Raw genomic sequence first — 72,089 nt, 5'->3', positions numbered from 1 at the left:
ACTATCTATCGAACCTTGTTTCTATCCAATTTTATTTAGAAAAATTGATGGTATTTACATTTTATTGATTCCTCTGTGGTGGTACAAGCTCCGATACCAGCTGTGGCGGAACTGCCCGAATTATTCCAACTTAAGTGTCCAAGTCCCGCCTTAGAGGCTAGACCACACTTAAATGGGAATAACCCGTCAATCCCTCGGATCTAGTCCGACACGGCCACTGACAGGATCAAGTACCACAATCTCACTCGAAGGTGAGTCACAGAGCAAATACAATAAAGAATAAAACCATACATGTCATAATGTTAAATTATTACATCGCCATCATCATCATCGGAGTTTTTGCAAAAGTAACCATCATTGTTTGAAGTGCAGCGGAATAAAACTAACGATAATTAAACAGAGAGATGGGGAAGCCTCTCCCATCACTCCTCATGCTCCTCCTCAGCCGAGGCAGGGTCCCACTCAACAGTCCAACCCGGTGGCAGGGTGGACGGCCAAGTTATCCCAGCAACCATCTCCTCCAGAGAACCTGTAAAAAATTATGCCACAAGCAAGGCTGAGTATACTAATACTCAGCTAGACTTACCCGGTGTGAGGAGTCTACTCCTCTACCTCTAGACATGCAGCTGTTTGGCTGTGGGATTTGGTTGCCAAAAGCACTAGCTGAGTTTCTAAATCAAGATTTTAACTTAGTCAAAGTTAAGTGTGACTCTCTTAAGGCTAAAAGTGTACTATCTATTCATACAAAGTAGCAAACATTTTAGCAATCAACATCTTATATCATCTCCGCATCATTCCACTTGTTACTCAATGTAGCAGCATGGATCAAGCAGTCTCATTAGCTGCGAGAAGCAGACGATTCGAATCGAGTTTTTATCCTTGCAAGGTAAACCTAAACACACGACATGTAGGGGCACTCCGTCCCCACACACATCAACCGTCCCCATCGATTCCCTGTCAGCAGATCAGGGCTCACCGCCTTGGCGTACAATGCCCCACTGACCCCGACTGGCCGTCGTGCAGTGACCGCACTTGTACCCACCATAACCGGAATGGGAGACCTCGTCTCAGGACGCGTGAGGGGATATGTCCACTGCCAGGTTCACTCAGGTACTAGGCTTACCGATTTACCATATTTCTCGGCATGTGCTTAGTACGTTCAAACGCTTGACTCACGGTACCACACCTTAATCCTTATTCACATTTTATCCCGTGGACAACCAATCCCCATGGATTGTTGTCCACAACCAACATCAGTATGATATGGAAGTGGGTACAATCAATGTCCTGACCTCGCGCGAGTGCTAGAAAAATCACTCGACTTCTACCGAGATCCTAATTAAATAAGCAGCTACTCGACCTAGCATACTAGTATTCATCTCAATGGGATTCCTGAGATCATGCAACTAGGGTTTCAAACAATTCCTACACTTAAGTGCACAATCAATCCTGCAAACATTAAGTGAAGTAAAATAGCATAATAACAGGTTATGCATAAAACCGGGGCTTGCCTTCCAAAGCAGTGGCAGGCAGGTCCTCTGGTGCAGGCTCGGGTGCTGGATCTGGGGCTACCTCCTGAGCAGCTCCTTGCTCCGGCACGAGGATGTACTCTCCGTCAGCAAGATTACAGTCTATCGAAATGCAATGAACATGTATGTCATGATTATGCAAGATTTAAGAGCAATAAGCTAAAGAAACTAAGTCGAGAGGTAACTTAGGGTTTATTAGTTATGCGGGGCTTCTAGTGGTACATAGATAGACTTATTACTCTTTGGACTTAGGTTTTCCTTTAGGATAACATATTGGTTTGGTATTGCCTTGATATATTTTAGTGGACAGAAAACAAAGTTTTTGGGACAACATTTATTCACATCTTTCACTTCTTTTTCCTTAATTTCCATTTAGGCTTTTAGTGTTGGTTTGAACTACAACAGGGTTTTAATAGTTTCCAAAAATTCTGTAAAAATTACAGTGGGTTGTCACTGGCTATTTTAGCTTGTTTTAAGAATTTGAGGCTTAAAGTATAAAAGTTAGGCTTTAAACAAAAATAACAAAAGTTAGGCAAAAAGGGCCACTTTACACTACACCTCCTAGTTAGGGGTAGGTTCTGACCTAAAGGTTATTTTTGTTGGCATCCTCTGGTAATAATAGGTCTTTGTGCTAAAAATCATAGGAAACTAAGGGGTGGTTATTTAGTTATGATTTTCTCAAGTTTAATGTCAAAAAGGCACTTTCTACTACATTATTATTTGAAAAATGTCAAACAGCAGATTTCTTATTTCTCCTAAGTTCTTATTATCAAAACATTAGTTATCCTAAGGTTTGGGGAGGTTTCACCTTAGGGTTATTTTTGTAGGGTTTTTCTAAGTTATTCTTGTTTTATTGAATTAAAAGATAGCTTTCTTATTTTACACTACAATAGGGTATGATATATTTTTTCAGTGAACTACATTGAATAAGTAACCTAACAAAAATAGAAGTACTCTCTGGTTCATTAATTAAGTTGCATTTTCTATTTTCTTTATCCTTAAGCATATTTTAGAATAAAGGGTAAAATTAACTTGAATGGAGTGGACAGAGGTGTTTAATATTTTTAACTAGGTCAGTAGGTAGATAATAACTTCTCTAAATTTTTCTAACCTTAGTTAAATAATACAACCATTTTTCTTGCTATTATTAAGCTTTTGGTTCAAACTGTAATTAAATCATAACCTTATATTTTTCTCTAGTGCTTATGGGGTTTTATATTTTTCTTAGATAGGTTACATTATTTAGAGTCTGGCAAAATTAGTTTGACCAAAATTGGATAAACCAAACAGAAGTTATGGGTTTTTAAAGTTTCTGTTTGAATTTAAATCAGGTTTTAATTAAGTTTTTCTGGAAAAACAGTTTGCGCCGAGGTCCCTGGGTTTAAACCGAATCAAACCTCGCAGATCTACCCTTACGCCACTATTCACTTGAGTCTCTGACTTTTCACTTAACCCCCTGGATTTCTCTCCCTCTCACCCGCAGTCCTTCCCTTAACTGAAACAGTAGCCGCGGGAAAGAAAAGGGTGGCGCGGCTTACCGGCGGCGAGGGAGGTCCGGCGAGGTGGTCAGTGATGTTCAGGAGGTCGCGACGGTCACGTCGATGTGCGGGTCGGCGTCAGAGGTGGTCGGAGCTCCCCTGGCCACGAACACAGGCGGCGGGGATCGACGGCGGCGCCTGCTCCGGCCAAACCACGGCGGGAGAGTTCAATTAATGGGCACGAGGAGCTTCACGGGATGACACAGAGGCCATGCGCGCAACGAATCGGGAAATGGTGAAGGGGTTTACCCGGTCCACGTGCGCCGGCGAGTTCTTGAACTCCGGTGAGCGCGATTTGGCTTCTCCGGTGACGCGGGCCCCTGGGTCAAGCTTGCGCAAGGCTCACGGCTTCACCAGGAAGCTCTCTGAAGGCTTGGATCGAACGGAGGAGGACTGGAGAGGGGCTGGCCACGGTGGCTGCTCTCGGGCGGCACTGGCGGGCTGCGGGGAGGTCGCCGGAGTTAATGGCTGGCTCGGGCGAGTCCGGCGCAGTACGGAGGAGGTAACGGGGAAGGCAACCGAGCGCTGGGGTGGGTTTTATAGGCGCGGACGCGGCCGGGGCGTCGGTTCGACCGTTTGGCGCGACGGGGGCACGCGGGGCGCGCGCGGGCGTGCCCTGGCGAGCTCAGAGCGCGTCGAACACGTGGCGCGTTGCTTCTGCCCGTGTTCTTCGCTCTGCTGAGCGGCCAGGCGTACGAATCTTGCCCTACCGCCTGTGGGAGATCTCTTCCCTGCACCTAGAGCTACCTAGTTCATGTGAGTTCCAAGAGTAGATGTGGTCTGGTTGAGGAGATATGGTAGCGCCAAGTCTTGTCTGTCTGCCCTGTGCAAACCGAGACAAAACCAGTGCCAACTCGTGTCAAATGGTTTTGGCTTGGGTTCAAACTTTTCCAGGGCATTCTATTGTTCATTTGGCGCCACTTTGTCCATTAGGTCGACAGGTTTTGAAGAGGGGATCAAGGTGAACAGGTGGGATCTTTTGCTCAAGGGTTGATTTTTGACTTAGGCAAAATCTGAATTTCTCCCTTGTGTTCAACTTTTGGTGATCTTTTTAGGACTTTTCTGAAAACTTTTTGGGGGTACTTCCTTACTATTAATTGTAGGTTATTAAGTATATTACAACTTTTATATTTGGCCCAAACCATGATCATGATGTTTACATGATCTTTTGATCATGGCTTCAATTAGGGTTATAATTGCCTATGGGGGTTTTGCTCTAGGGTTTTGGGAGATCTCCACTTAGATGGGCATTACAAGCTAGGGCATGATATCCAAGATAGTTTGCACTTGACTAGGACCTTGAATTCCAAGATTGAAGTACTTTGCCCACAAATCTTTATGTAAATATGGGAAAAAGGGGTAACCCTGGGATGGACACCCTGAGTAACACCTGGGGTGTTACACTCCCAGTCAACTTTGGGTTGCTGGACCGTTGTCTCCTTATAATGTAATTATTTATTTATTTTGTATAGAATTCATGTTAAGTAGTAAAGATGTGACATTCGATCCTGTGCCATGATTCATCATATGTGTGAGACTTGGTCCCAGCACACCTGGTGATTATGTTCGCGCCCGGGTCTTGGTGCCCCAAAATCCGGGTGTGACAATAACAATTTCATTTTCCTCAGGGGCAGGGACGATGTTGTCTCCGCCAGCTCTCACGATAGACATGTCACGAAAGTACCTTCCTCTCATGTTGTCAAGGTGACTATGTTTAATAGTCGATTTTCCGAAAACAGTATGGCTTGGTCGCCAAGGCCGATCTTCAGAATCTTTGTCTCCACTTTCCACATCATAGCTATCACTATCATCAGTATCTTCAGACAAACCTTCTAGTATCTCTTTAGTAATCCTCTTTGTGTTTGTTTTTGACATAGACTCAATAAACCCAGCGATAAAAGGATCCGCAGTTTTCTTTTCTTAAAACAACTTTGTCTCCTCAATTAGCTTCGTCTCCGCAGTCGTCTTCTTTTCCTCAGTCACTTTTTCCCCAGACATGGTGAAAACACGTCTTTAAACCGAAGCTCGAAAAGCTTGAAAATCAGGCGAGAGCTAGTGAGCAAGAGCTAAAAAGTTTGAGAAAATAACGAGAATGCTAGGAGTGGCGTATCAAATGTTGCCGGTGTGGGTTCATATTTATACGCTCAGTGCGTTGCAACTTGAAGGGCCCCATCTGTCATTGACTATTGCTATTCTAGCAAAGGGAAGGTGTTTTTTCGGACCTTCGGCTTAAGGCATTCGTTCATGTCGAAGTCTGAATTCGTTGTTATAACAAATTAATACTACGAGGGGCTACTGTTGGGGGCCTTCGTCTTCCGAAGGTCCTCAAAAACACGATTTAACAATGTTTCCCAAGTGTAATATGTGAACAGGTACCTTCGAACTCATAATGAAACAAAACACTATGAAAAGCATGGTTGAGACAAAGGATGATGCAGCTCCGAAGCTACGCATAAGGGAGCTTCGGAGCAGCAGGAAAAGGAACCGACTTAAAGGGGAAAAGGTCGTATAGTCCTCGTCAAATTGTCCTTACGTTAATAGTAAACATAAAGGGCGTGATTGTATTTTCAAACAGGCTGCGCCCTGTGCCTATAAATTGATGAACAGTACCCCCATACTGTTCACGCTGACTTGTATTCGCTCGTGCGTCACGCTTGTACTTTTGCCTTCTGTCAAGCCGAAGGTACAAATGTAATTCAATATTGTTCTTATTCATCCATGATTATGTAATAAAGATATATTAATGATGTCGTATAATTATTCATGTTATTTCGCATGTTTCATATGCTTCTCCTTTCATTAATGTATACTGTGATGATGAAGGTACGTCCTTCATGACCTTCATCCGAAGATCATTATGTCCTAAGGGAAATAATGCTTCGAAGGACGAAGGGCATTAACCATTAACCTCTTTTTGTGTTGCCTTGTTCTTAATTCATAGCATTTGAGAACAAGTCCCCAACAGCCTATTTCTGAAAAAGACCCTATATTTTTCTGAAGATGGTATGCTGTTTTTTTAGACTTGAGAAAGTTATATGCTAGCCGATGAAGTTTATGGTTAATTAGGAATAGGTCCCTCGGTTACTAAATGGCATATCTTTTGCACTATAAATCTGTTTCACTCCGCGCAAGTTGTGTTAGATTCGTATTAATGTGGTCTATCCGCTAAAAATTATTTTTCTATCATTTAAAACGTTTTAATTAATTAATTAATTATTAGATTGTTCGAGGGTTAATTAAATAACAATTTAATTAGAACGAGTCTATAGTTTTAACTTATTCTTTTATTAATATAAATATTAATTAACTTGATTACTACCAGCTTAAATACTTCTAATTAGTTATTTGTTTGTTGTTGTTGGCGTGCGGCATTGTTCGCGCGTCATCGTGCTGTCCGCGCGCGTAGTTGCGTTGATCCACGCGTGTCACGCGCTGTCGTGCGTGTTGTTTCGCGTGCCATCCGCGCGCTGTTTCGCACTATGTTGCGTGTCGTCACGCGTCTTTCGCACGTTGCCGCGTGCGTTATTAAATTGTTCTCGCTTATGATCACTCACATTAATTAATTACATGTGTAGGTGTTAACTATTAGAATATCAAATTAATCGAAACTAAGCAGTTGCGCTAATTTATATTTTATAAATGCGTGCTAATATGATCATGCTGAAACTAAGTATTATAGTTAATACCCATTTAACATAAACGCGATATTATTAGCGATCCTTGCTTGTCATGCCCTTTCAAGATTTACTGTTTAAACGTAGAAAGTCCATTGCAATGTTTATAAATATAATCTGATTACTTTTAAAATTGTAGTTATTCGATATGTTTTGTGTCATGGATCTGTGTTATACTGTTACAGTCACGTTAATTTTGTAATAATCATTTACATGTTAGTATGGTTAATGTCGACTCAATCATTTTAAATTAATACATTCTTAGTATAAATGTGACATCAGTATGTTGTTCTTGAGTGCCGCGTGCTGCTCGCGCAAGTCGTTGCACGTCGTATGTGTGCCGGTTGCGCGTCGTCGTCATTCCTTCGCGCGTTCGTGCCGCACGTCTGGTTCACGTGTCGCGCGTATCTCGCGTGTCGATCACGTGTGTCGCGCGACGTCTGTGTGTGATAATAAATTGCTTTCGCTTATAGACACTCATGTTAATAACATTAATTCATGTTAATAACATTAATTCATGTTAATAACATTAATTCGTCTGGTCGCATATTTTAGATAGTTAACTTAAGGTTCACTCGACTAATATTTATTAGATTAATATTTCAATTAGATTAAATATGTAGTGTTCAACTGCACTTTTATAATAAATATTAACATGACCAGTATTAATTTAACTGCTTTATAATTATTTAATATTTGTTTAGTATAAACGCGTCACCTATTTAGTTTTCCTTGTCTGTCACGCATGTTGTCCTGCACGTGGTGGCGTGCTGGTTCACGTGTCGTTCGCGCTCGTCGCTCGCACTGTCTCGTGCGGCGTTTGTGTGCTATGTCGCACGTGTCTGCGCGTCGTCTGCACACTGCTGTATTGTTTCGCGCATCGTAAATTCACCTCGCTTAGAATCTCTCGCTTTAATTAAATAGTAGTTATAATTTATATTTGATAACACCGAATTAAATGTCTTATTTTATATTCGTTTAGCGTAAACACGATAACTTGTCGACCGTAGCTCCGATTGACGCGTTTCTTTCCCTCGTGTGACCGTAGAAGCGAGCTCTATTTTATTCTGCACGTTTTTATAATGTTTTATCTTGTATGGTGTAATGTTCTTATGCATATATATATATGTTTCTTTGCTTGTACTGGTTCGTCTTTGCTTCGCGTTGCGATTAGATCATGGTTCATTTCCGAGTTTCGAGGAATCGACGGTCGAGCGTTGGCGACCAAGTGATCTAGCTCTTCGAGCTCTACGAGATCGAAGACCCTAAGCATCTGTTTGGTGAAGGCAAGTGTCCCTTGACCCACTTATGTCCTATACATTGCTAAATTCACTTTTCGCATTTACACACTTTATACCTAAGGATTGACTAGCTTTTGTGATCCATGTTCTTGCTTACCTATTTGGGTTGGATTATTCTGGTTTAGCTTCATGCTAGTGCTTCACATTAATCAATGAACATGATGAGATTTATTAATGATACGATGTTTCCCCTCTTTATTATCATGATATACTTGTGGCATTTAAGGGGACTCGAGCGATTTCTCGAGTGCCTCTCCGTAAGGACCTGTTCGTTGGATGACTGCCCGGGAAAATAGTGCAACCATGAGGGTGGAATGGGACGCCCTTAGCTGAATAATTAGAGGAACTGGGGTGTAGTTCGCTTCGCCGTCGTGCCGTTAATGGGGCTCGGTGTATGCGGCTCGCTCTGCCAAGGTTGGTTCGCCCCTTGGGGAGGAGTGCGGTGCATTTAGGAAAACTAACGGGCGGCTACAGCCCCAGAGAATCTTTGTAAAGGCTACATAGTAATACCCTGCCAGACCACCTAGGTAGTGGTCAATGGGGAGTAGCTCTCTCCGGGCAGAAAGGGAATCACGACTTGTGGGTAAAGTGCGCAACCTCTGCAGAGTATTATAAAACTGATATATCAGTCGTGCTCGCTGTTATGAGCGGCCAAGGGAGCTCCATTGATTAGAGACACATTGATCAAAGATGTTTGGTTACAGATGATGATGAGGATAATGATGGTTTTTATGATTATGATTATGCTTATGGTTTCTGGTATTCTTTCCATTTGGAAAGAGTACTTTTGGGTTAACAACTTGGGTTAATGTTGAAACCTGGCTCTCTACTATTAATAATTACCTGGCCAACTAAAAGCAACTGCTTGACCTTAACCCCACATAAAGCTAGTCCACTTCAGCCAAACGGGACATTTGTTGAGTACGTTGATGTGTACTCACCCTTGCTTTCAAAAAACACCAGGTTGCCTTTGATGCAATCTATGCTCAGGTAAAGAAAGAGAAGAAGGTGTCGAGGTGGATCTCTAGGAGTTCCAGGACGTCGATGAGTTCGAGGATTAGGCTAGTGACCTCCCCTAGTCAACTGCCTATGGTGGGTTGTTTATGTTGGCTACGTTTCGATTCTGTGTAATTTGATTTATATTATGTAAATGACTCTTGTCTTTAATATTATTACTTACTCTTTATTGTTATTCGAAGCATTGTGCTATGATGAGTCATTTATGTAATCGCTGTGTACGTGAATTTCTGATCCTGGCACGTACATGGTTTGCATTCGGTTTACCTTCTAAAACTGGGTGTGATAGATTTCTAGGGCTCGGCTTTCAGCCAAAATGAGCACCGAGTGATATACCAATAATGCCAAAGATAACTCTCTCCTTTAACCTTGTAAGCTTATATTTTTTTGAACTTTGTTTTATTCCTGGAATGTTAACTACTGCTTGCCAGACACCTCAAACCATCATGCTTCTTTTGACTTTTAAGCATAGCATTCTTGATATAGTTAAATACTTAAATGAGATGCTATCACTAGAAATGTTGTCTTTTGGTACATCTCCCATTTTCGACACAACAATATAGACTTGTTAGTTACCCAAATAATGTGTTGAACACTTTGGGGAAAATGACTGATAAATCATTGTTCAGATACACGTTAGGCAATGGTTGTTACATTTTGTAGGGAAGATACAAAATAATGAGGAATTACATGCCTAAAGTTGTTACTCTTGGCCTTGATATGATGTTCCTAACATGTACTGTGCAGATGATCATATTTCTATATTTATGTGTGGGGTGCCATTTTCAGAATGACATCACTTACTCATTTGGAGTACTCATCTGAGCACTGAGTTGCTACCTTAAGATTACCAATTTCATGTTCTTTAAAAACATATTACCAATTTCATGGAATTACTCTTTGTTGTGCTTGATATTCTTGAATTATATGTACTGAACAGTTGGACAACTCTTCATCAAATGAATTATCATCCGTCAGTTTTTTGTCATCTATTCCCTCATTCCAAATTATAAGATATTTAAAATTTTCTAGATACATCGATTTACTATGTATCAGACATAGTGTATATTTTTTCAGACAGTGTATATTTAGGTGCATAGAAAAAGCTATGCATTTATAAAAGCCAAAACTTCTTATGATTTATAATGGAGTGATTATGGTTTAGAATGGAGGGAGTATTGAGTACTATGTCAACACTTTCAGTTTTTTTGCTTTATTAAATGCCTTCCTACAAATGAGTTACTTGTCCATCTCAAATCGGAAAGAACTAAAGAAGACATGCCACATTTTCTCATGCAGATTGTGTTGTATGGATCAACCTAGAATGAGTCTTCCTAAGGCTTAGGTAAAACCTGGACAACATATATGTTGTTCTCTTCAAACTCTTGGTCATTTTTAACTCATGTTAACAAAATACAAACATATGTAAATTTGTTTCAGTTCCTGTACATAGTACACACCAACTTCAACACAGATTTGATATAGAGTTGTTGGCAACAGTTTAGTAGAATTTGTGGCATATAAGATTGGAACTCAGTTTCCTTTGCTTGTACATTTATATTGACTATCCTCACAAATAAAGTTCAACAATGTGCCCCTGAAACTAAGATGAAATCTCTACATATGGAATCACTAAATGGTCGTATTTTCCAATATAAATTGCATATCCTTTCGTTCGGATAAGTCAACATGAGACACCTTTCGCTAAGATATTTGTATTTGTAGATATTGGAACACAAAACTAACAATATTTTCAGTCTTAGCTAAACTCCTTCAGAGGCACATTGTATTATGAGCTAACCCGATTTGTTTTTTTAGCTTTCAGCACTTCCATATTCTGCTCATTGTGTATTTTTTTGTTTTCTTAATATCCCTATACTATATGTCACAATATTTTCATGCATTGACCAAAACTTAGCATTTGGAATGGGTTTCTCCTTTTGTATCATCATGTATTTATGTGTACTTCCAGGGAATACCATTTTCTTCATGTTGGCGATGAGATGCTACAATCTAAGTTGCTTGATCGGGATTCATTTGTCTATGGTCGGTTATCTATTTTCTTTACAAAGATTTGAGTCACATGTATGTTAATGGGTAGTTATATTAGCAGGAAATTAAGAATAAAACGGTTCTACTGAAACCCCTACAAGATGCCTTCCACTCTGTGACTCGTCATTGGGTTCACTCAGATTCTACTACCCCTTGAGGGAATGCTTTGCTCTGTTGGCTGATGATCCTGAGCATGGTGAGGCGGTGATAACAAATTTGGAGTGCCCACACCGTTGTTGGATGTTCTGTGCCTAGTGTAAGGTTCCATGGCACACTGGTGTCACTTGCGCAGAGTTCCAATGACATGAGGAAGGATGAGCAGGTTAGGGAGGACCTACTGCCGAGGAAGGTCGAACAAGTGGCAGAGGTGCCCCAAGTGCAAGATATATGTGGAGAGGATCTGGGGTTGTGTATTTATCATCTAAAGGTAGTGCTCACAAATAGAACATTCATTACACTGAGTACAAATGATTATCATCTTCTTTGTTCCAATTTATAGGTGCAGGCACTGCTTCTGCTACCTTTGTGCAGCCCCAATGTCTAGGGACAAGCATTGTTGCAAAACCTGCAATCGAACCTGGTGAATGCCTTGAAATCGCCAAGCTCTCTACCTGAAGGAAAGAAACTCTTATTAACTAATATTATATGTGTGTTGCTGGTTCATTGTCAGAAGCAATTACCATTCATCAAAAATAGGCTAACACGACTTTATATGAGGAAAAGTCCATTACAAGCAAAACATATATTGACCTATAAAGCAAACCACAAATTGGCATCAGAGCTAAATGATAATTGAGAATGATTCGCCTTGAGAAGTACAAATCCTCAGACATGTCGTTTTTATTCATTCAAGTCTTTTAGGTCTAACTGCAGATCATGGCAAGAATGGTGTATAAAAGGTCTTTACAATTTTTAGGGATAATTGTTTGCACTGTTACAGAACATTTCTGAATTTTTTGTGTTCTGATAGGGTGCCCGTAAGGGCGCTTTTATCTTCTAGCCAATCCAAAGGGAGTGAAGTGAAATTGCCTTGAACTCAGTGCGTCTACACCTAGAAAGCAAAAAGGCAACCCAAGCCAAGTCGCCAGAGAAAAGCGAACGAACGAGCATAGCGACTGAGTCTCGGTTAATTCGGTTAAAACGATCAAACCGTTTATTGGTTCTTCTTTTCTATATACACATTTAGGTTCTCATTTTCTAGAAATCGAATTTTATAAAAAACCGAGGAACCAAACCAAACTGAAGAACCGAACGTCCAGGCCTATCTGTCCTGCCGTGTATGTGGGTCACACTATAGATACTCTGATGCTTAGGTCCTCCATGACTGGGGTTGATTGGTCCCACAAGGTAGAGACAGGAAGTGCCAAAGACAAAGACCGTATGCGGTGAGGTGCTATCATGTTGACAGAGACTTCCTGACACCCCTTTGGTGTGCTGCATTGTTGGCCCAGATGAAGTTCGGTGACGACGCGGCTTGTCGTGGCTAACGTGGATCAACAATATCTACCTCATTTTCATAACGGACGAGTACAAGCGTATGTGAGTGATCATTTTGTGAGTGATAGGTGGGCCCGAGAGCCAGGGCCCACGGGCGCACGCTGAATTACAACCTAGCTGGGACTAGGTCGGGACGTCCACCTCGCTGAGTTGCTCGGCAGGGACTAGGTTGGGACCTCCGCCTTGCTGAGTTGCTCGATAGGGACTTTGTCGAGACCTCCATCTCGTTGAGTTGCTCGGTAGGGACCTAGTTGCCAGGTGGACCGTTAAGAGTCACGGAACTACTACAGGTACCTGGTTCTCGAGTACCTATCACCATGTCAAACGAGGGCTTAAGGGGTAAGCTATACCAACCAAAAAAATTACAAGGAAGGGTCATATTGGATTAGACACTACACTCGACCACCACGGTGTGGTATTCCTAGGATCGTATTACTTCAGCCATTATAGAGGTGAGAATGTGCAAGTCTGACTAAGCGAGAGGTTCGATTGATGAAAATGGGAGTATGTATGTCAGAGCGCGTATGTTATCCACCACGGCCTATTCACTACCGGAATCAATCGCTTTGCCGAGTGCCTGAAGCACTCGGCGAAGCCTTAAAAACACTCGGCAAAGGCTTTGCCGAGTGTGACACTCGGCAAAGAAGGCTCAGCAAACAGTGCATCGGCAAAGCCTTCTTTGCCGAGTGCCAGAGAGCACTCGGCAAAGAAAAGCGGCCGTGAAGGCGCTGGGTGACGGAGACGGCGGCTTTGCCGAGTGTCCCTGGTGACACTCGGCAAAGAAGTTATCTTTGCCGAGTGTCTTCCAGGCAGCACTCGGCAAAGAATCCATCTTTGCCGAGTGCCACTTGGGACACTCGGCAAAGAGCCCGCCAGAGATGGTCCCCATGTCAGGCTCTTTGCCGAGTGTTCTGTGCGGCACTCGGCAAAGCCGACCTCTTTGCCGAGTGCCAGCAACATAACACTCGGCAAAGTACCTAAACCGGTGCCCAGGTTTTGGCTCTTTGCCGAGTGTTATGACCCTGACACTCGGCAAAGCGCCTCTTTGCCGAGTGTTACACTCGGCAAAGTGACCAGTATATACCTTTTTTATTTGTTTTTTGTATTCCATCCACACAAACAGAAGATATCACATATATATCACATATATACACCACAGATATCATCACAGACATAAATAGCCAACACAAACATAAAACCGTCACCACAAACATAAATATCCATCACAAACATAAGTGTTCAACACAAGTATTAAACACAAACATAAGTCTCAAACGTCACAAGCTCTCACATAAGTATCAAACACAGACATAAGTATTATACATAAGTTCTGAAGTCTAAAACAATGAAAACACAACACTCATGGAGGTGGGCGGTTTGACCGAGGCTGCGTTGGGCTGAACCCTTCCGGAGGGTTGTTGGATGCCGCCCCAGATTGGCCCTGCACAGAGAAGAGATTGCATGTGTTATACCATATGCATTACAAACATCTAACTACAATTTTGATACTCACAGGAGTGTGGAAGAGAGCAGGGTCAACTGGAGGGAACAATGGAGGTGGCGGAGCGATGCCCTGTGCGGCGCCAAGGCTCTGCATGTACTGGAACATCTCTGCCATCCTCTGATCAGCCGCCGCCCGCTCTGCCATTATCCTCGCCTCCATCTCTTGACGTTCCCTCCTCTCTTCTTCTAGTTGGGTCTGTAATATTACAAGCCAACGTTGTAGTAACTCAAAGAGTAGGTATATAACTCAAGGAAGGACGAGTTACAGAAGCACTAACCTCGAGTTGCTGTATGCGATGCTGTGAGCTGTCGTGCCGAGGTCGTATGGCTGGACTCGAGCCCGTGCTCCTTGCTCTCACCTGAGACAGAGTGGGAGTGGAGGACAAGTCGATTGCCCCGTCGGCAATCTAGTACCGCCCATGTCTCTTGCCTCCTTCGACCCTCATGAGCACATCGGGGTCGATCGGCTCGGTGCTCGGATCATAGTCTGGGCCATGGACCTCCTGCGCCATGGCGGTGTAGTCATGGAGGCGGCTGTAAACGGCGGGGTTGGTGTAGGCCTCGGGCCCGTCATCCGGGTTGTAGGTGACGTCGGACGTCGCCTTACCCTTATGGGCCATAGCATAGGCCGAGAAGGTGGAGCAAGGCCTGCCACCATGTGACGCCGACTGCAACGAAAACCAACGAGATAGTTAGAAATAATATCTAACTTAGTGCTATATATCTAACTAAAAAGGTGGCGTACCCATGCTTCGGCATATTGGCCCAGGCTCCGGCTGCCTTGGTGGTGGGAGGGGCCTTGCATCATCAAACGCCGTTCCCGGCTAGCTGTGTGCGCCTCGTCCCACTCAGCCGAACACCACCTATCCACCATCTGCTCCCAGCACAGAGGATGTGCGGCGCACCAATGTGGAATCATCTACAAAGTAAACACGTAAAGTGCATATCAGAAGATAAAATAAAATTCATGCATGGAGTACTGGTACCAAACATGCATGACTTTACCTGCAGGTACTGCTCCCTGGTCAACGACATGGTTCGGGCTTGAGGTTTGGTCACCCTCTCCCCAAGGACGGAGCCGTGGTAGGTGATGATGGCCTGGATGTGGGCCTCATAGTGCATGTCCATGACGAGCTTCTTACAGCTCGTGGTGGCCACCACATCCGCCCTAGCCTCGTATCCAGCATCGCATCTGAAGAAATCCTGCATACAAAAACGATGTATCCATACATTATTTCAAGAATTTGCAACGAATGCGACATATTTTACATTATACTAAGACTTACCCACAGCTCTTGCTTCACCCGCTCCGCCTTGTTATTGAATTCCCTACCGTCCCGGTCTACTGCATCGGGGGCGACTGCGTAGTGGTCGAAGGTGAAGGCTGGGCCCGTCACTCCGGTGTACTCCACAAGTCCAGGGAAGTGTTCCCTGCACAGCAGGCCGAGGATGCCATTGGGGGGGGGGGCGATGACCCCCAGCATAATCCAAAACCGTCCAAGACCTGTCCAAGTGATAAATAAAAAGTATTAGTTTATATTATGATTTTGAACACATAATATGAACAAGAATGAAGAACATAAAGTTACATACCTCTCCCCTTCCGGCCGAATCAGCGGCCGTCTGTCCCGAAGTATGGGACGCTGAGGGAGACTCGCGGGGCCTCGCAAGTAGATGCTCCTCGAACTAGAGCCGCCTGAACCTGAGGCGTCCTGCTGCTGGTCATCGTCGTCCTGCTGCTGGTCGTCGTCGTCCTGAGGCGCCGCCTGCTGCTGTGCTGCCTGCTCTGCCTCGTCCTGCTGCGCTGCCTGCTGTGCCTCGTCCGCCGTCCTACTCCTCCTCCCCCTCCTCCTCCTCAGGAAACCGCCCACCATATTTGTCCAACAACCTGCAATTAAGAGTAAACAAATAAGCACATATAAAAAGATGTATTTAAAAATAGGTGTGAAATAAAAAGTCATATAGCATTACATCGATTAAAAATAATCTTCATATGTGTTGGGGTTAGCCGGATCATAACTCTCATCATCACTATCAAGCATTTCAATCTCAACACCATCGGAAGACGCAACCTCGTCATTAATGTCATTGCCTTCAAGGATTACTAAGTCATTATCATTTTGCACCTCATCATCCTCCTCATCAACAACCATTTCAATATCTACGTCCATTCCGATAGCTTCAGTTAAGTCTATCTCAAATCGCCCTTCTAGCCCATCTTCTTGGAAGAACTCTCCATCATATGTGTCCGGGTCTAAGTTGTAATCTTGATCGTTAGGAACAGGTAACCTCCCGTGCGGTGATACCTTATACACAACATCCCAACCCTTAAGATGTTCTTTCGTTTGACACGCATATGGGAGATAATACACTTGTGTGGCCTGTTGGGCCACGACATAGACATCGTCTCCTTCTAAGGTGGAATCTTGTCGAATTTCGACTATCCCAAGATTAGAATGTGTCTGTCTCGTCACTTGAGGGTCAAACCAATGACATTTGAATATCACTGGAGTAAGAGGTTTGGAACCATAAAAATTGAGCTCATATATTTCTTCAATTCGTCCAAAATAATCGACATTGTTAAGGCCCGACGTAAAGACTCCAGAACACGTTGTTTTCCGATTGGGCCGACTTTTGTCGTAGTGTGTTGTGCGAAAACGGTATCCATTGACGTCATACCCAGAATATTTCTTGAACCTATAAGCAAAGTCGTTGGCTACTTGTCTCAACTCGGCACTCATAGACGGATCTCTTTGGCCCTGCAAGTATTCGCAAGTTAAAAGACGCTAAATTGAGTTCAAAGACGTATCTCTTTTACAAACTAAGCACGTACCTTACATTTGAACCAGGAAATGAAATCGGGCAACCCATTTCTCGCACCCTTTCTAAGAAGAGCGTCATATTCCTGTGGAGTGGGGTCCCTTGATCGACGCCAGAATTCATGAAGAAATTGTTCCATGTATGGTGTCACCTCTTCAAGGTTGGTCAATACGTATAGCATGATATGCCGCCACTCTTCATGTGTCAGGGTCTTGGTGGTCGAGCCACTTGCGCTTCCGAGTTGGCCTCGAAATATGCTAAGGTTTGATTCATTGTTGCCATCATTGTAACGAGGGGGTGGATTATGCACGCTCGGCAGTTTGTCACCATAATAAGTTGTTGTGAAGTTTGAGACCTCCTCTAGAATGTATGCCTCTGCAATGGAAGCCTCGATTTTGCATTTATTTCTACATTTCTTTTGAATAGTCTTTAGACATATCTCTATTGGATAGCACCAACGTCCCTGCACGGGGCCCCCATTCGTGCCTCATAGGGGAGATGAAGAATCAAATGCTGCATTGGATTGAAGAAGTCGGGTGGAAATATCTTCTCAAGCTTACACAGTAACACGGGGGCCAATCTTTCCAAGTCTGCAACCATGGTCCGAGATAACTCTTTTGCACAAAGCTGACGGAAGAAATAGCTCAACTCTGAAAGCGCTAGCCAGACATGCTCAGGGACATAGCCTCGAACCATCGCAGGAAGAATCCGTTCAATCCATATGTGGAAGTCATGACTCTTCATCACTAAGACTCGCATACTAGATAAGTTCACCCCCTACTCAGGTTAGCTGCATACCCATTAGGGAACATCAACATCTTGATCCACTGAAGTACTTCCTTCCTATGGGCCCTACTTAGGACGAAATCGGCCTTAGGCCTTCTCCACGTCTTTCCGCCACTTGGTGGCTTCATCTCTAGTTTTGGTCTATCACATAACGCTGCCAGATCCACTCTTGCCTTCACATTATCCTTTGACTTATCAGGAATGTCCATAATTGTTGCCCACAGTGCCTCGGCAACATTCTTTTTAGTGTGCATCACGTCAATGTTGTGTGGAAGGAGCAGGTCGTCATAATAGGGGAGCCGAGTCAAGCCAGACTTATGTGTCCACATATGCTGCTCACCATATCCCACAAAACCACCTTCTGTATTGGCCACGAGCCCATCTATCTGTTGATGAATTTCGGCACCAGTCATCGTTGCAGGTGGGCGGCCTGTCACTACGACACCTTTCGTAAAGTTCTTGATGTCTAGGCGGAATGGATGGTCAGCAGGAAGAAATTGTCGATGTTTATCGAAGGAAGAATATTTTCCACCCTTTTTCAACCAAATGAACCTGAGAGCTTCCTTGCAAACTGGGCATGGGAACTTACCGTGAACACACCAGGCACAGAATAGCCCATACGCCGGTAAGTCATGCATGGAGTATTGGTACCAAACATGCATTCTGAAGTTTGTCTTCGTAGCTCGGTCATACGTCCATACCCCTTCCTCCTAGGCTCGTACCAATTCATCGATCAAAGGCTCCATGTACACGCCCATTTTGTTCCCCGGGTGTCCGGGAATTATCAACGACACGAATATATTCTGCCTTTGAAAGCACACACCAGGGGGGAGATTGATTGGGATAACAAATACGGGCCAACATGTGTACGGGGCAGCGCTCATTCCATAGGGATTGAACCCATCTGTGGCCAATGCAACACGTACATTACGAGCCTCTTCGGCTTTCTCACGGTGAATGTCATCAAAGTGTTTCCATGCTTCACCATCTGATGCGTGCACCATCTTGTCAGGATTGTATCGTTTTCCATTTTTGTGCCATGTCATCTGTTTCGCGGATTCCTCTGTCATGTAAAGACGCTGGATCCTCGGTATGAACGGAAGGTGTCATAGGATTGTCAAGGGGATGTCGAGCTGCCTCTTCTATCCATCACCAGAGTCTACCTCCATAAATCTAGACAAATTACACTTGGGACAGTACTTTGCCTCCGCGTATTCTTTCCTAAATAGCACGCAGCCCTTCGGACAAGCATGAATCTGCTCATGCGTCATCTTGAGTGCACGAAGTAGTTTCTGTGCCTCGTACATGCTCTTTGGCAGAACATGATCATCCGGAAGCAGACTCCCAATAACCGTCAACAAGCCATCAAATGCGTCTCTACTCATGCTGTACTACGACTTGAACGCCATTACACGCCCAATGGCATCTAGTTGAGAAACCTTTGTCTGGCCGTGAAGGGGCTTCTGTGCCGCGTCGAACATGTCGTAGAACGCCTTTGCAGTCGGCTCTGGCTCGTCATCCATACATCCTCTCGTGTATTGTGCCTCCTGATAGTCGTTCAACATATCCGTTACCCCCGCATCCGCGTCATAATCCTCGACACGTTGTCTCAACACCTCCTCTCTCGTACGATGCGCTTCACCATGAAATATCCACCGAGTATAGCCCGATGTAAATCCATTCTTCCAAATATGTTCTACCATGGCCTTCTTTGGTTTTCTTTTCCGGTTGTCACATTTGCTGCACGGGCATGGGACTAGACTTGCTCCTTTAGCAGCTTCGCCATATGCCCGTTCCACGAAATCATCAGTCTTTCTAATCCATTCAGTGGTGACATCGTTCCTTCCTCTACGGCCCGTGTACATCCACTCACGGTCCTCCATCCTCTAACAGAAGCCTAGCAACAGAAAATTTCGGCAGCACCTCCCCTGCACGGGGAGGTTTCAAAATCCTGCAAATAAAACTATCAGCACGATGGCTGACATCCACGCATAATTCAACGGCACGATGGTCGGCAATCAACAATACTACATATTAACCTAATCATACACGTATATAATTAACTCAATATTAAAACTAATCATTTCATATAAATCATACACGTATAACATAAATCAAGCAATCACCTTGGAGGTTTCGTCGCGGGCGAGACGACGGGTCGTGGGCGAGGCGCCGGGCGGGCGAGGGCACGACGGGGAAACGATGGGGAAACGGCGAGGAGCGCGGCGGGGGCGGTGGGCGGCGGCGGGGGAACGGCGGGGGCGGTGGGCAGGGGCACGACGAGGAGCGCGGCGGGGGCACGGGCGAGGGCGAGGGGCTAGGCGAGGGGCACGACGGGTAAGGTTGAGGGCACGGCAAGCGAGGGGCACGGTGGCGCGGGCGCGGTGGGCGAGGGGCACGCTGGGCGCGGGCACAACGGCGGGCGAGAGGCACGACCAGCGATGGGCACGGCGGGCACGGGCACGGTCGTGATGGCTGGCGCGGCTGCGGCGGCGCGAGCGCGAGGGCACGGCGGCGGTGGCGAGGGCGCGGCGATGGTGTGGGCGCGGAGGCGGCTGCGGTTGAGTGAGTGAGTGAGAGAGAGTGCGAGGAAGAAGCGCGCTCGGCCGTTGGTATGTAGGGCGCTTTGCCGAGTGCCCGTGATCTGGCACTCGGTAAAGTTTTTTTTTAATTTTAAAATACACTTTGCCGAGTGCCAGATCGCTCGCACTCGGCAAAGCTGTCTTTGCCGAGTGTCGCCCAGGGGACACTCGGCAAAGACTTTTTCCCTATTCTTTGCCGAGTGCCACACAGTTGGCACTCCACAAAGCTGTCTTTGCCGAGTGTCTTAATTAGACACTCGACAAAGTATATTTTTATTTTTTTATTTTGTCTCCCAAACTTTTTGTGGTATGTTCCTACACTATGTAGACCTACATGTATCATTTGTGGACAATTATAACAGAGTTTTCAATCGTTAGTAGATTTAGTTCGTTTATTTGAAATTCTTCGGAAAATTCAGATTTGAACTGCAGGTCACTCGAAACTTGGAAAACCGTGCATGAAAAAATGATATTCATGTTACTTAGCATAAGTTACGACCGATTCCAGAAGCGTACCGGAAACTTCGAGCAACATGCTCACTAAACATGGCCGTGAACTTGGCATCCACATGTTTAAAAATTGTATAAAACACAAACAAAGTCAGAAAATCATGAAACTTGTCCACCTGTCATGATATCATATGTACATGCTGTGATAAAAATTTTAGAATGTTTGGAGAAAGTTGTGAGACACTATGTGTAGAAACCTAGAGGACTACACATGAAATCATAGAGTTTCAATGTGGATCTTCTAGGTTTCTACACATAGTGTCTCACAACTTTCTCCAAACATTCTAAAATTTTTATCACAGCATGTACATATGATATCATGACACATGGACAAGTTTCATGATTTTCTGACTTTGTTTGTGTTTATACAATTTTTAAACATGTGGTTGCCAAGTTCACGGCCATGTTTAGTGAGCATGTTGCTCGAAGTTTCCGGTACGCTTCTGGAATCGGTCGTAACTTATGCTAAGTAACATGAATATCATTTTTTCATGCACGGTTTTCCAAGTTTCGAGTGACCTGCAGTTCAAATTTGAATTTTCCGAAGAATTTCAAATAAACGAACTAAATCTACTAACGATTGAAAACTCTGTTATAATTGTCCACAAACGATACATGTAGGTCTACATAGTGTAGAAACATACCACAAAAAGTTTGGGAGACAAAATAAAAAAATAAAAATATACTTTGCCGAGTGTTTAGGGATGACACTCGGCAAAGCCTCCTTTGCCGAGTGCCTACCATTTGGCACTCGGCAAAGAAGACTCTTTGCCGAGTGTCAACCGTTGGCTCTCGGCAAAGACTGACGGCCGTCAACTTTTGGACGGCCGCTGACGGCCCTTTGCCGAGAGCCCCCTTTGCGGAGTGTTTGACACTCGGCAAAGGTGTCTTTGCCGAGTGGGGTCCGGCGCCGAGTGTCCAACACTCGGTAAAGAGGCTCTTTGCCGAGAGCCTAACTTTATCGAGGGCGGCTCTCGGCAAAGCCGTCTTTGCCGAGTGCCTGACAAAAGGCACTCGGCAAATAGGCCAACACTCGGCAAAGCCTCGGATTCCGGTAGTGATTGGTGGACAGTGGCTCAACCACTTCGTAGCTATTAAGTCAACAAAGGACACTGGATAAACCGCTGCATGACATGACTGAGTGTAACAGCGGGCTCTAAGGTGGCCTAGGTGTGCCTACAGTACCCTGACGGAGGAAGAAGGAATCATCCATGGCGTCCCTCGACTGATGGGAACCCAAGAGGACAATGAACTAGACGACAATGCCTGACCTTTATTCGCTTGACCCTTAGGCTCTTGTAACAGGGTTGGTCTCTGACATTGGCCTATAAAGAAAGGGAAAGGCACACGATTCCAAGGACGAGCAATCACACATACACATCACTAGCACAAGTCAAAGAACAAAGCACTTATAACCGCACACATATTCACACACTAGAGACTTGGGAGCTCAATCCCTCTCTCGCCCGTTTGTAACCACTACTTCAAACCATTGCAACGTAAAATGAGCAGGTCAACTGGATTTATGGATGTTATGCCCAAACTAGAATAAAGCCTTGTGTCCTCTTTGTACACCATTCGCTCAAAGACACACAGAGCACAATAATTACTAGCCAGTGGTTTCGAAACACCGACAGTTGAGACGCCAGGCATGAGCATTTTTGCCCATCTCGCAACATGTTTCCATCACACAATAGAAGATGGCCAACTAGTTAGTTGGATGCAACACCCCAAAATCCTAATTTGGCTTTAGTAATTTTTTCCAAAAGTATTAAATCAAAGTGCCTTCTAATGAGGGATTACACCTCGGTAGTGCCTTCCTAAAATAAATAATAAAATAATATTAAAATTATGGTAGATTCAAAATTTTGGTTTAAACCTTTGAAACTAGAAAAAATAAATAATACAAAGATTTTCAATTTAGTTATTAGAGTGGATTATTCCCTTCATAAACTATATAATTAGAGACACTCGTTATTTGAGTTAAAGTAACTTTTGATAAAGATTATACATTGCCTTCTCGTAAAGTAAATAAGTAATGAATATTAATTGGTAAATGAACTTTTTATTTGTCTATACATTCAAAAAATCTCTACTATTCCTTATGTCTTCAGTGTAGGCGTCCACAGGCTTGGTTCTGCCATCGCGCTCCGCCCGCGATCCCCTCCCCGCGCCCGATCCTCCACGCTCGATCCTCGAATCCTGCGGCTTCCTTCGATGGCACGACCCCATCCATCTCGCCACCGTCCGTGGTCCCCTCCCCGTGCTCCCCACCACGACGGCACGACCCCATCCATCTCGCTGCTGTCCACGCCCAGTCGCGCCTCCCAGGATCACGCCCACGGACGCAACCTCCCTCCCTCCCCGTCCCCGTTCATGTCGCCCCCGTCCGTGATCCCCTCCCCGCCCTCCTCTCCACGACCCCATCCATCCTGCCGTCGTCCACGCCCAGCAGCGCTCAAAAGCAAAAAAGGGTACGAATACGAATCCCAATCCAGGGTCGGAGGGCGAGCGAACTCAAAAGCAAGCTGTTCCAGTCCAATCCGCCCCAGTCCAAATCTAATCGCCGGGTTTAGGCAGAATGGGTGGGACGCGGCGAGGTTTAGGTGGGGTTTGTTTTGTCCCTTTCGTGTGATTCTGCTCTCCGCGCGGGAGGCAAGTACTGACGGAAGCGAAGACCAAGGCGGAGGAGGGGGTCCCCGGCGGTGGAAGTGGAACGCGCCGATGCGCAAGTTTTAGGACTCCATCAAGGCCCTCCAGGCCAACATCGATCATGCCAATGCGATGTGAGTCCTCCACTCCTCCAGGGAGCAGAATTTCTTGTTCGCCCCCTTTCCCTTTGCTTGCTCACGTTAAAGGCGGAATCTTTTTTACTCTTTTTCAACGTTTTGGATGACTGAATGACTTTTTTATTATGTGTGTGTTCCGCGGTTGTTTGTTTGTGCGATGCAGAGCAGGGCGTCGGAATTCTTGAGGGACTACGATGGCTTGGTCATCTAGATGCGGGTGGCGTACAGCGCCGTCGCGCATTTCCTCCTGCAGTGGACCGACTGCAAGCTCGCCGCCGCGCTCGGCCTCCTCAAGGTTATGCTATACAAGGTATCGCCGCCTTGCACCCTGCTAGCTCGTGCCCGTGCTCGATTAGGGCTTTCACTCCACGAGTTGGCTTGCTGAGTTGCCGTTTCTCTGGCAGGTGTGCGCGGATGGCTCGTCGGCGCTTCCTGATTGGGACATGGAGGCCAGCATCAGGGAGTTCTACGGTAATTAACCCACCCCCTTCCTCTCTTCCTTGAACAACTAACTGTCGATTTTGACGGCGTTGCGCAATGGCAGGCGTCATTTTCCCGTCGCTGCTGCAGCTTCCGAGTGGCATCACCGAGCTGGACGACAGGAAGGAGAGGAAGCTCTGCCTCAAGAAATTCAGGAGCAGGGATGAGCAGCTCTCGGAGGTGGACACGGAGAGGGAGCTTGAGTGCGGGATCTGCCTCGAGGTTAGCCCCAAGGTCGTGCTGCCCAACTGTGCCCACATGCTCTGCATGCGGTGCTTTGAGGATTGGTAATATCTCTTTTGGTTTACAGCTGTTCAAGAAAGAAACATAATTGGCACGACCCCATTTACAAGATAGGGACTATCTACTTCATAGACGACATTCGCGCTTAATTTTTTTGCATGAAATATTTAAATTACTCCTACAATGTCGATTCCTACATAACTGTTTAACATCGTTTTAAGTCAGTTATGTTTTTCAGCTATGCACTTTCATGTCGATTAAATTTTATAATTTAGTAGTTGCTAAATACGTTAGAACGTTCATGAAATCTTGCTATCATATTTTCCTATAGTCTTATTTATTCTTACCTTTACAATCCCATATATTACAAAAATCATATCTAACACCAAGTCGTTCAAACATTTTTTGTTATAGCAGGAAATGGCACCTACTCTACTCCGCAGCTTAAAACCTCAAGATATGTCGGTAACCATCCAAGTACAAGTTTCAAGGAAATGGGAATTTCATGGAAATACAGACATTGGGTCCATATTACACATTGATATGATTTTGGCTGACAAAGAGGTAAGAACCCAATATCCTTTTTTTCTAATAACATTACTCATGTGTATCCAAATAGGATCATTAGAATTTTCTGTTACATCATTCTACCTATATTTCAGCATAGGTCCTTTCCCTGTTGATCTGTTCGCTTCACGCAAAAAGCCTCGGTTCCAACTGAGATCTTCGTTTAGTTCACCCAAACTTGCCGTAGACACTCAGTTAAATTGCTATGCCAAGTTTATTCAGGTCTCTTATTCCTAGACCTACAACCTCCTTTGCCATGTACGAATCCAACAATTTAAAACATGTTGATAATGAGTGCCGAGTATTCTTAGCAAATTTTGATCAAGTTCATATATGAGTGAATCACAATGTACTAAAGGGAACTACTTAATGCTTACTAAAAACATCAGTTAATCGCTTTGTAGTTGAAGTGAACTGAATGACCTAAATTCAAAATAGTGTATCCCTACATGCCCGCATGATTTCTTCCAATATACATTATAATAAATGCATGCTAAAATACTAAATCGGAAACTTTTACTTTCTCAACAGGTTATTGCTGTCAGTGACCACCATTTAGTTTGGTTACAATGACTATAACATGACCTTCTACATTCATGCGATCAAACATTCACAATACATATACCTCTTTTGGTTCTCATACGCTTCATCAGACTGCATTTCTAACAATAGGCAACCAAAAAAAGATTACTAAAATTATATCCTAAAATTATATTTCCACCTACAATACACAAAAAAGTACTGCGTCAAGTTATTTTGTTGAATTTAACTGACTTCCTGAAATATATGTACTGCACCCAAGTTATTTTGTTCACGTAAACTAGCTTCCAGAATTGTTTTTTCTACATTCAGTAATTGTCAAATAATTATATACACTCCACCAAGTTATTTTTACTACATAGTTAATGTAAATTATAAAACTATAGCTGTTAATAATATTAAATTTTAGACCACCGATTTAGCGTACACTACAATTTGGTATAGTCTATTCCAATTATTTTACCTGTTTCATACATGCCCATATTTTCAACCTAACTACTAATATTGTCAACTATACATTCATATTCTGACATACACACAAATCTACTACTGCTGCTATAATGTTGTAACTATATGAAATTTATCTCCACCACTTTTCCTTGTCTGTCTCGCATTCACTTCAATATAAATGCCAATCATTATGCTGATAAAGATTATGCGGCCGCAGACACGTTCAACTAATATCTATTTTCATATATTTGCCAATGATAATATTTGTTGTTTTGAAAATTTGTTTACCATGGAGATTATTAATTATAGACTCTTAGAATTTAAGTTCGTTTATATCCTTTCTCCATGTAAACTATCCTAGAATAAAAATTTATATCACGCGTATGAAGTGCTGTTTGTTTTTTCTTTTTTGAAAATTGGTGTCGTGCTTTTTTTGGAATGAAGCAATTTCACTGCAGGTTGTCGGTTTGGAGCCTTTTTAGTGTCAGATGGTCTGTCTCTATATCTCTATTCATTTCACTGCAGCGCTGTTTGAGGTGCGTGGTCAAGTCGAGGCGAAGATGAGCAAGGAGGATGTGCTCAAGGTGCAGGTGAGTTCGCTCCACTCTTCTTCTTCTTGCCGATCGACCCAACCACCGCACTCCACCTACACAGGCACATGTTCATTGTTTTTGCTGATTTCAACATAGTACTGCTCAGTGGCAGATCCAGGATGAGATGCAAGGAGGGGCTACTAGCCTACTAAAATAAAGCTAAAAATATTTAGATATAACTAAATGATCTAATTAATATAGACCAAATAAGTATGAAAATAACTAATAAGTTGTGTTAAAAAGTACAATACTCAAAACATACCCCTAATGAGTTGTGTTAAAAGTATCTTTGTTCCGGTTCTTGATGAGAAATTTATCCATTCTATCCCTATAAACTAAAAAATAATTTTATCAATTAACCTAGCAAATAATTGACCAATCCAAAATACCAAAGTATAAAACCTAATCTCTTGGTGAAAGGCAATCTATGTTTAGCAAGTTAAGAATTATATAGAGTAAAGTCTAGATTCTAGAGGGAAGATAAATGACGTCGATTGAAAATAAAAAGGGCAAGGCACAGTCTTGAAATGACACTACACACTACACCGATCCTCCAGCCCTTGCCACGCTTTTTCTTTTGTATCTCGTGGGTCATGGCTTGCAGTGCAGCCTATAGCGTGCACTGTAGGACAGTGTGTCTGGCGTCTTGACCTGCTTACACCAACACATGACTCTCTGTTGGCTGCTGCATACTCGCCTTGTTGCCGGCACCGCGACCGGGCCTGCAGCCTAGGCAGTCCCAGGTTCAAATCCGCCCCTGGTACTGCTTGTTTAGTAGTGAAGACAGAGACTGTAGTGAAAATAGACCACCACCTGTATTCTTTCAGGTGTTAGAAATGTAAATTTTTGCTTTCTGGTTATGTGTGTTCCTCTTGCTGCATGGTTATTACCCCACCCCCATCCATCTCGCCTGTGCAGAAATAATAAACATCACTAAGGTGCGTTAACTATTTTCTTGATACTGTTGTTTCTATTGTTCTCAAGGTCTTGGATTCAACATAGTACTAGCAGTTTGGAATCACCCGACGGGGATGCTTTCCATGTAATAAATATTTTTGGAACGTTTCAGATTTAACTTATGTTGTTTCTGTTGCAATCAACATGGTGTCACTATTTGGATTCACCAGTAAGAATATTTGCCATTTGGGCTTGTTAATTAGGGTGCAATTTTATATAAAACATGCCTCGTTCACTTGCTTTCCAGTTCTTGATTTCAGATCTCTGAAGCCGATTACGTACACATTTCCTACCACGACTTTTATTCTGCTTTCCTGTTCTCAACGTCTTGGACATTGCCGGCGAGCGCGGTCTCCTCGGCAACTTCTACTGCTAACTCGGGTGCAAGGTATGGTACACATATTTCATATAGTTCTCTACACTTTGAGATTGTTGTAAGGATATTTTAAATGTGGTACTTATATTTCATTCAGTTCTATACTTTGATTTTGGTGTAGAGATTTAGTTATGTAGAATTTTCCTTGAAGTTGGTCTGTTTTTACAGATAGACCAACATCAAGTTGTGTGAAATTGTTAGACAGTAAGGTTCATCCATGAATTAGTACACCATGGAATGATCTACAACACTTGTGTCTGAATACAACAAAAATCATAGAAATTGTGTCTGAATATTCTGTGTTGCTCGTTACATTGAGTCTGGTAGTCGTTGTTCCACTATATGTTCTGGTAGTCGATGTTCCTATGTACCCATCTGGTAATCGCTTTCAGTCCGTCTAAACACAAGTCTTTTTAAGTCTTGTTCTCTATAGATTATTGTTGAATATAGTTGATGCTTGTTTATCTCATATAGTGTGACATGTGTTGCTATATGTGACTACATGGTGCCTTTTAATTTGTTCATCAGTTGCTATATGCAGATGCCCAGCAAACTTCCCAATCCAGCTGCCGGCAAGGAGATGAGGTTCGCGACGGCGACAATTTTCCACTACACAACCGGATTCTTCAGCAGCATATGGATCCGTTGAAGCGTCGTGTGACAATGCCACCAAAGAGCAGCAACAAACAAGCTCAAAGTCTCCGCTAACCACTAATCTCATAAAGCTTGAATTTTCTCATTGCTATGTTTCCTTCTCCTAGCAAAGTTAAGATGTTTGCACATTTCTAGCTTATTAGGTCCTTGTGTGGAATGTGTTTGAACAATGATCTCATTTAAACAATATCAACATGTGTGATATATAAAAACCGTAGCAACGCACGGGCACATACCTAGTAGTTTCTTAAATAAATAATATGCGTATTGCATATTTAACACATTAGCCCAAAATAAATGAATAAAATAATTAATATAAAATTTTGCTTTGCATCATGCTGTGGTTCTTTGTTTTATGCATTTAACTTGTGATTTAGTTTCAGAACAAGTTCAAATTTGAATTTGCAAAACAGAAAATAAAAATGAAAATAATACATAAAAGAAAATTAAAAAGAAACAAAAAAGGAAAGAGAAAAGCACATTCCCTTCCCACAGCTCATCCTCAGGCGCGTCCCACTTCTCACACTCGGCCGACCTAGTCCCTCACCCGCACATTTCCTCGCATCCACATCGCACTCGAATGTCGCTGACAGCAGGGATCCCTTGTTAGGTGTTCTCTTACCTCGCGTCAGAGATGGGCCAACAGCAAACCGAACACCGAGATTCTCATGTCGTTCGTTCTTTCCTCAGCCAGGACCTTGGGAGACTATATATACACACTACGCTGCATCCCCTTGACCCATAAGCCTCGTAGTAGATGAGCCGCGAGCCAATTGAAGCGAGCGATGAGAGAACAGAGAGGTAGGGAGAGCCGTCAACATCACCCTGTGTACGCCACCGTTCGGAGGCTACAAGGCAATCGAAGGAGTTCGCGAGGGCGCGGGGATCGTGTGCGAGAAAATTGACGGTCGCAAAGTTCCTCTAATCTGAACTACTTGTGTGTAATCTTACAACACATGGTGTCACACCCGGTTTTAGAAGGCAAACCGAATGCGAACCATGTACGTGCCAGGATCAGCAATTCACGTACACAACAGTTACATAACTGGTCATCATCACACAGTGCTCAAATAATAACATAAAAGGGTAATAATAGTCGATTACATCATATGTCTGAGACATCCACATAGTATTTACAATAATCAAAGTGCAGAAAAGAAACGTAGATACACGCGGCCTTCACAGGCAGCCGACTGGGGGTTGCCGCTAACCCACGCCTAGAACTCGTCGTAATCTTGGAACTCCTAGAAGTCTCCTTCCACGGCTTCATCTTCTCCTGAGCAGTGGTTGCAATGCTGACAACCTGAGGATGGGGGGGGGGGGTTGGTGTGTAGAGCAAGGGTGAGTACACATCAACATACTCAGCAAGTGTCCTGTTTGGCTATAGTGGACTAGCTTTATGTGGGGGTAAGTCAAGCAGTTGCTTTTAGTTGGTCAGATTACTATTACTAGTAGTGAAAGCCAAGTTTTAGAATTAACCCACGTTATTAACCCAAATGTACCCTTTCCAAACGGAAAGAGTACTACTTACCATCACCAGAGTCAATACCAAAAACCATCAATCTCATTGCCACCTGTAATCTGAACATCTCTGATCAAGTACCACTAATCAATGGAGCTCCCTTGGCCGCTCATAACCGCGAGCACGACTGATATATCAGTTTTCAAACACTCTGCAGAGGTTGCGCACTTTACCCACAAACCGTGATTCCCTTTCTGCCCGGAGATCATGACTCTCCATTGATCACTACCAAGGTGACCCAGCAGGGTATCCCTACGTAGCCTTTACAAAGATTCCCCAGGGCTGTAGCCGCCCGTTAGGTTTCCTAAATGCACCGCACTCCTCCCCAAGGGGCGAACCAAACATGGCAGAGCGAGCCGCATACACCGAGCCCCATTAACGGCACGACGGCTAAGCGAACTACACCCCAGTTCCTCTAATTATTCAGCTAAGGGCGTCCCACTCCACCCTCATGGTTGCACTGTTTTCCCGGGCTGTCATCCAACGAACAGGTCCTTACAGAGAGGCACTCGAGAAACCGCTCGAGCCCCCTTAAATGCCACAAGTATATCATAATAAGAAGGGAAACAACGTATCATTGATAAATATCATCTTGTTCATTGATTAGTGTTAAGCAATAGCATGAAGCTAAATAATAATAATCCAACCCAAATAGGTAAGCAAGGACATGGATAACAAAAGCTAGTGAATCCTTAGGTATAACTATGTAAATGCGGGAAGTGAATTAAAGAATGTATAGGACAAGATAGGTCGAGGGACACTTGCCTCCACCAACCAGCTGCTGCTCAGGGGCTTCTACTGCGAGTTCTTCGGGCTCCTCAACCAGATCGTTCTCTATGCGAGCGCAAACATACATATATCCATCCATTTGAATTAGGAAATAAACAGTACACCATACAAGAGAGCAGATAAACTGAATATGCATAGGATATGACATACGATATTGCATTCGCCATGGCTAGAAAGAGACAAAGGAAGGTCTCACAGTGGTTAAAGCTATACTCGAAGCGTATTACGTGTAGATGCATAACTAATCATTACGTGATCTAGTTCCACCAAGTTACACTAACAAGTATTAGTCACATGCACTAATAGAATTATAACTATTTTCAATTGATCAACATTAAACAAGGTCAATGATTAACTACATGAAATAACTAAGGTAATCAATTTATGAATTGAGTTTCCATTTTCATTAATATAGATAACGTGATCACTACACATGGAATGCACGGGAGGGGGGGTAGATGGGCACGTCTAGAGGTAGACGAGCGCGTCGAGGGCATGGCGAGCCGTGCCAAAGCACCACGCGAGCACGCACGCGCAAGGCCGCGCTGATGCATCGCGAACAGGTTGCGCACACGCCGGGGCCGAGCCTCGCACGCGCTACGCAGGGGCACCGCGGCCGCGCGAGCCGAAGCCGCGCCGGGACGGGTCCGCGCTGCGCAGGGGCCACGACGTGCAAGGGCAGGGGCCGGGCCGCGCCACCACGACCGAGGCGGACGCGCGCTACACCATGGCGAGCACGCCGGGATGGTGGCCGGGGCTGGGGGCCGCACCGGGTGGGGGCACGCCACGGCCGCGTCGGGGCACGCCACGGCCGCGTCGGGGCAGGGGCGAGGTCGGGTGGGGGGAGCCGCGCTGGGGCGGGGCTGCGCGAGCGCGCCGCCGAGGCCACGCCATGGACGGCGGCTGAACGCGCCGGGGCAGGAGAGCCGCGCGGGCGCGCCGCGCCGAGGCCGCGCCATGGCCGGCCGCGCCAGGACAGGGCGTGAGGGAGGGAGAGCCGGGGCCGGGCCGCTCGCCACGGCGGGTGGGGTCGGGCCGGACCGCACGCGAGGGAGGGGGCAGGGTCGGGAGGGCCACGTCGGGCGGGGGCACCAGGCTGCCGCGAGCGCGCCATGGCCGGGCCGCACCCACGCCGGGGAGGGGAGGGCGGGATGCCGGGGCAGGGCGGAACGCTGGGGCCGCGGCCACGACCACGTCGGACCGGGGCGAGCCGCCGCGCGGGGAGGGGGCTCGACGGATCCGCGCCGGACGAGGGGCGGGGCGGGCGTGCGCGACATGGTCGGCCGCGCCGGGCTGAGCGGCGCCATGGCTGGGGCGGACGCGAGGGAGAGGAAGGGGGGTCGCGCCATGGACCGAGGAAGAAGAAGGGGGGAATGGGGAGGAGGAAGGGGAGGAGGGCTCATCGCGTGGGGGGGCGAGGGCGCAGGCGGGCGGCGATTTCCGGGCGACGGGCGAGCTGTGCGGGGGAGACGGGTCGCGTGGGGGGTTAGAGGAGAGAGAGAAGGAGAGATTTTTGGGGGGGAGGGGGAATGACAGGTGGGGCCCACAGGGGGAGGCGGCGGCGGCTCCAACCGTCGCGCGCTCCACGCGCGAGGGGAGCGGGGGGGCGACTGGGCCGCGCACGCCGGCCCAAAGGAGGGGGCCGTGAGGGCGAGTTGGGCCGCCGGCCCAAGGGGAAAGAGGGGAGGGGGCGAGCTGGGCCGCGAGGCCGCGGCTGGGCCGCCGAGTCGGCTGGGACGCGCGCAGGGGGGAAAGGGGAAAGAGAAGGGGGGAGCTGGGCCGCGCGAAGAAGACGGCCCAAGAGAGAGAGGGCTTTTCCTTTTTCTATTTTCTCCCTATTTTAACCATAAATCATCACTAGAATGTATGATTCACAAACCCTCTCAATCAAACAACGAAATGCATGATCCGACAATGATGCAACAACCAAAGAAAATAATTCTAGGTTTTGCTTACACAAGATATCGAGCTAATTCTCGCTATCACTTTGGAAAAGATCAAGACATCGCGAGAAGAAATAGAAAAAGGAAAGGGTAACGCCCGAATTTGGCGAGTGAAGAAAAGGAAAAAATTCCACTCCAAAATTCGGGGCGTTACAAACGGTCGTTCTTCTCCTTTCAACAACAAAACCGGACAACGCCTCCTCGCCACGGTAGACGCTCATAGGCGTAACCCCAATCTAGCCATCCGAGCACCTCCATGCACAACGGTCGGTAACGAACATCGCCAAGACAGTCGTGACCTATCTGATGCACTCCTTACCCGGATCGTTGGCGGCGAGGTAATTTTGATCGCTCCGATCCCTCCCCATGCTCCAATGTGTCGGGAACACGTTTGAGGTGCTCCAGCAACCACTCGGGTGCTCTCCAATATCCCTGCGACGAGGCGATTTTGGGTTTGGCGGCTTGTCTATCCCTTCCTCTCTCTCTCTACGTTCGCCACTGGGTTGAGTTCCTCGGCTCATGGCTGGCAACAACTCTAGCGGTTATGGCGATAGTTGCAAACCGTAACAACCCTAGGTGGAAGACGGTTCTGGCACCATGGCCCACATGCTAGTGATTCTGGTGTGTGCATGTGAAATCTTGTCGTGCGGCTAACATCGCGGCCCATCAGTAGCGGTGTGCGCGCGTGAAGATGGCGTGTGGTGAAATGGGAGACTAACGAGTGTGCATGTGGTGTCGGTGACTGGTCTCAAGGGCGTGGATGGCTTCAGCGACTCGACGTTTGCCCAGCGGGCCCACTTGTCAGCACACGAACCCACGATTGGGTTCAGCTGAGGGTTTTGGCCCAGCAACGGTCAATCTGTTTCTCTTTTTTCCTTTTTCTTTTATGTTTTCCATTTCTAATTCATTTTTAAATTCTTATTTTGAATTTCTAAATCAAATCTGGTTATGATTCATGAATTCAAATATAAATGCAACAAACAATGAATCCAGCATGATGAAAGTCTTATTTTTAATTTATTAATTTGTTTATTCAAATAACTCATGCACATGGAATTAAATAAACAAGAATTTCTCTTAATCATATAGTTAAAACATTCCTTTATTCCTTCCAAAATTTTGGGTATTACATGGCAACATCGTGAATGTCTTATGTAACTTTTTATTTTGGAACTACTAATGTTCGGTTAACATTTTAACATGTTTGAATGTCTTGTGTATTCATCTTTCCTAACTAATCTGAAGTAAGATTGAAATAAATGTTTTCCTTTCTATTTTCAACGTTTTTGTATGAAAAGGGCTAGCCACGTTTCATTTGTTTATACTCATAACCGTCATATCCCAGATTAGCTATTTATTGTTCATCTGTATATCACATACTAGAAGATGCAATTTACAATGTTGATTAATTCAATTTTTTGATCTCAATTGTGATCCCTTTAAAATGTTGATTAATTCAATTTTTTTGGTTTAAATATCTCGTCAAAATAATTTACTTGCTGAGATGTTTTCATCTCACTCTTGCATTACTCAATGCAGGTACTTGATTCATGTTGGGAATGAGGGAAGTAGCAGCACGTCCACCTTCACTCTCATAATAATGCTGCCTAGGCACAACCATGATTTAATTAGAAACTTCTTGTCAAGGATGTTTGTTTTTAACTAGTCGTGCACACTAGTTAATTCAGTTTATGTCGTTATGGTTATCTTCCCGTTACTAGCAGATTATTAATGTCTAGTATGTTTTCTTATCTTGATATCTGTTTATACTCTGTTGCTTCCACGTTTATGCAAATTTTCAAAGGAGATGCTGTCAAAATTTTATATATGAATGATAGTTGTGTAGTTTAGTAGCATTTTGGGGTGTTTGTGGATCACGGGGTTTTACAGTTGGTATCAAAGCATAAGCTTTAGATTCTTGGCAATTTGAAGACAAATTTGACACACTTGCACATATAGGAAGGGTATGGGTTCAAATATCTTTGATATATGTTAATGTCTTTGAAGTGCAGATGATATAATTTCACCCTCCCTATTCCTTTACGTTGATGTGGTAAGTTGTTATGACTTAATGCCTGATATAATTCATTTCTAAATTTTGATATTGTTGTATTAATACGATTGATATTGCTGGTCTTTTGTGAGATTGAAGTTGTTATTATGCTTGTGATATACATGTATGCCTATGTTGTTGTCAACATGTTTTTCATGGTTGAGTTTTATTACAATAATATTGTTATATATGTTTGATTGAGGATGTTTCTAAGAGGAGTGTGAATTGCATGTTTTGGGTTACAAGGTAACCATCGATTTGGATTTAAGTTGTTGGGCGGTTGGTGGATAGCTCCAACTATCTTTGTAAGGAATGATTGTTTATGCTGAGAAACCAGTTCTGAAAGAAATGAATATTGGTACTTTTATATGGATTTTGGGGGAAGTCTTTACATAGCTAGCCAGAGTGGCTTACATGTCTCCCTTCTATCTTGTGTTTTAGTAGCCACAAAGCCTAGATGTGGTTTAAAGTGGTTGCATGTTAGTCATGCTCATTGTAGAATAAATCTTTGATTTTCTTGATCCATTGATTATATATTAATACGTTGAGGATCTGATGGTTATCTCCCTGATGCATGCTTGTGGAGCCATTGCTGGACCACTTATCTATTGGTTTGAATGAAGTCATTGCCTAGCCTAGAGTTGGTTGGGTGTGGTTAGTCACCTATTCCTAAATGATGTGGTTTTTACATCAGTTTGAGATGTTTGTCAAATGTGTGAAGAATTACGGGGTTATTATTGACCCTTTATGTCTGGTACTTTGAGTGCATCGTATGATAGAATGAAATGTAAGTTTCTGAACTACAGTAGATGAAGACTTATATTATGTGTACGTTAACCTTACTAGTTTGGATATTTTTCTTAGTTGAGTTTTGGATGAAGTATAGTGACATTGATTAAGCAAGTATTGTGTTGTTGTTGCGCTGTCAGTGCTCTTTGTGGAGTTTTGGCATTTCTTCGATGAACTGTGCCGCGTAGAATGTTATTGGCTTCTTGTCGGCTTTATTGCTCCATTAGTTCTGTAGACTTTCTCCCTTTTGTGGGGTGCAAAGAGTGTGAGATTACATGATTATCTTTTCATGATGGCAAGAACAAGGTTTAGGAAGATTAGGAGTTTTGTTTCAATAGAACCACTTGTTTTGTGGTGCTTTGAGGCGAGGTATTTGATCTTCTTATACATTAATCTGGTGTGGATGTTTCACCATTGAATTAAAATGAATTGTTGAAGCTGGTAAGGGTTGTGCTTAGTGCATATTACCCCTTCATAAAGGAGTGTTGTTTGAAGACATTGATGTTGATGTATAGCTGCATCCAAATTCGATGGTGTGAAATCGTAGTGTTGATTGCATCTATGACTTGCTTTGAGCTTCATTGCATTTTGATTCATGCTGGATATCAGGTTGTGTAGTTTCCTTAGGCAATTAGTCCGAGGTAGAAGTTCTTGTGTTAATTAAGACCAATAATGGACCCATGTTTTGAATGGTGGTGCTATAAGGGGTACCTTGGATGCTTTGCTTGGAGTGGTCGAATTCGAGGACAAATTCTTTTTAAGGGGGGTAGAGTGTGATATCCCAATTTTCTGAAAAAGAAGTTAAATTTCTTTTTCTCTTTTCTTTCATGTTCTGTGGCATTGGGGTTTGGAGTTTCAGGAGGCATTCCTCAGGGAAACAGTAGATCTTTTGGCATTTTTTCTGCAGAGGTAGGGAGCTCAGATGGGAGAGCGTGTTGGGCCTTTGATCTCGATCCGATGGATGGGAGCCGCCCCCCCCCCCCTTCCCAACCCTAGCCGACCCCTCCCCTTCTCCCAATTGGTTGCAGCCGACCCCCACCCTTTCCACCCCTTTGGCCGCTGCCCCCCTTCCTCTCCCTCTCCTCCCCTTGGGCAGCAACCCTCTACCCTATCCACGGCTTCCTCCTCCCTCTAGATCTCCCCCCACGCAGCAAGGATCGAGAAGAGGAGGAGCACGTTGAATTGAAGAGGGAGAGAGGATCAAGGAGATGTTCTTCCCCATCTCTTCTTGAAGATTTTCTTGGGGAAAACCTAGGTATGGATGAAATCCTTGTTCCTCCATGTAAATATGTGCTTTTGGAGGTTGTGTATCACGGGGATTAAAGGATTAGAGGTTGGATTAGATGTGGGGTTAGGTTTTGATCTCGAATTTAGTTTTCTGCAGAATGGCAGATTCGACAGTTTCTGTTCATACCAGTTTTCCGTAGTCTTAGTGGTCTCAAAAAAATAAAAAAGTCTATATATGTGTCGTAGATAATTTGTATATCTTTCCGTGGCCGTGAAGAACACCTCAATCGGACATCAGATCAGAAAGTAATTGCAGTTTGATTATAGCAGTTTTTCAGTGTCACAATTCTGTGTAGAATCTGTTCTCTTAAGATTTAGGCAATTTTATCAACAGAATTAAACTTTAGGTTGGTAACAGAAGTTGTAGATAATTTCATAAGCTTTCCAGATTGTTAAATAGTGCATTCATATGAATTTTCAAACTCCAGTTATGTTTGTTTTACTGTGGCTGTTCCTATTTACCTGACAAAAATGAGCAGGTCTGTTCACTGGTAGGTTTCATCTAGTAAATAGCCGAATTAGCTGTTCTAACTATGGAGACTTTTGTAGAGGGATAAAATTCTTACTGCCAAAATAATTTCATAATTTTTTGTTGAGTAGTTTGGGAGATATCGAATTTGAAGTTAACTATGCTGTTGTCTGAAACAAATTCAGTCAGTTATCTTGTCAGATGTTTTAGAACTTATAGATGGCAAAATTTAATTATCCATTGAATACCGAAGTTGTAGAGTATTTTGTGTAGAAACTCCTAGAGTATTTGTTTGATATCACCACTGTTATAATTTTAAAGATACCAAATTAACAAACAGCGCTGCTGCTGTTTGGCATGTGGTTCAGGGTGGGAGTCATTCCACCGGGTCTTGGTTTCAAGTGTAGGAGCGATTTGTTGATTGTCGAAAAATGTTTGTGAAATATATGTACTAAGTTTTATGCCCCACAGCAGGTGTCTATACTCCGGATCATGCCTAGTACATTTTTCTTTTTCGATGAAGGCAAGTGAATGTAGCGGTGGTTGCTACCGTTTTGACTTGTTGTTTCATCGTCTACACTCTATGGTGATGTTTTACTTGATTATATTGATGCTTAATCATATATTGATGATGATGAAGATTCGAGTATGACCCACGAGATTAATTCACACCCCTGAAGGTGAATGAAGTAATATTTGAGGTTTGTATTGTGTCTGAAGGTAAACGAAGTATTATTTGAGGTTTGTATTGTATCTGAAGGTAAACGAAGTATTGTTTGAGGTTTGTATTGTATATGAAGGAACTGAAGTATATTGATAAATGCAGCATGCCATATACATTGCATGATTCACTTGCATCTGAAGTTTTATCGTGACCTATGGTCCGACCGTACCGGTACAACTTAGCATCGTACGTTGCCCGATGAGGGGTACGATGCGGCTTCATAACCTTAGAGGTATGAAGGCAGAGGACATATGCATTGCATTCATATGCATTCATTGAAGTGATATTTGCAGATGGTGTGGTTTTATACTCTAAGAGGTATGAAGGCAGTGGACTTACACATTGTGTTGGGGGCCTTCGTCCTCCGAAGATCCTCAAAAACATAACTTAACAATGTCTTCCAAGTATGGTTTATGGACAGGTATCTTTGGATTCATGATAAAAGCGTACACAATGAGGTATCTCCGAAGCTGTGCGCAAGGGAGCTTCGGCTAAATCACAGAAAAGGGAACCGACTTAAAAGGGAAAAGGCTATTCAGTCCTCATAGATTTTTCTATAGGCCAATAGTAAATGTAAAGGGCATGATTGTAATTTCTCATAGGCTGTGTCCTATGCCTATAAATAGGTGAACAGTACCCCCGTACTGTTCACGCTGACTTGTACTCGCTTTCACGTCACACTTGTACTCTCTTGTCTTCTATCAAGCCGAAGGTACTTTTGTAACCAATATTGTTCTTACCTTTCCATGATTATATAATTAAGAATAAATGATATGATATGATTGTTTATGTTGTTTTCTACACGCCATACGTTTCTCCTTCTATTTTATCATATACTGCATTGATGAAGGTATGTCCTTCATGACCTTCGTCTGAAGATCATTATATCCTAAGGGAAATAATGTTTCGAAGGACGAAGGGCTTTAACATTTAACATCTTGTGTTGCCTTGTTCTCGACTCATAGCATTTGAGAACAAGTCCCCAACATTGGCGCCCACCTCTGGTGAACCCTTTTTTCGACCACCTTCGGCAAGCACTAACCTTCGTCATGCCGCCGAAGAAAGCTTCAGCGCCAGGGGCTGCCGCACTGCAGTCATTGGACCCAAATCAGGAGACCCTTTCTCTCCGAGAGGCCCGAAGCCAGAAGAGGAAGGCCACTAGTCCAACACTCCAGGAGGAGGAGTTGGACCAAGAAATCAGAAACATGGAGATAATCCATCAGCAAGTACAAAGGAAGAAGGAGAAGATGGCCCGACTGGCTGATCTTCAAAGGCAGATCGACGAAGCCACTGAAGAAGTATGCCATCTTGCTCAAGACGAACAAGATCGAAGGCCCCAACACAGGGAGCTTCATCAAGAAGGCTTGTTCAACGACGATGGATGGTATGATGATTTTAATCATGATACCTTTACTTTTGATGATGCTTCTCACTTGGCAGCAGAACTGCAGGCTATCCCATGGCCCCCATCATACAAGCCACCTCAGCTTCCCATGTATGATGGGCATTCAGACCCGAAGCAGTTTTTGATGAGTTATGAAGCAACTATATCTTCATATGGAGGCAATGCAGCCGTCATGGCCAAATCCTTTGTCATGGCAGTTCAGAATGTGGCTCAGACATGGTATTCTTCTCTCCGGCCAGGGACTATTACTTCCTAGCAGAAACTCAAGGATATGCTAGTGACAAGTTTCCAAGGCTTTCAGACGAAGCCAGTCACAGCTCAGGCCCTGTTTCAGTGCACCCAAGATCATGAGGAGTATCTCCAAGCATATGTTCGAAGGTTCTTGCGTCTGAGAGCACAAGCACCTACAGTGCCCAATGAAATTGTCATTGAGGCCATGATTAAGGGGCTTCGTCCAGGATCTACTGCTCAGTATTTCGCTAGAAAGCCCCCACAGACTTTGGAGAAGCTGCTTCAAAATATGGATGAATACATCCGGGCTGCCAATGACTTCCGTCAAAGAAGGGAGGAAGCATACAGGTTCTCTGAGATGACTAGGGGCTTCGGAGGAAGAATCCACCCGAGCATGTTAGGTCAATTCACAACTCCACTCAGAGTGATGACAGAGGAAGTCAACTGCAGAGGCCGCAGTACTCTTCACAAGCTTCGGGGCAGCAACAAAGTTCTTTCCGGCCGCCAGCTCCAAGAGGCAGAGGCGCCAGGGGCTTCGAAAGAAGATATGGGGACCAGCCCAGGAAGATCTACTGCTTATTTTGTGGTGAAGACAAGGGCCACAATACAAGAACGTGCCAAATCACCATCCAAAAGCAAAAAGAGATTGCAGAAGCCGAAGCCCGGCAAAGTCAACCAAAGCAGGTCCTGCACACTGCTTCGTGTCACTCACCCTACATACCAGAATATGTGGGTAATCATCCTGCAGCTTCTGTTGCTTCGGCTAGTCAGCCACAAGTTTCTTGGCCACAGCTTCCACCTCCGCCACCACCACAACCTGCCTATTTACGAGGTCAGCAGCCAGAAGGGAGCCAACAGACCCATCAGCAGCGAGATTTCAGGGAGGGATCCAAAGCTTGCACAGTTAACAGTACTGTCCCAGAATCAAAACACATCTATTGACAAATATCCTACCTTTGGCACAGTTTTACATTCACTGTCATTTTCTTTTTAATAAGGAACAATCAATGTAAACCTAGTTTTCTCGTTATTTTTAATTTCTTGTACTAGCTTCGTTTATGTCGAAATGAAATATATCTTCGTCACAAATTTACGAGAATGCAGAAGCTACAAAAAGATATTCCTACGGGAATTCAGAGCTAAAAATCGTATTGCAAGTTTCATCAAAGCTACCAAAAAAGTCGTTCTTAAGGAACGCAGAGTAAGTTTGTCGAAGCTACAAAAAGTCATTCCTAAGGGAGCGCAGTGTAAGTTTTCTGCTCAAAAGTCATTCCAAAGGGAATGCAGAGCCAAATACCACCGAAAATAAGGCGAAGCGCGAAAAGTCAACGCAAATACCACCGAAATAGAAGGCGAAGAAGTTCAAAAGACGTTCCTTAGGGGATGTAGAACTTACACCAAAAAATAAGCGGTGAAGCCGAAAAATAAGCGGCAAAGAAATTTTGATTGTCCCTAAGGGGACGCACAGATTATGTTTTAGCGTGGGTGTGTCTTCGGCATTGGCATCATTCTTTGCATCATTTCATCGCATCATATCGCATAGCATCACATCATACATCATATCATACCAATGACATGAATTGAAAACGAGGCCGATCTTCGGAGAACACTTTACAAAAATGAAAAGGTGCCAAGGCACAAAGTAAGCTGAGAATTACAGCTTCATCAGTTTCGATGTGGAAGAAGGGATCTATTGCTTACGAAGCATTGATGTTTTTACGAAGTGTGGGTGTTCTTACGAGGCATAAAAAGCTCTTCTTTACGAAGCATGAAAAGAAGGGAATGTGTTTTTTTGCCGAAGGCTCAAAAACGGTATGTTATGTAAAATTTCATGCATCGCAAAGAATTAAATTACAAACAACTTACATATTAAATTCAAAATTGTAAACATAAAATATTGCAAACTTAGTTCAGCAAATGTTACAGTAACATCCTAAAAATGTTTTTACAATAACTACTCTTCTTCCTTTAGAACTGTTTCTGCAGCTTCGTTAAGCAGTTTAGTAACAACTTCGTCGACAATAGCTTCGGCCATATTAATGATTTATATCGCTTTCTTTGACTCCGAGTCGGCGAGGGGGTCGAACGGCTCCAGTGGAGGAGGTAGCTCAGCTGCGATAGAAAAAATCAATTAGTTCGAAGTCTCGAAAAAACAAACGACGAAGCTACAAGCCAATAAGCAATACCTATCCGTTTCTCAAGTTCTGCAGCTTTCTCAGCTTTCTTCGCTGCTTCTCGAGAGTCGTGGATATCTTTTTCGCTCTTCTTTATTATTTCATGAGCCATTCCTCGGCCGCCATTGTCCCAAATATCAGTGAAAAATTTGCCGCCCAATAAACTTGCTTCGGCCGAAGGGTCCTTCGTGTCGTCAACAGAAAAGGCAGCTTCGGCCTGGGCCAAGGTTTTAACATGTTCGCAACCCGCCTTCTCCAAGCGGCTGCAACTCCTCTCACGCCAGAGAATGCGCAGACGTCCCCGCGATCATTCAAAATCTCCTCAAAGGCTTCGACTTCACTACTGATCCACTCTATAACGCCCTCGGGGTCGCCTCGTACGAAGTTGAAGCTCTGTAACTGTCTTTTCAAAATAATTTTCCAGTATTCGCTGGCATCTCGATCAGCTTCAGCAACAACACATTTTACTTTAGCCTCAGCCAATTGTCTCCGAAGATCTTCAATTCCATTCTTCTGGGCCTCAGCTTGAACTTTGGAATTAGCTTCGTCTTCTTTAATCTTGTTTACCAATGAAATTAATATTTTATCCTTTTCATGGCCTTCGTTCCTTAGTTCAATTACCTCTGAACGAAGGTTGTTCAGGACCATTGTGCACCCTTCATCTTCGATATTTTTTTGTGTCCTGAGGGCATTACTAAGGATCAAGTCCTGCAAGAGGAGTATAGTATTAAGTATAAATAAATAATTCATTTTCAAAATACAAAAATCAATTTTCATACCTTTATGCTATTATATGCTAAACTGTCAGCTAATTCATCATTCGACAATACTGAGAGGCCATCTTCTAACTTCGGAAATATGAAGCTTCTCCCTATCTCCCGGCTGACGGATATCTCTTTGTTATCCGGGAGACAGTACAAAGAATCTTCTTCTCCGCTGCCATTAAATACCAGTGCCCCCTTCGGGTATTTCAACTTTTGGGCATAATGGTGAGCTTCTCATTTCTCTTCTGAAGTTCTTTCCTGAAGCATGGCGAATGATGTAATCAATGTTCTCTTCCAAAGCTTCGGGAGCAGGAGTGGCAACCTTTTCAGGCGGAGTTTTCTTTGAGGCTTTTTCTTCTGTTGTTTTCTCTTTAATTTTCGAAGGTTTTTTCTCGGCAAGCTCTGAAGGCCCAGCTTCGGCACTAACTTGGCCTACTGTAGCTTCAGTTTCGGCCGGCTCTGTCTCAGCTTCAGTTTGCATTTTTGAAGTATCGGCAATTTTCCTTGAAGGAGTAGAACTTAAAGCCTTTACTATTTCTAGCACGTCTAGTACATTTACCATCCTTTTTCTTTTCGAGGTTGCCGCAAGACTTTTTTGTGCCTTCGACACTGTTACTTCTGCCGAAGGGCTTAAAATTTCTAACATTTTGTTTCTTTGATTTTTGGCTCTTCAGTTTTACCTTTATAAGCCTGCGACTCAGCTAGCTCCGCTGAGGGTACCTTCGGCAATATTGCCGGATCTTCAGCCTTCTGCGTAGGAGGAATGGGCTCCTTTTGTTTAGCAGTTGAAGAAGTCTCTCCACCAAGCTTAGGCACCACGACCGGTTCAATATAACGTGGCCGGTGGGTAAGAACCTTCAACTTCTTGCTCTTCGGCGCAGGCTCATCTAGAGTGGCCAAAGCAGCGGTCTTGGTCGAAGCAATAGTTTTCCTATTCTTTCCCCGTCCCCGCAGAGGGTAGCAGTAGTCGGGGTAAACAAAACCAATGGCATTGAAAACTCTATTCAATCTCTTTTTTCCCCGGCCACCAAAGGATGCGGATAATGCATTATCTTCTGCTTTGGAATACGGCCCAAGCAGTTCATCACTTGTAGCTTCGATACATTTTAGCCAGTCATAATTCGGTTCATCAAATTTATCTCCGTACCTGAAGGTGTATTTCAGTCGAACCAGCTCACCTTCGCCAGACTTGGTGACAGTCTCCTTCGGCATTTCCCAGTTCTCTACAAGTGGCCATACTCTGAAGGCTATATGCTCCTGGATTAAATCTCTTGTACCAATAAAAAAGCAGACAGTACCAAAAGCTTTTTGGCATGCTTCGGCGGCTTCGTCAATCTTAACCTTTGGCCTTCGAAGGCCAAAGCGGGACCAAATGGGGCGCATAATAACTTCTTTGATATCTTCTCTTGCCTTCAAGTCATTCTTCACATAAAACCATTCCTCCATCCAGGCTCCAGGCCACCTTTTTCGGTATGTTGGCACCGGATAGCTTGTGTTGGGGCGGGCAATAAATCCATAACAACCAAAGTTATTGTGATATTGTTCCTTGCCCATGGCCTTCGTCTCATATGCAAGTTCATGCATGCTACAGAAACATTTCGCGCTTGGCTCCACTCCCTGGCTTCTCACAGCCCAGACAAAAATTCCCATTCTAGTAATAGCTTCGAGGGTTATTTGATGAAGGAAGATCTGATAAATTTTCAACACTTCGACCACAAACCTGCTTAATGGAAACCGAAGCCCAGCTTTGAAGAAGCTTCGGTAAATCACAACTTCATTTTCCTTAGGGGCAGGGACGTTGTTGTCTCTGCCAACTCTCACAATAGACATATCCCAAAAGTATCTTCCTCTCATGCTCTCAAGGTGATTTTGTTTGATGGTCGATTTTCCGAAAATCGCATGACTTGGCCTCCAGGGTCGGTCCTCAGAATCTTCACCCCCACTTTCAGCATCATAACTGTCACTATCGCCAGTATCTTCAGACAGGCCTTCCAATATTTCTTTTGTAATCTTCTCTGTATTTGATTTTGCCATTGATTCCAAAAACACAGCTATATAAGGATCAACAACCTTCTTCTTCTCAAAGAGCTTCTCCTCTTCGGTGAGCTTCGTCTCATCAGAAACTTTCTTGTCTTGAGACATCTTTTCTTCGGAAATAGCGAAAATGTATCCTCCAAACCGAAGCTTAGAAAGCTTGAGAAACTAAGCAAGTGTTGGTGAGCAAGAGCTAAAAAATTGAGCAAACAAAGCAAGTGGCAAAAACAGCGTACCAAATCTGGTCAGGGTGAGTTCTTATTTATATGATTGACGCGCTCCAAAATGGAGGGTCCCGTCTATCATTGACTGTTGCTATTCTAGCAAAGGGAAGGTGTTTTTTGGACCTTCGGCTTAAGGCCTTCGTCCATGTCGCAGTCTGAATTCGTTATCTTAAACAAATTAATACTGCGAGGGGCTACTGTTGGGGGCCTTCGTCCTCCGAAGGTCCTCAAAAACATAACTTAACAATGTCTTCCAAGTATGGTTTATGGACAGGTATCTTCGGATTCATGATAAAAGCGTACACAATGAGGAGCATGATCGAGACGAAGGTTGTCGTCGCTCCGAAGCTGTGCGCAAGGGAGCTTCGGCTAAATCACAGAAAAGGGAACCGACTTAAAAGGGAAAGGCTATTCAGTCCTCATAGATTTTTCTATAGGCCAATAGTAAATGTAAAGGGCATGATTGTAATTTCTCATAGGCTGTGTCATGTGCCTATAAATAGGTGAACAGTACCCCCGTACTGTTCACGCTGATTTGTACTCGCTTTCGTGTCACACTTGTACTCTCTTGCCTTCTATCAAGCCGAAGGTACTTTTGTAACCAGTATTGTTCTTACCTTTCCATTATTATATAATTAAGAATAAATGATATGATTGTTTATGTTGTTTTCTACACGCCATATGTTTCTCCTTCTATTTTATCACATACTGCATTGATGAAGGTATGTCATTCATGACCTTCGTCTGAAGATCATTATATCCTAAGGGAAATAATGTTTCGAAGGACGAAGGGCTTTAACATTTAACATCTTGTGTTGCCTTGTTCTCGACTCATAGCATTTGAGAACAAGTTCTCAACACATTGTATTCCTATGCATACATATTTGCAGGTATTGTTGACATAGTGAAGTGTTATGCAACCTATTGTGGTTTGTTGGGGGCCTTCGGCTTCCGAAGGTCCTCAAAAACATGATTTGACAATGTTTTCCAAGTGAAATATGTGAACAGGTATCTTCAGAATTGGGTTATGAGTATACAAGAGTACGATCAGGACGAAGCTTGAGTGAGACGAAGGGAGATTATGACGAAGGATAAGATGATCACGAAGCTATGCGCAAAAAAGCTACGACATGACATCAGGAAAAGGGAACCGACTTAAAGATGAAAAGGAAAATTAGACCCCGAAGAATTACTATAGAGTTATTGATAAATGTAAAGGGCATTAATGTAATTCTACACGGGCTGCGTCCCTTGCCTATAAATAGATGAACAATACTCCCGTACTGTTCACGCTGACTTAGCATTCGCTTTTCGCATCACGCCTGTACCTTTACTTTCCGTCAATCCGAAGGTACATTTATAGTTTGTTATTTTGAACATGACAATGCAAATAAAAAATAAATTGATAATAATATTTAAATTATTCTTCGTATTTCGTATGTGAATTCTTCTTTATTATCTATCGAGCTTCCGAAGGTTTTTTCCTTCATAACCTTCGTCCGGAACTCATTATATCCGAAGAGACATAATGTTTTGAAGGACGAAGGACTTTAATATTTAACACTTTTTATGTTGCCTTGTTCTTAACTCTGAAGCATTTGAGAACAAGTCCCCAACATTGGCGCCCACCTCCGGTGAACTCACTTCCATTTTTTGAGTTTTGAACACCTTCGGCAAGCATCACCTTCGTCATGCCGCCGAAGAAAGCTTCAGCAACAGGGGCTGCCACTCTGCAGCCGCTGGACCCCAATCAGGATGTCCTTTCTCTTAGGGAGGCCCGAAGCCAGAAGAGGAAGGCCACCAGTCCAACGCCTCTGGAAGACGACTTGGATCAAGAAATCCAAAACTTGGAGATGCTCCATCAACAGGTCCAACGGAAGAAGGAAAATATGGCTCGTCTAGCTGACCTGCAAAGGCAGATAGACGAAGCCTCTGAAGAAGTTCGTCATCTCGCTCAAGATGACCAGAACTGAAGGCCTCCGCATAGAGAGCTTCATCAGGAGGGCTTCTATAATGAGGAAGACTGGTATGAAGATTTCCATCATGGAAATTTTGCTTTTGATGATACTTCTCCTCTGTCAGCAGAACTATAGGCTACACCTTGGCCCCAGTCTTACAAGCCACCTCAGCTCCCCATGTACGACGGTCATTCAGACCTGAAGCAATTCTTGATGAGTTATGAAGCAACCATATCTTCGTATGGTGGCAATACTGCAGTCATGGCAAAGTCTTTCGTCATGGCTGTCAAGAGTGTTGCGCAAACCTGGTACTCTTCTCTTCGGCCAGGAACAATCACCTCATGGCAAAAGCTGAAGGACATGCTGATAACCAGCTTCCAAGGGTTTCAAACGAAGCCAGTCACTGCTCAAGCTTTATTTCAGTGCACCCAGGACCACGAAGAATACCTTCAGGCGGATGTCCGAAGGTTCCTGCGTCTGAGGGCACAGGCACCAACAGTGCCCAACGAAATTGTCATTGAGGCCATGATTAAGGGGCTTCGGCCGGGACCTTCAGCTCAATACTTTGCCAGGAAGCCTCCTCAAACTTTGGAGAAGCTGCTCCAGAAGATGGACGAGTATATTAGAGCTGACAACGACTTACGCCAAAGAAGGGAGGAAGCATACAGGTTCTCTGAAATGACCAGGGGCTTCGGAGGAAGATTCCATCCGAGGCACGTCAGGTCAATTCACAACTCTACTCAGAGTGATGATAGAGGGAGTCAACAGCAAAGGCCACAATACTCCTCGCAAGCTTCGGGGCAGCAACAAAGCTCTTTCCGGCCGCCAGCTCCAACGGGCAGAGGCGTCAGGGGCTTCGAAGGAAGATTTGGGGATCAGCCAAGGAAAATTTATTGTCTATTCTGTGGTGAGGACAAGGGCCATACCACCAGGATGTGCCATGTTACCATCCAGAAGCAAAAGGAGATAGCAGAAGCTGCAGCACAACAGAGTCAGCCAAAGCAAGTCATGCATACTGCTTCGTACCATTCGCCTTACATTCTAGAATATGTAGGCAACCACCCTGCAACTTCTGTTGCTTCGGCAAGCCAACCCCAAGCATCTTGGCAACATCCTCCACCTCCACCACCAATGGAACGCGGCCAGCAGCCAGAAGGGAGTCAGCACACTCACCTCCAACGGGACTTCAGAGAAGAGTCCGAAGCTCGAACAGTCAATAGCACTGTGCCAGAGTCGAAGCATATTTACTGACAAATATCCTACCCCGACAGCAGTTTTTCGCATTCAGTATTATTTTTTTTAATAAGGAACACTTATGGGAGGCTTAAGTGCTTTTTGTCGTTTTTAATCTCTTGTAACAGTTTCGCTTTTTACCATAATGAAAATATATCTTCTCCATAGGCTTAAGTTGTCGAAGCATAAGAATTTATGGTGGCAAGGAGGACCTTCGAATTATCGAAAATTTTGTTCTAAGGAACGCAACATAATTTCGTCGAAGCAGCAAAAAGTCGTTCCTAAGGGAGCGCAGTGTAAGTTTTTTGCTCAAAAGTCGTTCCGAAGGGGATGCAGAGCTTACAGCGAAAAATAAACGTTGATTCTGCTGAAAGTAAAAGGCGAAGAAGCTCCTAAGGGAGGCTTACAGCGAAAAATAAACGCTGATTCCGCTGAAAGTAAAAGGCGAAGAAGCTCCTAAGGGAGGCTTACAGCGAAAAATAAACGCTGATTCCACTGAAGTAAAAGGCGAAGAAGCTCCTAAGGGAGGCTTGCAGTGAAAAAATGTCGACCTTCGGCAAATATCATATTGCATAGCATCACATCATTACATCATTTGCATAGCATAACATCATACATCATATTGCATCAACAACGCAAGAAGGGGGTTTCAGTATTGATATTCGAAGATTGTTTAGAAGAAATAGTGACAAGGCACAAAAAATAGCTATTGAAGAGTTATACCTTCGTCAAATTCTGAAATGGAAAGATCTATTGGTTATTGATTTTACGAGGATTGGTTACTGATCTTATGAGAACACGGATATTGTTTACGAAGCATGAAAAGAAGGGAAGGTGTTTTTTCACCGAAGGCTCAAAAATGGTATGTATAAGAAGTTTCATGCATCGTAAAAAATAAAACCATAAACAACTAATATATTACATTCAAAGTTACAAAATATTACACATGTTTCTCAACAAATGTTACATTCTAAATGTTTTTACAATAACATTTAATCTTCCCTTAGAACTATTTCTCCAGCTTCGTTTAGTAGCTGATCAACAACTTTATCCATGATGGCTTCGGCCATTTTTCTAATTTCGTCGTCCCCCTTCGCGGGGGGGGGGGGGGGTCCGCCGATGGCTCGGTAGGCTCTGAGGGAGGAGAAGGTAAGGCTTTATTACAAAACGTAAGCAAGTCTGAAATTAAGAAATACAACAAAGAGCTGAAAACCACTAGTCAGTACCTAATTGCTCTTCGGGATCCACACTTTTTTCAGTAGCCTCTGCTACTTTCCTAGTGTCATGAATGCCTTTCTCTCTTTTTCTAATAATTTCTTGGGCCATTTCTCGACCACCATTGTCCCAGATGTCAGTGAAAAATTTTCCACCGACCAGGCTTGCTTCGGCCGAGGGGTCTTTTATATCTTTGGAGGATAAGGCGGCTTCGGATTGTGCCAAGAATTTCACATGCTCATAGCCTTTCCTCTCCAAAATGGTAGCAATCCCCCTGGCACCCGAAAAGGCACATATGTCTCCGCGGCTATTCAAAATTTCTTCAAAGGCCTCAGCTTCGTGGCTGATCCATTCGATTGGGCCTTCGGGGTCACCCCTTGTGAAGTTCTCTTCACTTGAAAAAGCGCCAACGCCGGCGAAGCTGGTTTTTACTTTTCTAACACATTCTATAGATTTTTCATAGCATCTTTTCTTAGATGCACGAAGCTCTTCAACGCTTTTTTCCAAATGGTTGGCCCATTGTTCACTGATTTCTCGTTTTGTTTCTTCAAGTGTGTGTTCCTCTTTAGCTCCGGCTAGTTGTTTTCGGAGATCTTCAATTTCACGCCTCTGAGCCTCAGCTTGAACTTTAAAAGTAGCTTCGTCTTCTTTTATTCTATTTATCAATGAGTGCAATATTTTATCTTTTTCGAGACCTTCGTTCCTTAGTTCAATTACTTCGGAACGAAGGTTGCTCAGGGCCATAACACACCCTTCGTCTTCGGAATCTTTTTAGGCCCTGAGGGCATTGCTAAGTATAAGACCCTGCAAAAAAGTTTGGTTTCAATAAGTTTAAACAAATGAAAATTTTTGATTCCAAGAAATAATAACAAAAAACCTTATTTTTGCACCTTTAAGCTATTGTACGCCAAGCTGTCGGCTAGATCGTCTTTTGATAACACCGAGAGCCCGTTTTCTAGTATTGGGAATCCGAAGCTCTTGCTCATCTTCCGGCAGACAGAAATCTCCTTGCTATCAGGGAGACAATACAAAAAGTCTTCTTCTCCACTGCCGTTGAATATCAACGCCCCCTTTGGATATTTCAGCTTTTTAGCATAAAACTGGGCCTCTTGCTTTTCTTTTTGAGTCAATTTTTTCCCCGAAGCATGACGTAAAATGTAATCGAAGGCTTCGGAAGATGCTTCGGGGGCGGCAGTACCAGTTTCTTCAGCCGAAATTTGTTCTGTTGTTTCTGTTTCTTCGGCTTCCAAGGATTTCACCTTGGTGGGCTCTGAAGGCCCAGCTTCAGTCTCAGATTGATGTTTTGAGACTTCGGCATCAAGTGCTTCAATATGCACTTCAGAAGATTCAAAAATTTTCTTCGGAGTTGTGCTTGATGACTTTATTGTCTCCAAAACATCCAGCACATTAACCATCCTTTTTCTTTTGGGGGTCACTTCTGGACCCTTCTGGCTTGTAGCTGCCTCAATTTTGCTGAAGGACTTAGAACTTCCGATGTCTTTGGTTCTTCAGCCCTCGGTTCTTTTATTTTTTCCGTCACCGGCACTTCGGCCGGCCCTTCAATATTCGGCAGGGAAGTTGGTTCTTTAGCTTCGGTGGCCGAAGAGGTCTCACCGACAAACTCAAGCACTGTGACCGGTTCAATATAACGTGGTCGGTGTGTGAGAACCTTTACCCTTTTCCTCTTCGGCGTCGGCTCGCTAGGAGCGGCTGAAGCAACTTCCTTCGCAGAAGATGTATTCTTTCTTTTTTGACCACGCGTTGGATAACGGTAGTCGGGGTAGACAAACTCAATTGCATCAAATACTCGGTTGAGTCTGTTTTTCTTTCGGCCTCCGAAGGCCGCTGATAATGCAGTATCTTCGGCCTTCGAGTATAATCCAAGCAATTCATCACTTATGGCCTCAATGCTTTTTAGCCAGTCGTCATCTGGCTCGATGAATTTATCTCCATATTGGAATGTGTATTTTAGCCTAACTAATCCACCTTCGTCAGTTTCTCTAACGGTCTCCTTCGGCATTTCCCACTTTTCTACAAGTGGCCATACTCTGAACGCAATGTGTTCTTGGACCAAATCCCTTGTCCCAATAAAAGAGCAAACCACGCCGAAGGCTCTCTGGCATTCTTTGGCTGCTTCATTCATTTCCACCTTCGGCCTCCGAAGGCCGAAGCGTTGCCAGATAGGGCGCATAATGATATCTTTAATATCTTCCCGTGTTTTCAAGTCATTCTTCACATAAAACCATTCCGTCATCCAGTCGCCGGGCCATCTCTTCCGAAAGGTTGGCACGGGACAGCTTGACCCAGATCGGGCGCCGAAGCTGTAGCAGCCAAAGTTGTTGTGATACTGCTCTTTACCCCAGGGTTTTGTCTCATACAATAGCTCATGTATGTTGCAGAAACTTTTTGCATTTGGTTCTAAACCTTGGCTCCTCACGGCCCAGACAAAGATGCCCATTCTTATGATTGCTTCAGGAGTAATTTGATGAAGGTAGATTTCAAATATCTTCAATACTTCCACGACAAAACTGCTCAAGGGAAACCGTAGTCCAGCCTTTAAGAAGCTTCAGAAGATTACGACTTCATTCTCTTCGGGAGTAGGCACAGTCTTCTCCCCATCATCTGCCCTCCATTAGACATGTCTCGAAAATATCTTCCCCTCATGTTATCAACATGACTCTGTTTAATGCTCGACTTTCCGGAGACTGTGTGACTTGGTCGCCACGGTCGATCTTCGGAGTCTTCACCCCCACTTTCTACATCATAGCTGTCACTGTCACCAGTGTCTTCAGATAAACCCTCCAAAATCTCCCTAGTGATCTTCTCTGTATTGGTCTTCGATATTGATTGAAGAAACCCGAGATGCATCTCCTCAGAAAGGCTCAGCTTCAATTCAGCAACAGCTTTCTTATCTTCAGACATCTTCGCAAACGCTGAGAAAGTGCTCTCAAATCCGAAGCTTAAAAATTTAAAAAGCCAAGCAAGTGTTGTTGCGCACAGACTAAAAGTCGAGTGAGCAAGAGCAGTTGGCAAGAAAGTGTGCCAAATAAACTCGTGGTAAGCTCTTATTTATACACCTAGTGCGTTGAAAAATGGAGGGTCCCGGTTGTCAATGACTGTTGCTATTCTAGCAAAGGGAAGGTGTTTTTTCGGACCTTCGGCTTAAGGCCTTCGTCCATGTCGCAATATAAATTTATCATTCTAGCAAATTAATATTGCGAGGGGCTACTGTTGGGGGCCTTCGGCTTCCGAAGGTCCTCAAAAACATGATTTGACAATGTTTTCCAAGTGAAATATGTGAACAGGTATCTTCAGAATCGGGTTATGAGTATACAAGAGTACGGTCAGGACGAAGCTTGAGTGAGACAGAGGGTGATTATGACGAAGGATAAGATGATCACGAAGCTATGCGCAGAAAAGCTTCGGCATGACAGCAGGAAAAGGGAACCGACTTAAAGATGATGAAAAGGCAAATTAGACCCCGAAGAATTACTATAGAGTTATTGATAAATGTAAAGGGCATTAATGTAATTCTACACGGGCTGCGTCCCTTGCCTATAAATAGATGAACAGTACTCCCGTACTGTTCATGCTGACTTAGCATTCGCTTTTCGCATCACGCATGTACCTTTACTTTCCATCAATCTGAAGGTACATTTATAGTTTGTTATTTTGAACATGACAATGCAAATAAAAAATAAATTGATAATAATATTTAAATTATTCTTCGTATTTCGTATGTGAATTCTTCTTTATTATCTATCGAGCTTACGAAGGTTTTTTCCTTCATAACCTTCGTCCGGAACTCATTATATCCGAAGAGACATAATGTTTTGAAGGACGAAGGACTTTAATATTTAACACTTTTTATGTTGCCTTGTTCTTAACTCCGAAGCATTTGAGAACAAGTCCCCAACATGGTTGTTCGAGGAAATGAGATGGCATTGGTTATTTTGGGACTATTGAGTTCTATATCTACAAGTATTTCTGATCTCAATTGTGATCCCTTTAAAATGTTGATTAATTCAATTTTTTGGTTTAAATATCTCGTCAAAACAATTTACTTGCTGAGATATTTTCATCTCACTCTTGCATTACTCAATGCTGGTACTTGATTCATGTTGGGAATGAGGGAAGTAGCAGCACGTCCACCTTCACTCTCATAATAATGCTGTCTAGGCACAACCATGATTTAATTAGAAACTTCTTGTCAAGGATGTTTGTTTTTAACTAGTCATGCACACTAGTTAATTTAGTTTATGTCGTTATGGTTATCTTCCCATTGCTAGCAGATTATTAATGTCTAGTATGTTTTCTTATCATGATATCTGTTTATACTCTGTTGCTTCCACGTTTATGCAAATTTTCAAAGGAGATGCTGTCAAACTTTTATATATGAATGATAGTTGTGTAGTTTAGTAGCATTTCGGGGTGTTTGTGGATCCCGGGGTGTTACAATGAGGGCCAACGGAGCGACAAAGCCCACCTCGGTACCTCACGGCAAAAAAAAACCCAAACCCTATTGTAGTCGCACCATGGCAGAGCCATCAGATGCGCTAGCCACGTCTTGCAGCCCCACGTGCCATGGAGACACCAGCACCTCCGTTGCGCCATTGTGGCTCTACAGCGCAGCTAGGTACCTATACTTGACCGACTAACTGTCATTGTGTTGCATCTGGCCTCGTTGTTGCATCGTCCGAGGCTTCAATCCACCGTAGTCAGGGTGTCACCGTGTGCCAGGACAGATAGCCAGGGGGCAAGGTCCCATCGTGCCAATGTCCAAGCCCACCAAGCCAGTGGCAACCCGACCTTGACCTTCCCTGCTTTGCTCCTTACACAGTACTAGGCTGTAGGTGGGGCATTAGCGATTGGAAAATGCCAAAGAGGACAAGCAGCCAGCCAACAACCGAGCAACAACAAACAGATGCATTTCGATTTAAAATTTTTGAAACAGTTTCATGAAATTTGAGTTTAGTAGACTAGTTATTGAATCAGTTTTGACCATAAAGTGTGTGCTTAATTATAGGTTATACATATATAATTAATTATATATATCGATAGACATGTTTTAATCTTCCAAAAAATCATTCTACAAAAAAAATCGAATACCCACCCTCTAAATCCTAGGCCCGCCAATGCGGTTCTCGCACCATGGCCCCACATGCTAGTGATTCTGGTGTGTGCGTGTGAAATCTTGTCGTGCGGCTAATATCGCGGCCCATCAGTAGTGATGTGCGCGCGTGAAGACAACATGTGGTGAAATGGGAGACTGACGAGTGGGCATGTGGTGTCGGTGACTGGTCTCGAGGGCATGGATGGCTTCAGCTACTCGACGTTTGCCTAGCGGGGCCCACTTGTCGGCACATGAGCCCACGATTGGGTTCGGCTGAGGGTTTTGGCCCAACAACGGTCAAGTTGTTTCTCTTTTTTCCTTTTTCTTTTCTATTTTCCATTTCTAATTCCTTTTTAAATTCTTATTTTGAATTTCTAAAATCAAATCTGGTTATGATTCATGAATTCAAATATAAATGCAGCAGGCAATGAATCCAGCATGATGAAATTCTTATTTTTAATTTATAAATTTGATTAAACAAATAACTCATACACATGGAATTAAATAAACAAGAATTTCTCCTAATCACATAGTTAAAACACTCCTTTATTCCTTCCAAATTTTAGGGTATTACACGACAACATCGTGAATGTCTTATGTAACGTTTTTATTTTGGCACTACTAATGTTCGGTTAACATTTTAAAATGTTTGAATGTCTTGTGTATTCATCTTTCCTAACTAGTCTGACGTAAGATTGAAATAAATGATTTCCTTTCTATTTTCTATGTTTAATTTTAGACCACTTGTGTGAAGATTAATCGAGGAAATGGCTGCACAAAGAGAAAAATTTCAAGTGCTGCCTCAACTCCATTCTAAATTCGTTCTGATCTTGACGCTACACTAGAAGATGCAATCTGGAGATTGTTTTTTTTTTCTAATTGTGCAATCCAGAGACCTTGACTGGTCTACCCCTTGTGCTCCATGAAATTATGAGCAAGTAGAGAGCGCTATGAGTGATTAGAATTCAGAGAGCATGTGATTGTGGTGCTCAAACCACGTCAAAATTGGACGAGCTTGTGACTCCAACGAACTACTGCTACATTACATCTAGTATTAAGCATCAAACATTCTTCAGGTCTGTTGCCTGAAGATGATTAATTTTAGACCACTTGTCTAAATTCGTTCTGATCTTGACGCTACACTAGAGCTGACGAATAATGTTCAAACGGGCGGCACAGATGGGCCCTCGATCCTGCTGCTCTGGCTCTGCTCGGCCGCCGGCTCAGCGCGTGGCTGCTGCTGCAGCGGCAGCCCCTGCTCCTCATCGTCTCCTAGCATCTCTAGCAAAGCTTTCCAATCGACATTGTTGACGTCGAACAAGTCGTCGACGTTGAACCCCTCAATGCGTCGACGCTGTTCTTCCTCGCCTCCGACCATCATGGAATCCTCGCCTTGTTCATGACCATGAACATAGGGCATCAAGGTGGCGGCGGGGTCCACATGCACCTGCACGTCACTGCTCTGCTTGGCCGGCTCAGCGCATGGTTGTTGCTGCTGCTGCTTCCCATCGGCATAGTCTAGCAAAGCTTTCCAATCGACATTGTCGATGTTGAGCAAGTCACCGAGGTTGAACTTGCCCAAGTCCGCCTCTGATGCCTCCTCGCCTCCGACCATCAGGGGATCATCCATCGTCGGGTAAGCACCAGTGAAGATGGCGCCGGCGGGGTCCTGCACGTCGTGGATCACCTTGGTTGGCGGCGCCTCGGGGTGATCGCCTGTCGCCGTCCTCTTGGCCTTGGACTTGTTCTTGGCCAGAGACGAGGACGAACGGTGCACCTTGCACAGCACGTGGTCGCCGCCGCCGCCCTGGGTGTCGTCGTACTCGAACATCCTCCATCCCATTCGGTGGAAGCGATGCCGACCCGACGTCCCCTCCTTCTCCTTGTGGCCGTAGGATAGGCTGCAGAACGTGGCGCCGGGCAAGCCCTCCATGGGCTTCGGGCCAGTCTCCGAGTGCCAGCACGTCCCGGCGGTCTCCACCGCGCGCAGCCTGTGCCCGCTGGTCCTTCCCTCGCCGTTCTTGTATCGCTTCGGACAGTATATATACCACTGCCTGTTGTACCCGTCCTCCGTCACGTCGGTGCCCGGCACCGGCTCCAGGTCGGCGACCAGCTCCTCAGGGACAGCGGTGTAAACGTCCGCGTGGTGGATGAAGGCTTTGAATCTCGGGTCGACGGTTCCGGCGCGGAGGTCACGCAGGAGGGCGACGGACGCCTCGTTGGTGGCCCGGAAGACGTGATCGTTGGCGGCCATATGCCACCGATCTCCGATCTCCAGGTGGTGATGGTGTATCGGCCGGCCGGCTAGCGTACGTTCTCTCGTCGCCGGACGATGCAGGTGATGGTGGATCGGCTAGCTTCTTGCGTCTATGTGCGCCTGCGCGTGATAGTTTTGCACGGACACAGGCAGCTAGCTAGCTAGGTGTTTATATACACCTTTTCCAGATAACAGAATTTCGATCTACTATCTATCTACGTGAAAAGATAGATATATCTTGAAATGGTGATCGATCTACTATCTATCTTGCGTCTACGTACGTGAACAGACCATGCATGTGTGTGCTGTGTATGTATTGCCCGTTCTGCGTGTACACGACGTAAAAACAACCATGTACGTGTGCTTGTACGTCAAAACAACCATGCATATGTTTTATTTACAAACTTTGTATTTCTTTCTTTATTTCTTCTTCAAATTTACAAACTTTGTAAATTTGTTTTACACGTCAAAACTCAAAATAATCTTTATAATTAAGATGCCAATAATATGGAAATGTATTCCCTCTGTTTGTTTGGATCCCTTGCTTCTAAAACCTGATTTGTATATAGGTTGAATTGTTTTCAAAATTCAATGAGGCCATAAAAGACATCGTATTCAAGATTAAAAATCATCATAAAATTATTTTTTTTCTACACTAATCATTACATTCTCTACTCTCTTAAAAAATAGTGATCCTATATTTTTTTAAAACAAATAATTTTGTTGTTCACAATATACCTCACCAGATCTTAAATTAAAGCTCCACTTTTATATATAATTAACTAAATCTCTACTACCTATTAAGCATCAATTGTAGCCGTGCACTTTGATACCGTGCCCCCACCCCGTCCTCCCCGCTCGCGATCCCCCATGCGCTCACCGCAGCCGCCACTGCCTCCGGCATCCTCCTGCCTGGCCCGTTCTCCCCGGCCTCGGCACCGCACCCCGCCCTCGTCCTAGGTGCTGTCATCTACCGCTTACCCCCATCACGACACGAATCTGCATGTCGCCCCTACACCCCATCGCCACCTCTCCTCCCCTCCCCTCCCCAATCACCACCCATCCGTCGACCACCTCGATGGTTGTGCCAGGGGCAAGGGCGACGTATTGATGAATGGCTAGTTCTATCGCCTAGAGTGCACAAAGTAATTAAAAACTAAGTGTGACCTAGTGTAATGCATTCACTACCGGAATTTGGCTCTTTGCCGAGTGCCATATTCTTTGCCGAGTGTTTTATTTCGAGCACTCGGCAAAGAAGCTCTTAGCCGAGTGCCACGCAAAAAACCCTCGGTAAAAGAAAACACTCGGCGAAGAAGCTCTTTGCCAAGTGTTTTATTTTTTACACTCGGCAAAGAGTTTCTTTGCCGAGTGTCTTGTTTTGACACTCGGCAAAGCGCTCTTTGCCGTGTGTCACAAATACAACACTCGGCAAAGAGCCCTTTGCGGAGTGTTTTTTATCGAACACTAGGCAAAGACAATTTAAAAATCATATTTTAAAGTAGTAAATTAATTCAAATGAAAAAAATTTCAACTACAAATTTGTATAACTCTTTATGATGTATAATTTATATATTGAACATTTCTTCATATGACAAAATAAAAATAAATTTGTTCATAAAACCTATATCTCTCTCGTAGTTTATGAAACTACGAGAGAGACGTATAGAATTTGTGCATATTGTTAGAACCATCATGTAAGATAAACAAATGACCAAATAACCAAAATAAACTTTGTAGATCTTGAGAAGTTATAGAAGTTTATAGTTGACAACTTTTTCATTTGAAGTCATATTGTCAACGAAAACTACATCTGAATTTAAAAAATTTAAAATTTGAATTTTGAAAACGATTTCGAAAGAAAAAACCACCAACATTAAAGTTGTAGGTATTGAAGATTTATGAAACTTTGTAGTTGATAATGTTTTGGTTTGAAATCATCTTGTTATGCAAAACTATGTTTGAATTTTGAAATTTGATTTTTTTCAAACTGTCTCGGATGGAAAAACCACCAAAATAAAAGTTGTAGGTCATGAAATGTAATGAAACTTTGTAGTTGACAATTTTTTGATTTGAAATCATCTTATCATTGAAAAATTCGTGTGAAGTTTTCAAATTTAAAATTCAAATTTTGTAAACGGTCTCGGATGTAGAAACTATTAAAATAAAACTTGTAGATCTCAAAAAGTTATGCAACTTTATAGTTGGTCAAATTTTCAAATGAACTCATTTAGTGCCTTAAATAATCAAATTACTCTCGATTTGTTATAGTACATGGGGAATGAAAACGTAATATAGACATAATTGGTGTAGTAGTGTAGTGGTATAGGAGGGTATGCGTGAGAGAGAGGTTGCGAGTTCGGATCTCACCATTTACAAAACATATAAGTTTGATTCAAAATTAATAGTGAAAAATGATAGGGCAACGGGTAAGGTAATATGTGTAGGGTTAGAGAGTTGTTCCTAGAATTTAAAAAAAATGTTTTGCTATTTTTTTATTTTTTTGATTCTTAATTTGCCGAGTGCTTTTTGACACTCGACAAAGTCTTTGCCGAGTGTCCGAAAAAAGTACTCGGCAAAGAACCCTTTGCCGATGAAATATTTGTCGAGTGTTCTTTGCCGAGTGTTACACTCGGCAAAGCCTTTGCCGAGTGTAAAATAGCCTTTGTCGAGTGTCTTAGACACTCGGCAAAGAACACGATTCCGGTAGTGATTCATGTATGTTTGGTTGTTGCGAAATTCTTATTTGAAATTTAAATAAAAATATCTTTGTTTGTCCGCTATTTATTTGAATTAGAGAACATTTATACGGATTAAACATTTCAATTAATATTTATATTAAAATAAATATTTTGTTTGTCCGCTACATGCTGGAGCATTTTTTTGAGTGTGTGAATTAAATTCGCATCTAAAAATTGGATTTGGATTTAAACTCTTTTCTAAAAAATCAAAAAGGTTATTTATTCGTGTGCTGATTTTCTGATCGGGTCCTTAGAACCTTCTTCCTCGAGTTCTATCAGGACTTTGTTCCTTGTACGCGCACACTATAGTGTTTAGTCCCGACGGCACACTACGGGGTAACCCACGTAGTGCTTTTGGGAGGACGACAACGTCGATTGCTGCTCGATGATACGTGTAGAGGCACATCGAAACATGGGGGATTTATACAGGTTCGGGTTGCGCAAGTGCGTATTACCCTACGTCTTGTGTGGTGCTGAGTATTGGATTGATCTGAGTTCGAAGATTACAAGTGATTGTGGGAGGTGGAAGATGAAGTTGCCTATCAATTTAATGGAGTGTTCTCTCTTTCTTGTAGGGGTACCTCTGCAACCTTATATAGCTGACTGGAGAGATATCCCTTTATAGATCATTGACTCCACTCGAGTGTACTTCCTATTGCTACAAGTATTCCTATTCTTTCGGTGCTTGGTTGCCATCTCTGGGTTATCATCTGAGTGATTCGGCGCTCGACCACGCTTGGGACGTGTCTTCAGAGTTCAGGTGATCCCTCCGTGGGACACGCGCACCACCGGTATACCCGTGCAGTATCCTTTGAGATTTTCAGCTATCACGTGCGCCATAACTTCGGTTAGTTTTTGTCTTACACAGGCGAGTCCCATCGTGCGCTCTATTGGGCGACTTATCACGGGCCTCTCAGGCGACCCAAGGAATGTATGGGTGCCTTAATGGCCCTGGGATATCTATCTCCGAAAAGCCCCCAAGGCTCAAGAAAATTTTCGAGGACAACAGGCTCGAGACTCCAAGAATGAACTCTATTATTTGATTGTCTTTGAGTGCATCTTATTTTTCCATGTTGTAGGTGCACCCAATGAATGTAGCCCTCGAGCTTTGAGTTGAGCAACAATCAATGATGGTCCCTGTCGGGGACCATAATTAGGGGTACCCTCAAGGCTCCTAAATCTCAGCTGGTAACCCCCATCAGCACAAAGCTGCAAAGGCCTGATGGGTGCGACTAAGCCAAGGATCGGTCCATTTGAGGGACGCGATCACGCCTCGCCCGAGCCCAGCCTCGGGCAAGGGCAGACGACCCCGGAGGATCTACGTCTCGCCCGAGGCCCCCTCCAGCAACGGACATACTTTCGGCTCGCCCGAGGCCCAGCCTTCACCAAGAAGCAACCGTGGCCAAATCGCCACGCCAACCGACCAAATCACAGGGGCATTTAATGCAAAGGTGGCCTGACACCTTTATCCTGACACGCGCCCTCCAGTCGACAGAGCCGAAGTGACCGCAGTCACTTCGCCACTCCACTGACCGGTCTGACAAGAGGACAGCGCCGCCTGCGCCGCTTCGACTGCTGTGCCACTCGACAGAGTGAAGCTGACAAGCAGCCAGGTCCGGCCTCAGGCGCCATAGGAAACTCCGCTTCGCCCGACCCCAGGGCTCGGACTCGGGCTCAGCCTCGGAAGACGACGAACTCCGCTTCGCCCGACCCCAGGGCTCGGACTCGGGCTCAGCCCCGGGAGACGACAAACTCCGCTTCGCCCGACCCCAGGGCTCGGACTCGGGCTCAGCCCCGGAAGACGACGAACTCCGCTTCGCCTGACTCCAGGGCTCGGACTCGGGCTCAGCCCCGGAAGACGACGAACTCTGATCCGCCCGACCCCAGGGCTTGGACTCGGGCTCAACCCCGAAAGACGACGAACTCCGCTTCGCCCGACCCCAGGGCTCGGACTCAGCCCTGGCCTCAGCCGACGGTCTCCGCCTCGCCCGACCCAGGGGCTCGGACTCGACCTCGGAGGACAGACTCGACCTCGACCTCGGAGGAGCCTCCACATCGCCCAACCTAGGGCACGGACCGACCACGTCAACAGGAGGCGCCATCATTACCCTACCCCAAGTTGACTCAGGCTACGGGGAACAAGACCGGCGTCCCATCTGGCTTGCTCCGCCAGATAAGTAATGATGGCGCCCCGCACGCTCTATGACGACAGCGGCTCTCAGCCCCCTTACGGAAGCAAGAGGACGTCAGCAAGGACTCGACCGCCCCGACAGCTGTCCTTCCGCCAGGCTCCAGCGCTCTTCCGACGACCACGACACCACACGAACCGGGTGCCAACACCTCTCCGGCTGCCACGATGGCATGTACTTAGGGCGCTAGCTCTCCTCCGCTAGACACGTTAGCACACTGCTACACCCCCATTGTACACCTGGATCCTCTCCTTGCGCCTATAAAAGGAAGGACCAGGGCCCTCTTACAGAAGGTTGGCCGCGCGGGGAAAGGACGGGATAGGCGCTCGAGTGAGGCCGCTCGCTCCCTCCCTCGTGGACGCTTGTAACCCCCTACTGCAAGCGCACCCGACCTGGGCGCGGGACAAACACGAAGGCCGCGGGATTTCCACCTCTCACGCCTGTCTCCCTCCGGCCGCCTTCCCCCCTTCGCGCTCCGTCTCGCGCCAACCCATCTGGGCTGGGGCACGCGGCGACAATTCACTCGTCGGTCTAGGGACTCCCCGGTCTCGAAACGCCGACAGTTGGCGCGCCAGGTAGGGGCCTGCTGCGTGTTGACGAACAGCTTCCCGTCAAGCTCTAGATGGGCAGTCTCTAGCAACCTTTCCAGCCCGGGACGGTGCTCCGTTTCAGGAGTCTTGAGTTCATGTCCCTCGACGGCAGCTACGACATGATACTCCTTCCCCCGCCGTGCGACAACGACAATGGCGGCCGACAACCCGCCCCGCCGGTGGCGGAATCGACGACGTCTTCCCCGCGTGGTGGGAGAACAACTTTCGAGCTCACTCCGTCCCCTCCCCCGCCGACGGAGGAGGAGGCGGGGCAACCAAGGCCAAGCAGGAGGCGGCACCTCGTCGGCTGTCGAACGAGTCGACGGCGCCGGCGCCCCAACGGGGGGCACGTCGGGCATCGACCTCGCGTCTGAGACGAAGACGAGCGTCGTCTCCCCGCAACACGCCAATCCCAAGCGAACGGACGACGCCAGCACGCTCGCGAAAGGCTTGCTGGGCGTCACCCTCGTACCTGAGACGACGGTGCAGCCAGTCCCTGACGTAACTTCGTCACCGCCCGTCGACCAAGAGGTACCCACCGATTCCCATCTCACGCCTCTTGGATTCAGCCTCGACCCGCCAAGCGACTTCGCTTTGGCAGACGCTCTCGTAGAGGCGAGTCCAAACCCTCCGGGGTATCGTATGCGGTCACCCTGGGACCAGCTGACGGACGTCTCGACCTACGGGCCCTCGGGGTCCGAGGAAGATGACGAGCCCGACTTCTGTTAGGATTTCTCTGGACTTGGTAACCCCAGTGCCATGCGGGACTTCATAACCGCATGCGACTATTGCCTTTTCGACTGTTCTAACGGTAGCCGCAGCCTCGGCGACGAGGACTGTGGCCCAAGTCGTGAATGTTTCCACGTCGATCTAGGGGGTCCCTCCGAAGGCAACCATCTTAGTATGCCGGAGAACGGTGATCTCCCTAGGCCTGTGCCTCGCGTTGACATCCTACGGGAGCTAGTTGTGGTCCCCGTTCCGGCGGGGGGTCATGACCCACAGCTCGAGCAAATCCGCGGGGTGCAGGCCAGGCTCGACGAGGGAGCAGGAACACTTGAGCCGATCCGTCGGGACGTCGGGCAGGAATGGGTGGGCCATCCTCCGGCCGGAGAAGTGCGTCATCTACCCTAGGGTATCCAGCACCGCATTGCCGGCGATGTCAGGGTGAGGCCGCCACCCACTTCCAGTGGAGTCGGCCAGAACCTGGCTGCAGCAGCAATGCTCCTCCGCGTGATGCCGGAGCCGTCGACCACCGAGGGGCGGCGAATTCAGGGAGAGCTCAAGAATCTCCTGGAAGACACCACGGTCCGACGGGCCGAAAGCTCCGCCTCCCGAAGGCAGGGGTACCCCTCGGAACAACGCGCCGCGACTTCTCGATTCATGCGGGAAGCCTCGGTCCACACCGGGCGCACGCGCAACACAGCGCCTGCGGCCCCCGGTCGCCTCGGCAACGAGCACCATAACCGCGACCGTCGGGCCCACCTCGACGAGAGGGTGCGCCGAGGCTACCACCCCAGGCGTGGGGGACGCTACGACAGCGGGGAAGATCGGAGTCCCTCGCCCCCACCCGGTCTGCAGGCTTTCAGCCGCGCCATACGACGGGCGCCGTTCCCGACCCGGTTCCGAACCCCGACTACTATCACAAAGTACTCGGGGGAGACGAGACCGGAACTGTGGCTCGCGGACTACCGGCTGGCCTGCCAGCTGGGTGGAACGGACGATGACAACCTCATCATCCGCAACCTCCCCCTGTTCCTCTCCGACACCGCTCGCGCCTGGTTGGAGCACCTGCCTCCGGGGCAGATCTCCAACTGGGACGACCTGGTCCAAGCCTTCGCCGGCAATTTCCAGGGCACGTACGTGCGCCCTGGAAACTCCTGGGACCTCCAAAGCTGCCGACAGCAGCCGGGAGAGTCTCTCCGGGACTACATCCAGCGATTCTCGAAGCAGCGCACCGAGCTGCCCAACATCACGGATTCAGATGTCATCGGCGCGTTCCTCGCCGGCACCACTTGCCGCGACCTTGTGAGCAAGCTGGGTCGCAAGACCCCCACCAGGGCGAGCAAGCTGATGGACATCGCCACCAAGTTCGCCTCTGGCCAGGAGGCGGTTGAGGCTATCTTCCGGAAGGACAAGCAGCCCCAGGGCCGCCCACTGGAAGATGCCCCCGAGGCGTCAACTCAGCGCGGCGCCAAGAAGAAAGGCAAGAAGAAGTCGCAAGCGAAACGCGACGCTGCCGACGCGGACCTTGTCGTCGTCGCCGAGTACAAGAACCCTCGGAAACCACCCGGAGGTGCCAACCTCTTCGACAAGATGCTCAAGGAGTCGTGCCCCTATCATCAGGGGCCCGTTAAGCACACCCTTGAGGAGTGCGCCATGCTTCGGTGCCACTTTCACAAGGCCGGGCCACCCGCGGAGGGTGGCAGGGCTCGCGACGACGATAAGAAGGAAGATCACCAGGCAGGAGAGTTCCTCGAGGTCCGCGACTGCTTCATGATCTACGGTGGGCAAGCGGCGAACACCTCGGCTCGGCACCGCAAGCAAGAGCGTCGGGAGGTCTGTTCGGTAAAGGTGGCGGTGCCAGTCTACCTAGACTGGTCCGACAAGCCCATCACCTTCGACCAAGCCGACCACCCCGACCGTGTGCCAAGCCCGGGGAAATACCCGCTCGTTGTTGACCCCGTCATCGGTGACGTCAGGCTCACCAAGGTCCTCATGGACGGAGGCAGCAGCCTCAACATCATCTACGCCGAGACCCTCGGGCTCCTGCGCGTCGATCTGTCCTCGGTTCGGGCAGGCGCTGCGCCTTTCCACGGGATCATCCCCGGGAAGCGCGTCCAGCCCCTCGGACAACTCGATCTACCCGTCTGCTTCGGGACTCCCTCCAACTTTAGAAGGGAAACCCTCACGTTCGAGGTGGTCGGGTTCCGAGGAACCTACCACGCAGTGCTGGGGAGGCCATGCTACGCCAAGTTCATGGCCGTCCCCAACTACACCTACCTCAAGCTCAAGATGTCGGGCCCCAACGGGGTCATCACCGTCGGCCCCACGTACCGACACGCGTACGAATGCGACGTGGAGTGCGTGGAGTACGCCGAGGCCCTCACTGAATCCGAGGCCCTCATCCTGGAGAGCCTCTCCAAGGAGGTGCCAGACGTGAAGCGCCACGCCGGCAACTTCGAGCCAGCGGAGACGGTTAAGTCTGTCCCCCTCGACCCCAGCAGCGACGCCTCCAAGCAGATCCGGATCGGCTCCGAGCTCGATCCCAAATAGGAAGCAGTGCTCGTCGACTTCCTCCGCGCGAACGCCGACGTTTTCGCGTGGAGTCCCTCGGACATGCTCGACATAACAAGGGATGTCGCCGAGCACTCGCTAGATATCCGGGCTGGAGCCCGACCCGTGAAGCAGCCTCTGCGCCGATTCGACGAAGAAAAGCGCAGAGCCATAGGCGAGGAAATCCACAAGCTAATGGCGGCAGGGTTCATCAAAGAGGTATTCCATCCCGAATGGCTTGCCAACCCTGTGCTTGTGAGAAAGAAAGGAGGGAAATGGCGGATGTGTGTAGACTACACTGGTCTAAACAAAGCATGTCCGAAGGTTCCCTACCCTCTGCCTCGCATCGACCAAATTGTGGACTCCACTGCTGGGTGTGAAACCCTGTCTTTCCTCGATGCCTACTCAGGGTATCACCAAATCAGGATGAAAGAGTCCGACCAGCTCGCGACTTCTTTCATCACACCCTTCGGCATGTACTGCTATGTCACCATGCCGTTCGGCTTAAGGAATGCGGGTGCGACGTACCAACGGTGCATGAACCATGTGTTCGGCGAACACATTGGCCGGACGGTCGAGGCCTACGTCGATGACATCATAGTCAAGACGAGGAAAGCCTCCGACCTCCTTTCCGACCTTGAAGTGACATTTCGATGTCTCAAGGCGAAAGGCGTGAAGCTTAATCCTGAGAAGTGTGTCTTTGGGGTTCCCCGAGGCATGCTCTTGGGGTTCATCGTCTCCGAGCGGGGCATCGAGGCCAACCCGGAGAAGATCATGACCATCACCAGCATGGGGCCCATCAAGGACTTGAAAGGCGTACAGAGAGTCATGGGATGCCTTGCGGCTCTGAGCCGCTTCATCTCACGCCTCAGCGAAAGAGGCCTGCCTCTGTACCGCCTCTTAAGGAAGGCCGAGTGCTTCGCTTGGACCCCTGAGGCCGAGGAAGCCCTAAGGAACCTGAAGGCGCTCCTTACAAACGCGCCCATCTTGGTGCCCCCCGCTGCCGGAGAAGCCCTCTTGATCTACGTCGCCACGACCACTCACGTGGTTAGCGCCGCGATTGTGGTTGAGAGACGTGAAGAGGGGCATGCATTGCCCGTCCAGAGGCCAGTCTACTTCATCAGCGAGGTACTGTCCGAAACCAAGATCTGCTACCCACAAATTCAGAAGCTGCTGTACGCGGTGATCCTGACGCGGCGGAAGTTGCGACACTACTTCGAGTCTCATCCGGTAACTGTGGTGTCATCCTTCCCCCTGGGGGAGATCATCCAGTGCCGAGAGGCCTCGGGTAGAATTGCAAAGTGGGCGGTGGAAATCATGGGCGAAGCGATCTCGTTCGCCCCTCGGAAGGCCATCAAGTCCCAGGTCTTGGCGGACTTCGTGGCTGAATGGGTCGACACCCAGCTCCCCACGGCTCCGATCCAACCGGAACTCTGGACCATGTTCTTCGACGGGTCGCTGATGAAGACAGGAGCCGGCGCAGGCCTGCTCTTCATCTCGCCCCTCAGAAAGCACCTACGCTACGTGCTACGCCTCCACTTCCCGACGTCCAACAATGTGGCTGAGTACGAGACTCTGGTCAACGGGTTGCGCATCGCCATCGAGCTAGGGGTCCGACGCCTCGACGCTTGCGGTGACTCGCAACTCGTCATCGACCAAGTCATGAAGAACTCCCACTGCCACGACCCGGAGATGGAAGCCTACTGCGATGAGGTTCGGCGCCTGGAAGACAAGTTCTACGGGCTCGAGCTCAACCACATCGCCCGACGCTACAACGAGACTGCGGACGAGCTGGCTAAAATAGCCTCGGGGCAAACAACGGTTCCCCCGGACGTCTTTTCCCGAGACCTGCATCAACCCTCTGTCAAGACCGACGACACGCCTGAGCCCGAGAAGGCCTCGGCCGAGCGTGAGGCACCCTCGGCTCAGTCCGAGGCACCCTCGGTTCGGCCCGAGGCACCCTCGGTTCGGCCCGAGGTACCCTCGGCCCACGAGGTACCCTCGGCCCCCAAGGGCGAGACACTGCGCATCGAGGAGGAGCGAAGCGGGGTCACGCCTAATCGAAACTGGCAGACCCCGTACCTGCAATATCTCCACCGAGGAGAGCTACCCCTCGACCGAGCCGAAGCTCGGCGGTTGGCGCGGCGCGCCAAGTCGTTCGTCTTGCTGGGAGATGGGAAGGAGCTCTACCACCGCAGCCCCTCAGGCATCCTCCAGCGATGCAGCCCCATCGCCGAAGGTCAGAAGCTCCTACAAGAGATACACTTGGGGGCTTGCGGCCATCACACAGCACCTCGAGCCCTTGTCGGAAACGCCTTCCGGCAAGGTTTCTACTGGCCGACGGCGGTGGCCGACGCCACTAGAATTGTCCGCACCTGCGAAGGGTGTCAGTACTACGCAATGCAGACCCACCTGACCGCTCAGGCCCTGCAGACGATACCCATCACCTGGCCTTTTGTTGTGTGGGGTCTAGACCTCGTCGGCCCCTTGCAGAAGGCACCCGGGGGCTATACGGACCTGTTGGTCGCCATCGACAAATTCTCCAAGTGGATCGAGGTCCGACCCCTAAACAGCATCAGGTCCGAACAGGCGGTGGCGTTCTTCACCAACATCATCCATCGCTTTGGGGTTCCGAACTCCATCATCACCGACAACGGCGCCCAGTTCACCGGCAGAAAGTTCCTGGACTTCTGCAAGGATCACCACATCCGGGTGGACTGGGCCGCCGTGGCTCACCCCATGACGAATGGGCAAGTAGAGCGTGCCAACGGCATGATTCTACAAGGACTCAAGCCTCGGATCTACAACGACCTCAACAAGTTCGGCAAGCGATGGATGAAGGAACTCCCCTCGGTGATCTGGAGTCTGAGGACAACGCCGAGCCGAGCCACGGGCTTCACGCCGTTCTTTCTAGTCTATGGGGCCGAGGCCGTCTTGCCCATAGACTTAGAATACGGTTCCCCGAGGACGAGGGCCTACGCCGACCAAAGCAACCAAGCTAATCGAGAAGACTCGCTGGACCAGCTGGAAGAGGCTCGGGACATGGCCTTACTGCACTCGGCGCGGTACCAGCAGTCCCTGCGACGCTACCACGCCCGAGGGGTCCGGTCCTGAGACCTCCAGGTGGGCGACCTGGTGCTTCGGCTACGACAAGACGCCCGAGGGCAGCACAAGCTCACGCCTCCCTGGGAAGGGCCGTTTGTCATCGCCAAAGTTCTGAAGCCCGGAACGTACAAGCTGGCCAACAGTCAAGGCGAGGTCTACAACAACGCTTGGAACGTCCAACAGCTACGTGGCTTCTACCCTTAAGATGCTTTCAAGTTGTTCGTATACCTCATTCCCACGCAAAGTTTAGTCATCAAAGAAGGGTCAGCCTTGCCTCGGCAAAGCCCGACCCTCCCTCGGGGGCTAAAAGGGGAGAACCCCCTCTGCGTCGAAATTTTCCTCGAAAAAAGATCCTTTCTGCCAGAATGTCTTTCGTGCTTTTCGACTACTTCGAAAGTGGATCCTGAAAACGACGGAGTACACGTAAGCAGCCAAGGCTGACCGAGCCGAGGGACTCCTACGCCTCCGGGATACGAATACCTCACTCATCACCTTCTGCGATAAGTAACTCTCGTTCGGATAAGTGATTCCGCGGACCGAACAAGTCTTCACGCTCGAAAGTTCCTCTGCCGAAGCGATTCTTCGGGCCTTCTCGACTGCGTCGGTGACAGAACCCTATGGACGGGCAAGAGTATGCGTAAGCGGCAAGGCCGACCGAGCCGAGGGATTCCTACGCCTCCGGGATACGGATACCTCACTCATCACCTTCCGTGAAAAGCAACTCTCGCTCGCACAGACAATTCTGTTACCGATGGAAAAGTCTAGATACTCGAAACAAGAGGAAAAGAAGCGCAGCTTTACAACATGACGATGGTGTGTTTGGGCCTCGGCGGCCGCAGAAAACACACGCTACAAGATAATACGATCCTGCAGGCTCGGATCTTGACAGTTGAAGGGAGCAGCAGCACCCTCGGCGTCAACTACACCTTCGGCGGGGTCTGACCTAGCCTCGGACGGCGACGCGGTCGGAGGATCTCCACACTGAAGGACGACATCATCACCACGCCCGGGCCATCGCCGCCAGTGTCTTCTCCAGGAATCCGGCTCGAGCAGACGGCTCGGCCAGTCACCCCGAGGCCTCGGCCAGCTGTCCCCCGAAGACATCAGCCCGGCCTGAGGCCTCGGCAACTCAATTCCAGCGTCGGTCCCGCCAGTGGACGACCCGGCCAGGCCCTGGCCGACCAAGTCTTCTTTTCGAGCCAACTCTGCCTCTGCCCGTGCTGACGCCGCTACCCCTGGCTTCGGCTCTTCGAAGAGCGGCCGAGGGGTTCCTTTAACTAAGCAAGAGAAGCCTCGGACAGCAAGGCCGACCGAGCCGAGGGACTCCTACGCCTCCGGGATACGGATACTTCACTCGTCACCTTTGCACGGGGCGACTCACGCTTGGTGAAGCGGTTCAGATAACCAACAGGCGAGTCTTAGTGCTCGAAAATGAGGAAAAAACACGGCTCCGCGCCAAAAATACATACATGTTCAGGCCCCGACAGCCACAATGAACAAAAGACCGGCATTCAAGATGCCATTACAAACAGAACCCCGGTTCCACCTCCGCAGGTACGAACAACCCCACACGATTGGGGGGCCTACGGAGCAACAGAAGACCGACGAACGGCTCGCCGTCGCCCGCTCCAGCAGCGACGACGACGACGACTTCTGCTCCGGGGGGCCGAACAGCAGCAGCGATGACCTCAGAGCGGATGCTGCTGCCATGAGGCCCTCGCCCATGCCCTCACTCGAGAGGCAAGGGCGGGCAGAAGGCCGTAGAGTTGAGGTCAGTCCGTGGGTGGCACCGGCTATCTCGTCGGCGGAAGAACCTCTTCCAGCTGCCGTGGCAGAAGGCGACGCCGGGAGCGGCTCCGAAGCCACTCGGGTCAAAGAGCCGGGCACGCGGCAGTTGCCTGTGCCACGAACGGCGAACGCCCTCCCCCCCGAACACTGAGGGAAGAAGCGGGTCGCCGCCCACGCAGGGACCGACCCCAACTCGGCACACTCCCCTCCCCAGCACTGATGATGAAAATCCTTGAAGCTGAGGGAGGGGTAGAGGTCGCAGCCCGGTCTGCTTTTCCCCGCCATCGAACTGGAGGTCACCGTCTTGGGTGACCGCCGGCGAGGGGGGTGCAGCCGGGCTGCCTGATGAAAATCCTTGAAGCCGAACGATGGCTGAAAGGTACCAACTTCCACGATGTTGCGTTCCTCCAACGACAAGGCGGGAGGATTGCGGGTGTTCCCCATCCGGGGGCTTGGAAGGTGGAAAGACACGACACATGAGGGAGCGCGAAGACATGGTCGCTTTCCAAGGGGGTCACCCTCCTTTTAAAGGCGACTCTCCCTACTTGTGTCCCCAGCCGTCGTGGGCTGAGTCTTTTCCAACACGCTCCAAGTTCCTCCCCCTATGGCGCGAGGGCTGGGTCCCACGCGTCATACAAGCTGGCCTAGGGTAGAAGAAGCCAAACCGCCGCGCGCGGTGCATGCAACCGCCCAGCGGTTACAAGCATTCCTCCACTTTCGCCCAGACCAGCGGGTGAAAGGGCGGACAGCCGTGCAGGCGGCATGCAACCGCGCCAAGTGGTCGCGCCGCTCCGACTTCCAACGCACCCAGCATGGAGGCCCAAGCCCACGCGTCATGAACCAGCGCGCCGGTTGCTACGTGCGAGCAACTGCACTGCCGCTCGCACCACTGCCACGCCTCCTCGACTACGGAACCAGTATCGCGACTCGAGGCAACCCTGCGTACGATCCAGCAGTGCCAGCCAGGCGAGACGGTCAATACGGCCAAAAATGGGCCGACAGTAATGGCGGTGGCAGGCGGGCAGGACCAGCGGTCACGTCGTCAGCCAAGCTCACGTCCCATCCAGGGACAGCGAGAGAAACCTCTCTCACGGCGTGAAGAAGGCGTGCCCATGTTCCGTTCCTCGAACGGCTCACGCACGCGCAACGGCCGCCTCACGAACCACTCGCCCCGTCGCATTAACTCTGCGGCGGGACAGGCGGCGCCTCTGGCAGGGGAAGCGAGCGACGCTTCGCCTTCGCCATAATGACCGCGTCAAAAAAGGTATGCCATGTCATTCGATTTCGTATCCTTTTCTTTTTTCTCTTTCTCTCTCTTACAACAGGGACCGGGAAAGGGGGATACCCTGAAAAGGATCCTTCTCCGTGAAGGAAACAGGCCCCGAGCCTCCCTACTGATCAGAGGTTCAAAGGCTGGCCCCTCGGAGGGGTTTAACAGCCGCCTCAGAGCGCGTGGGCTCCACACCCACTACTTGTCAGAGGTTCGAAGGCCGGCCCCTTGGAAGGGTTCAATGGCCACCTCAGGCCACTCGGGCTCCGCGCCCACTACTAATCAGGGGTTCATAGGCTGGCCCTCGAAGGGTTCACAGCCGCCTCAGACACAGAGCGAGGGATGACCATGGGTACATTCGATACATAAACAAGACTTGGGCTACGCTCCCGAGGTACCCTAGGACATTTCCGAGACCGGCGGGAACGATCTTGTAACGGAATCTCATCAGAGGGAGGCATCGAGCCATCGGACCCCGTCGATAGGGGACCGGG

The 72,089-nt window shown here is 46.7% G+C and overlaps 2 protein-coding genes and 1 pseudogene across 3 annotated transcripts; all 3 read left to right on the top strand.

The window, feature by feature from the left end:
- The first annotated feature begins 23,026 nt into the window (after positions 1-23,026).
- On the top strand, positions 23,027-23,589 carry LOC109943155 (uncharacterized). Its single transcript, XM_020546015.1, has one exon. The coding sequence runs from the start codon at positions 23,027-23,029 to the stop codon at positions 23,546-23,548; it is 522 nt and encodes a 173-aa protein (XP_020401604.1). The 3' UTR covers positions 23,549-23,589.
- A 172-nt stretch (positions 23,590-23,761) lies between these two features.
- Positions 23,762-28,651, top strand: LOC100277372 (uncharacterized). Of its 2 annotated transcripts, XM_035963001.1 has the most exons (5): positions 23,762-24,069; positions 24,143-24,885; positions 26,337-26,468; positions 27,456-27,816; positions 28,346-28,651. In XM_035963001.1, exons 4-5 carry the CDS (start codon positions 27,573-27,575, stop codon positions 28,510-28,512), a joined length of 411 nt encoding a protein of 136 aa, XP_035818894.1. In that variant the 5' UTR covers positions 23,762-24,069; positions 24,143-24,885; positions 26,337-26,468; positions 27,456-27,572; the 3' UTR covers positions 28,513-28,651. The 2 variants fall into 2 exon arrangements, with proteins under 2 accessions (XP_035818894.1, NP_001144425.1); NM_001150953.2 differs by lacking the exons at positions 23,762-24,069; positions 24,143-24,885; positions 26,337-26,468 and having other exon boundaries at positions 27,544-27,816; positions 28,346-28,647.
- Positions 28,652-55,784: 27,133 nt separating this feature from the next.
- LOC103641272 (uncharacterized) lies at positions 55,785-56,285 on the top strand (annotated as a pseudogene).
- Positions 56,286-72,089: the final 15,804 nt, after the last annotated feature.

Source organism: Zea mays, chromosome 10 (assembly GCF_902167145.1).
Source record: "Zea mays cultivar B73 chromosome 10, Zm-B73-REFERENCE-NAM-5.0, whole genome shotgun sequence".
NCBI lineage: Eukaryota > Viridiplantae > Streptophyta > Magnoliopsida > Poales > Poaceae > Zea > Zea mays.
Note: the sequence above shows the minus strand (reverse complement) of the source record. Positions and strands in the feature narration are given on the sequence as shown.

What these genes read in the sequence shown, in the direction of transcription:
- LOC109943155 (XM_020546015.1), top strand. Translation starts at nt 23,027, where the DNA reads ATGGCACGACCCCATCCATCTCGCCACCGTCCGTGGTCCCCTCCCCGT.
- LOC100277372 (XM_035963001.1), top strand. Translation starts at nt 27,573, where the DNA reads ATGGTGTCACTATTTGGATTCACCAGTAAGAATATTTGCCATTTGGGC. An exon ending in ACTGCTAACTCGGGTGCAAG is followed by an intron (nt 27,817 to 28,345) that starts GTATGGTACACA and finishes TGCTATATGCAG; the next exon opens with ATGCCCAGCAAACTTCCCAA.